A 70226-nucleotide genomic window follows, 5' to 3' on the forward strand; every position below is an offset into this window, starting at 1 on the left:
TAAAGATGGAACCTCCGCCTTTCTGTTTGAACAAATATGAGCATTTTCCAACTTCTGTGAGCACTGCTGTGATGTATCTTAAACACATGTTCTTCTAGTCGTGATCCTGATGTGACTCTTAACATTAGTAGGTCCGAGTTATCATAAAAAGCAAGAACTACGTTAATGTTGCACAAGAAAAAAAGAACAAAGTTGTCTGATTAAAAGATTGCCAGAAAACATTTTGATCTGTACGAATAGGCACTGCTTCAGTTCTTGTTTACCCATTTTAAATCAGCTTTGCTTCGGGTGCAAACACTTTGCATTATGATGGCTGGTTGATATCCACTCCTGGTGCTCGGCTTAATGCAGCGCTGCACTGTAACAACACAACCAGATTTCATCAACAAAGCAAACTCCACAGGAATGCTTTTTACCCCAGAAGATTTCAGAAGACTGTCTTGCTGTACAGATCAAATAATGTTTGTTGTCATGAAGTGATATGAAATTCACTTTGTAAATAGTTTTCACTGCTCCCAGTGTGTGTCTCCATACCAGTATTTTTATTTTATTTTAATCTATTCTGTCTTTTATTTTCTAGGTTGTTGATTTTTAATGTTACTATGCGTGTGTCAGAGAACACATTTACTGTTGCTGGAATCAAACCAGAACAATGTTTTCACCTCCTGGCCGTGTTGAATATTTTTTATTGTTATTTTCTTGCTCTGTTGCTTTTACTGTATGATTTAAGGCAATGTGCCATCTGTTTATACTTTGCACACTGAGATGTTCAGCTTCAGGATGGGATAATGTGCATTCTACAGCTGTGTTTTTTCATGTCCTGAGCTTTATGTAACCTTAAAGCTGTCCAAGGCAACACTGAAGTGTATGGCAGCGTTCTGCAGAAAGCAGAGCACGAAAGCTTAAAACGTACCTAAAATGAAACATACAGCTAACAAAACAACAGTATTTTTTTCTTAAGGCATCAGTTTGGTTTAAATTCTAGCAATGACTTACAGGTTGTTGTGCATGAGAGCACACACAGTAAACCCAATGAGTCAAAATGTTTAGATTTATTCCTCCTCTGTCTCTTTACAAATATCTCTAAAAGGCAACCATAACATGTTAAAGGCTGTTTGAGAAAACGTTTTTATAGACACATACATATAATAACAAATGTATGCTAATGTCTACCTTATTTCCAGTCATGCATTTCTGTGATAATAAAGTCTGTGCTGATGAGGCCGATTGCCCTGGTGTGGATGTGGACGCTCCTCCTGATCGTCTCGACAAACAGTCATCACTGTGGAGGACGATACCTTGATTACATTCATTCAGACTTGCCCCAACTCTCTCCTAACTTTTATCCCAAACCTAACACCACCCAGCCTTGCACAGAGACTTCTCCCTAAAATGTTTTAACTTTATGGGAACGTGCTGTTTTAACTTCCTGTTGAGTCAAGTCCTGATGTAGAGCACAGCTTTCAATCTTTAAACAATTGCATAAATAAATAGAGGGCTGCAAGGTGGATCAGTGGTTAGCAATGTTGCCTCGCAGCAAGAAGGTCGCTGGTTCATGTACCAGTGAGGATCTTTCTGCATGGAGTCTCCATGTTCAGCATGGGTTCTCCCCAGGTACTCCAGGTTCCTCCCGCAAGTCCAAAAACATGTTGAGGTTAATTGGTGATTCTAAATTTCCGTGAGTGTGCTTGGTTGTCTGTCTCTAAGTGTAGCCCTGTGATAGGCTGGCTACCTGTCCAGGTGTCCCCTGCCTTCACCCTGAGTCAGCTGGGATAGACTCCAGCCCCCCTAGTGAGAATTAGGCGATGTGCAGATAATGGATAAATACATAGATATTGTTGCATAAATCTTGTATTAGCAATGCAACAGGACAGATACTGTGATAAACAGTGTTTTAAACCAACATTGCAGAACTTTTGTCTCCCCCTTCTGGCTGCAAAGGTAACAACAGAAACACTGTCTATGCACCCTCACTGTAAAAACTGTCACCCTTCCTCTGAATGGTGCTTCCTTGGTTTTCCCACCATTCTTCTAGTGGTTGCAGTGGTTCTTCAGCTGTGGCAAATCAATCATTGCTGGTCGATTATAAATTCACCACCATCAGTGCACCAGCAGATACCAGATATCTGGTATACGGAAAAATGCACAAAGGCTTACCTGAAACTGATGCACTTAATCATTAAACTCATTTGGAAAAGGCTTGAATCTAACAGACGTTCATTTGTATGGAAACCCTGCGTTCCAGCTCTAATGATTAGTTTCAATCACAGTAATGAGTCTAAAGTGGAAAACTTTTAAAAACTTTAAATCATGCCTTTTATTTCTCTTTCCTCTCAGGACAGCACTTCTGATGCTGCTAATACTTCCAGTCTAACTCTTTTCTACAGATAGATCTTAAAATTAATGTAGAATTTTGTTCTTATAGTCTCCCTCTATCAACAATGTGTCGACTATTGATGTATTTAATCATGCACAGTATGTTCAGACACCAGAAGTCTGTTTTAAAGTCCAGAAAGTGGAAAGTTTCCCTATGCTTACATAAATAATGTGAAGACTTGAGGCGTGCTTTGCACACATGATGAGAAGCGACTTTTAGTGATGCAGGACACATCTAGTGTCCAGTCAACACATATTGAAAGGAAAAATAGAGTATTTGCATATTCATAGACCCTAGACTTTACCAGTGACTGAGGAGGTGTAGACATCATTAAAGGATTTCTAACCAGGCAGTTGAACGTTTTATTAGACACAAATTATTATTCAAAGAGTGTAAGAATAGTTTTCTTCAAACAGGGATGGAGGGGATCTTTACAATCTAAATTGCAGTTTAAAAATACAAGAAAATACAAAACCAAACCCAAGCATTGAGACGGATTACGTAACCTGAATGATGACCTGAATCGTAACTCCACTGTGACATCAGGGCGAAAAAAGTGTTCCAAAAGTGTGAAATTAAGAATCGACCACCTTCTTCTGCCACTGTGCTGGGTCCAAGACGCAAAAACCTACTGTTAGAAAAAAATCATAAAGAAGAAGGAACTTGGATAAAAGCGGTTCTGACCATTTAAAGCATATATTTTTATTTTTTATTTAAAAATTTAAGAATCAAAAATCAGCGCCCTCTTGGGCCAGGTCCACTTCGAAGGATTCCACTTGGGATGTGCCTCTCGTGTGTGAGTCTCATTCTTTGGCAAGGTGAATGCTAAAGCCGCCGCAACATTTCCCGGCGCTCGTGAGGAACGGACGCACAATGACGCCCAGCACGATGCTCCACAGGCCCTGCAGCCAGCGAGTCCCAATATGAACGCAGTGGATACAGGGGCCGACCATCCTGTCAAAGAAAGACACACAAATTAAGAAGAAGATCAAGTAAGAAAGTCTTTTATAGGAATGAACCACTGGTTTTGAGACACCTGCAGTTCCTGTTCAATTTCTATTATTAAGTTATTATTAATAGTTGAATCAAACATGACACTTATTTTCCAAAAACACTCAAGCAAGATTTGGCGTCTACATCGATTGCAGGGATTATTGCGTCACCACAGATCTTCAAAGTTCCTCCCTCACATGGCTCTCCTTCCAAAACACCTAAATTCCCAAAGTGCAGCAGGACACAGCCTTTCATTAGACCCCCCTCTACCCTTCAAACTTGACCAAAAGCTTTTAGTTTAATGGGAAGATCTCTCTCCAGGGCCATAAAAAGACATCGTCAGTTGGGTGACGCATCCACAGTGTTGCAGAGAATATTCCAGCTTGGTTATTGCTCTGAGGCTCGTTTCATCTCCCGGGGGTTCAGGGGCCTCTTCAGCCTCCAGGGGAATCAGAACCAATGTTCATCTTTATGGCTCCATGTATAGTCGCAGCCACAAGAGTGCAATGAAAGGAGACTTAATGTTTCCTGTGGTGCTCACAACGGTGAAAAGCATCTGAAGCAAAGTGATCTCAGACTTTGAAAACTGTTGACAGTGTTTTGTGTCTTGTTCAGGGACACGGACAAGTTTGTTGTTTGGGTTGGACGTGAATGAAATAAAAATGATCCATGTGGTTGGACACTCATCGAGGTATGTACGAAGAAAACAAATGATTTCCTCAGTGTGTAAAGCAAAGCAGGCAAATCTGAACCTACCAGATGTGGAAGCAGCTGAGGATGGCAAAGATGAGCCCAGAGATAACCGACGTGGGAATGGCCAGAAGTACCGTGACTATCCTGTAAATCCAAATCCTGGACACCTCAAACAGGGCGTTGCTCCAGATCCAGACTCTGTCCCCGCTGCGCACCGACACTGGCTCGGCTATCACATCCTCAAACGTCACCTGGAGACACAAAGAAGAAAGTGATATCGATATTACCAAGGTATGTGTTCCTGGTGGGCTCCTGTTTACTTTGGACAAATGAATTGTTTCCACTGGAGGGCAGTGCAATCAGCCAAGCAGCCTCTTGGTTCTGCATGTCAATGACTTGGAGATTTTTTTTCTTATCAGCTAATACACAGCAAGATAAAGTCGCAAATGGCTCATAAAGCGAACTGTAATAGAGCTTCTGCAATACCTTGAGACAGTCATTGATGCCTCGGGGGTCTCTGGCGTTAATCAGAGGCTTGGTGTCACTGATTTCCACCAGTGTAGACGTATGAATGTTTTCCTCCTCTTCCAGAGCTGGAGGGGCCCTCCACAGCGTCTGAGGTTCCTCCTCATTTTCAAATTCTTCAGGGTCACTGGAGTCCTCCAAGTCAATCTCCACTTCCTCTGAATCTTCCCCTTTCATCATGGTGTCCGCTCAATCATGCGTAGAAAACACAATCCAGAAAGAGCAAAGTGGATGATTCGCTCACGGCTCAGAGCGAGGCCACCGCCTGGACGCCCCCCCCTTCACAGCTGACCGTGTAGTGAGGTTATATTGGGAACGTTACAGTGCCCTGGATGGTATTTGCAGATGGTCTTTCAAGTGAAGATCATTTTCCTGTGCCTGTGTGGTGGGAGGATAGGACGGATAGGGAGGATATAAATACTGTGAGCATGGAGACGGCTCTGTGTACACTGATACACACCAGTGGAAATGGAATCACGCAGACGCACTGTGGACTATCATTAGTAGTGTGTAGTACAAGAGAGCGAGCAGAGATACGAAATCAAACCAAAACATTTAGGGATTGTGTTATTCTTGCCTTGCTGATTCTAAGAATTCATTCTCCTGCAGTGAAGCAAAGTGTACTCGAAAAGGGCTTGAGCTGCAGGACAACACTGCCCCTCTCTGGCCTCTTTTGGAAATCCATCCATCCATTATCTCTGAATCCTCACTAGGGTCGCGGGGGGCTGGAGCCTATCCCAGCCGACTTAGGGTGAAAGCAGGGGACACCCTGGACAGGTCACCAGTCTATCACAGGGCTACACTTAGAGACAGACAGCCAAGCACAATTAACCTCAACATGTTTCTGGACTGTGGGAGGAAGCCGGAGAATCCGGAGAGAACCCACGCTGCACGGGGAGAACATGCAAACTCCACACAGAGAGATCCCGGGTGTCCTCACCGGGATGCAAACCAGCGACGTGAACTGGTGACCTTCTAGCTGTGCAACCAACTGTACCACCTTGCAGCTCTTTTGGAAATCAAGTACTTCTTTTCACTTGCAATGTGCAGATGCTTTATTCTTGTCCTAAACACTGACCTATTGCACAAGAAGGATTTGAACAATATAAGTAGAATTAGCAGTTTTAATTAAAGAAAAACATGGAAAACTTATAAACAATAACTGTTAGAAAGAGTCAATAATTTGGAACCAAGAGTTGTCTCTTTCTTTTCAAAAACACAACATCTGTGCAGCTTTTCATCTCACGTCTTATTGTCTTTTAACAGAAAAATAAGCCCCTGGGTCTTTCGTCAAAACATCCCTTTACAGCCTATAGACTATAGCACCACAACATCCTCCTCTGGACGCAGATAGTGAGCATCCTCAGCTCTTCTCACTCTCTAGTGTAAAGCACATTTTACAGCAAAAACCCTTTCACCTCTGCCAACCTTTGTACCCAGTGAGGAGTCACTGCTATTATTAGATCAACTACAAATCCACCGAGTTAGACCAAATCAGACTTTTATCATGAGGCCAATCCCACACGTTCTCTTTGCCAAATAATGACCCGGCACAGCAGCTGGCAACGTGATGCTCTGATAAATCAAATCTAATCAAATTTATTTATATAGCGCGTTGAAAAACAACCTGAGTTGACCAAAGTGCTGCTGTATATGTTATCAGGTAGGCAGCAAACAAAAAAAGAAAGAGAAGTGCAAACATCAAGACAATATAAACCTTGTAACATTAATTAATTAAACAAAATAAAATTGTAGGAAATGTTAGTACAGGCAAAAGAGGAAGGCAACTTGTAAGATCAGTTTTGTAAAAATAAAGATAAGATAATGCCACATCATTTTTTTTAGAGATTAATACACATCTGTCACTGCTTTTACATTAAAAGGTCAATCAGAAGGGGAAAGTTCATCTCCAGAAACTTAACTCCAAGAGGGGGAAGTGATTTCTCCTTCATGCCACACATTCAGTAGTTTGGATTTATGCACTGCAGGGAAAGTGCTGGGATGAGCAAACAGGACTGAAGTGTTTTCTACACAAATACTGCATATAGCGTGCAGCAACCTGCTACCAGGCGCGCACCAAACCTGTGCATCTGCTCAGAGTCGAGGATAAGTGCTTGGCCGGTCTCCATGGCAACGGTCATTTCTGAGAACATGGTGTATTCATGACAAAGAATTTCCTGTGTCGGGCGGCAGGAGACGATGGCATGCTAATGGACCGCACACCTCACCAGATGGGCTTTATTTGTTTCCGGCGGCACAGGTGAGGTCAGCAGACAGTGAGTGTTTGTGTGAATAACAGAGAGAGAGAGAGACGGAAGCAGGAGGGAGAAGAAAAAGTAAAACACATGTCCTGGTTTAGAGAACAGGACGACTCTGAGTCACAAACTTCAGAGGATTGGAAGATAGAAGATGTAAGAAGTTGGAGGGAAGTGAAAATAACAAACAAGTACAGTCGTCCTCAAATGCCCACTGCTCATCAGCAAAGTGCTCTAGTTTGTCCGGGACTATTTTGTTTTTTTAAATTATTCTTTTCAACCTCAATTCAAAGGCAACATCTTATTTCACCAAATTATAATTTAGCAAATTTTTATTTATTATTACTTTTTTCCATTTCTAATTATTTGAGTGACTTTTGTGATTTTTGCGTTTTCTTTAATGGAAGGGTCTGAATACATTTGAAGATTTGATCACATTTATTGCAATATGTGTTTTAAAAACTTGAAAATAATGTATTCATGCTTTGATGTATTCTCCATTCAAAGATTCAGGCTCTTTATATAACAGCTTTAATGTGTATTTTAAATTCTGTAAGTCACAAATGTTTCTCACAGCCACCCTTTGATGGGCAACAATCACATCCTGGGGGTAAAAAAATATATATCATTTATGAAGAGTTTGACTAATCTGTTTCACTTGGACTGTGTGGTTTGATCAGATTTGTTTGATTCAGGCGGAGCAATTTAAGCAAACAGCAGGGCAACAATATTCTGATTCAAATATCGCTAAATCCGAGTTGGTGGATTGGAATTATGTGAAATCCTCTTTTTCTATCTCACATCCGCCCACTTCAGACGAGCATGAAAAGCACAGACAAAGCGTTTTGCTGTGACACAAATCTGTGTTCAAGTAGGACGCAATCGGAGGGAGCTGTTTGAGAAAATAGGTTTTCAGGGCCTTCAGCGCACTCGAACTTCTCAAATTCCTCGTGTCCCCGCATGACCTCACAACGGGGAAAATAATCCTGCATAAAAATCTGTATGGTGTTTAGTTCAGAGAACACACACATGCAGTGATGATGTGCAGAGGTGTCTGAATGCTTTGTTTGACATAAGTGTTGCATTGTTTTAGAAATGATTCAACTCCAGCTGAAGCGCAGACTCTCTGTCACCAGCAGCAGCTGCTTATGTGGGGCATGAGGGATGTCAGACAGTGTTCCTGCTCGGCACCTGCCAGTCCAGCTGTTTGCGGTACAATAGGTCAGACTGGCTATTTATTACGTCCAGTTGACGGTGCAGTAACCGCTGTCGGTGCTTCCTGCAGCATGAATCAGCTTAAGTGAGATATACTTACAAACAGCTCAGATGAAATGTGAAATCCTGGGACCATCCAATACAGTTTTAATCTCACATAGAAAAGAAAAAAACTGACCATTGCAAGACTTTAACAGCTAAATGGTCGACACTGAATTCACTGTGATTATTTGTGACAGTATTTGCTCCGTGAGTAATAAGCATGTGGCTGCTAATCCTCCACCTCGGGCCAGACTGAGGACTTCCTGTCAATGAAGCAATGTTGCTGTAGTTGCTGGACTTTCTACAGAGGTGTGGTGGAGAGCGTTCTGACATCCTGCATCTCAGCATGGTGCTCCAGCTCCAGTCTGTCAGACAGAAAAGCCCTGCAGAGGATAGTCAGAGGAGCTGAGAGGGGCATCGGAGTTTCCCTCACCTCTGTCCAAGAACTTCTCCAGAGCTGCTGCAGGAGCAGGACTCTGAACATTGTCTGGGACTCCTCACACCCTCTCCATGAACTGTTGGAACTGCTGCCATCAGGGAAACGTTTCCGGAGCATTAAAGGAAGAACCTCCAGAAGGATCAGCAGCTTCATGCCACAAGCTGTCAGAATGCTGAACTGCTGATCCAGACATGCAAACACTTCTTTATTTAAATTGCTTTAGGATATTGGATCCCGAAGAAACGCTCTCTCATCTTGTTTGTACTACGACTGCAGTAAAATGAAAATAAACTTGATTTGATTTTGATTTGATTTGATCCCTAAGTAGGATTATCTAAATAAATGATAAGAATTTATAGAATTTGTTGGCATGTGCCACTTTGCAAGACTTTTTCCTTTTTTACTAAGATGTTGTCGCTTCAAATCCATAAAACCAAAACTATTACGAAATAAACTTACAGCTAAAAATTCACTTATACATACAATGTGACTGAAAATATCATCTGAACATTTTTTATTGGCGTTGAATATGTTGGGTTGGATATTTCTCAGTCATTTTCTCGTCCTCACAGTGCATATGACATACACACAGGTGACAAATTAAAGGGAAGACCTACACTCTTGACCCTGCTGTGAGGGCATCTGGTGGCTGTGTTGTGCATTTTGCTGTTGAACCTGCATCCATTTGTCCACTTAAAGACGAGAATCGCTGCAAATCAATAAAAGGTTGCTCTGAGTGAAAGTCACCTTTATCCTCTGATGAAGCATTTCTATGCAAGATGACAATGCCGTTATCCACAGGGCACGAGGGTTCACTTAATGGTTTAATAAAAATGAATCTATGCAGGCGGTGGGAGCGCAAATAGAGCATTTAATACCATTAATTGGGCACCACAGTTAGGAAAGACAGTCTGCTTTCTCAGTCAAAGCTGTGGGGAAGTGGAAGAGATTCAGGAAGTGTTTAAAACCAGCCTCAAGGTTTGGCTGAAGTTCGCACAAAATTGTCACCACCAGTGTCTGCCTTTTATTTATTGTATTTACTAATCCTGTTTGTTGACTCACACTGATTGACTTTTACATATTGTGCTGATTTATTTGTGCGCTTTTTGTTCTGCGGTTGCTGTTTGTGCTCAGGAGCAACAGATGCAGATTAGCTGCTCGCTAACTCTGGGGCCATTACTTTTAACTGTGCCCTGTCATTTAGAAATAAAATAAAATATTCTTTGCAGTCACCAGATGTCAACTCAAATGAACAGCTGCGAGAAATTTATTGATCTATGAGTTTGCCATTGCCGTCCTCAAAACACCAAATGAGGAAACATCTGTTGGATCTGTCCTTCCTGCAGAGTTGCACAAACTTGGAGAATTAATGCCAAGGAGCACTGAAGCTGTTACAGAAGACACTTTAAGCTGTTTTTTTTCCCATTTAGACACTATATATAGCCTGTAAAACCACATTTTTACATTTTTGCACTTTGAGCTTTGCATAACAAACCATCATCATGCACAACGAAGGTGCTAACAGGCAGACCTTCAGACAGAGCCAAGCTATCTGTTTCTCCTTTTCCAGGCTTTAGAATGACCTCAGCTAATCAACTGATTGTAGCCGCGTATTTACAACACAGACACGAGAGTCTGCAACTGCAAGAATGAGAATAATCTTGCACACTTGTCTCTCGTCCCGGCCCATAATTAGTTTGGAACCTGAGTGCTCTGGACACGAGGTTACGCTGCTTGAGCTCGGTGAACAATGGCCGAACGGCTGTCGTGTTCAATGTGTACATCCTCGAGCTGTTACCGTTTGAGCAGAAGGTCTGAGGAAATATCACTCCTTCAGACAGCGCCATCAATCATACCTTCTCCCTTTGATTCTTCAGGAGTGGCTGTCTCATTATTACGTCCCTGCATCATTCATCAGTCAGTGCAGAGCAGGCCATCGGGTTTAAAGCAAACCGACAGCACGCGGTCCAGCAGCCAGAAGAGCATTAGGCCTTTTTAGCAGATTTACCAACAACTAAATAACAAACCGCACTCAAATGAGTCATGAATTCTCATTTTCCATAGAGAGCGAGCTCGTGTTTGATCTACAGTGAACGTGCTTTGCGAAGGAGGCGGACAGTCGATGCGATTGTCTTGATTTCATAAAAGATGTCACTGAAGTAGGAGGTCCTTCACCTTAATTAGCAACTTATAAAGACCCCTGTTGCTCAATTATTCATTAAAGCGAGTCACGCGTTCTGGAAGCGGGGTGATGAAACAGCCAGTCAGATCTTTGAACTTTGTTTTTTATCGACTGAACCCCCTCCTTTTAATGTTATCTTTTACGTAAAGTGTATGTTAGTGAAAAAACACACACAGTAAGTTGATGAATTAAATGAGTATCGTTTCAGAACACAAAAAAATTCCTGTATTTTCATTACAGGGTCCTAATAACCTTCCTTCAAGAGTGGAAAAAATCGCCTTATTTCATGCTAGCTGATGGTCTGATGTATTTTTTAACCACCCGTTGAAGCAGTTTGAGTGACACATTTAAGCTGAACGCCATGTTTGTATCTCTCCAATGCATCAAGGTCTTGTGCATCTCAACATCTGAAACATCAGACCAGACACATTCACATTTATTGAAGGGTGAAGGAAACATGACCTCTATGATCCTTTTTTTTAAAAAGTGTATGTCTTGATTGAATGATGACATGCAGAACTCTTGATAAGATCTTCGCTTGATTAGATGTTTATCCGTCAAGCATCAGGAAGGCATCAGTTTAAACTCTGCAGCGTGTCAGTGATCCCCATCACGAAGACCTGTCTCCAGAGAGAAGAAGGATTCCTGCAGCAGATGGTTTCATTAGAGTGGTTTCTGTTGACACAACTTTGCGATTAACTTAGTTTGAGGAATACAGAATATTCATGGCAATATTTTTTTTTGAAGCATCCTCAACCTATTCATCCATCATCAATACACCACTTAATCCTCACGAGGGTCGCGGGTTAGCACACTCACATTCACACCTACGGACAATTTAGAATCACCAATTAACTTCAACATGTTTCTGGACTGTGTGACGAAGCTGAAGAACCCGGAGAGAACCCATGCTGCACGAGGAGAACATGGAGACCCCACGCATAAAGATCCCAGGTGTCCTCACTGGGATGTGAACCGGTGACCTTCTAGCTGCGAGGCAACAGTGCTAGCCACCCATCCTCAACCTACTTTAAACCTAATTTGATAATAATCTACTCTAATACCAGTACTTTACATGTGTTTGTGTAGGAGAGATAAACTTCTCTGCTCTGTGTAGTTGTACAGCGTCTCTCTCAGCAAACCTCTATTCAAGTATCATGTCATATTTGCTCACCGTTAATGTGCGTTCCTGCTTGTTCTTTTATCACGGCGGCTCTGCTGACAATACTTGGCTGTTATCAGAGTTGCGCTGATCCTCCGCAGCACTTTCGGGAATGTGTTTACAGCCAGAGACCATAAAGTGGCACGGTGTTATCTTGCTTTTAACATATCCAGATGTCTATAAATTGGATTTCACTTACTGTGTGTGTATATATGTGTGTGTGTGTATTGGACGTCTTCCTTCTTGTCTGTCAGCTGTCATTCTTCATTCTGCGATTTCCATCTTCACAAGTGTCAAGGAGCATCAGTGCCATCAGACTATAACGCAGAGGTTGTTTCTATGCTGCTCTCTATCTAATCAATTTTTTATTTTAACTGATTTATGTTTGTATCTCTGGATAGTGTACAAATTTAGCTTTTCATTCGTCACTTGCATGTCTGTCCAATGTCATCCCTTAAGTCTGATCAGTGTGGGAGAGCTGCACAGTCCCATAAAATATCACCACAGAAACATGAGCAATATATCATCTCCATTAATTTAATCCGTGCAGAACATAAATCATTAACCCAGATTACAAAGAACAAACTGTATTTATGTCTGCATGTATTTGGTTAGTCAGTCGTATTCATCGGTAAATGTATGGAAATATATATTCTTTGCTGCTAATCTGTCTGTGTCCACATATTACCAAGGTATTAGAAACAACCCCGCAGCTGTTATGAAATGGCATTTTCTCCTTATATAATCATGTGTTAACTGGGCTCAGTCTTAGTCACAGGCTTTTCATAAGTGGACACATGGAGGACATGGAGGTCAGGACCCACAGAGTCAAAGCTCGTCTGCACAACTGAGAACACACACATGCAGGAACGTTATCACTGCCGAGCGTCAGTTTGGTTTTTACAGAGAGACGGGAATTAAATTTTTTGTTGTTGTTTTTTTTCTTTTTTTTTCATGTTAGCTGGCACGGTCATCCAAGGCAACGTACAGTGACAGAGCTCAAGGATACTTTGACACGTGACGGAGCTTTAATGGCGCGGCTGGCTGTAGATCTGGTGGCTACGGGACAGCCGAGCAGCCTGCTGCCTCTTTCAGAGGCTGTCCCTTCAAATTAGTGATTATAGCTAAGCTGAGAGCAGCAACAGAACATTTTCTGCTTGCAGAATACAGAAAATGACTGAAGAAGCCTCATTTCTATGACTGTCTGGCCATTCATGTAGCTCTTGAACTTTCTTGCCCAGACAAATCTGTCTCATAGACCAGTGAACTAAGAAAATGTGCAGTGTGAACCTTGTACATTGCTTGCTGGTGACATACAATAGAAATAAATACGTACCTACAATGATTCATGTTTATTTTCACGTTAACATTAATAAGAAATAACAAATGTTGAACAAAAAGTCATGTGACTCCTCATTGTTTACAATAAATAACGAATTCCTGCAACATAACACAACATGACGACATCTGATTGTGTGATACAAAGAGTATTGCTGCTATATTCTCGCTTTATATAAAAACAAGTAGCATTCAGAATTGTGGAATATTGTCAAACTGAATGACTGCTCACTCTTATTATCAGCGGATCTTTAAATCCCTCCTTTCTCAGATATCAGTGGATCTGCTGACTGATTATGCTACCGTTACTTTTCAAGTACAAATGTGATATTTGTGTTCATGACTTATAATAGACCTACTGATTTCAGTAACATTACCTAATAGGTAGTAAAACAGTGTTCCTCATTAGCTGCACCACTGCTAGCTTTAACAAATACAGTAACAACCATTTAAAGAAACTAAGTCTGTTAGCTTTCTGCTTCAGTATTTTTCTGACTCTTTAGCTAAAACTAAAAATATATCAAGTTTCAAAGACGATTAGAGTGTTTACTGTATGCAGATATGGTTTCTGACATATTGCCGACAGTCTTTAAGTAATGTTATGCCCTACTCAGCCACGTATTTCATCCAGCAGGTTACTAATACTGTGGCACTACAGTGAGGTATATCTAAGTGAACTCTTCTGGGATCTGTCCCGGTATCCTGAAACCAGGCTGCCCACTTTGATCCAAAGTGCTTCTCGGACTGGATGCAGCAAAGCTTGCACGTGTCTCTAAAGTGCAGCTGGTCCTGTGGAGAAACTGCATGAAGTTCTCGTGGCCTGAGCCCTCGTGGCTGGAGACGGCCAGCTCCATCGGTCGAGCTGAGTAGCAGCGTCTCAGCTTACACAGCTCCTCCCTGATCTGCCGGTTCAGAAGCCCATAGAAAAATGGGTTCATAGCGAAGGAGGAGTATGCCAGCCAGGTGACCGCCTCCCCCAGGTCATCAGGGATCTGGCCTGTTACATCTACTGTCAAATGGAGGTGGAAGGCAAAGTAAGGCAGCCAGCAGACGAGAAACTGGCCAACGATAACCACCAGAGTGAGAGCAGCTTTACCACCTCCAAAAGGCCGGTCACGCACAATCCTGCGAGGTGCGTTACGAGTTGTGATGATGGTAGTCTGGCTGTTTATGGAGTCGGACCGATGTTTCAGCTGACTGTTGGTCCAGGACGGCAGAGGTCCGTGCTGCCGGGCAGCCACGCGGGCCACCTTGTACACATTGCAGTAGACGGCAAAAATCACCACAGCAGGCAGACAGAAGCAGGTGACGCTGAAGAGCACCGAGAAGATACGCCTGTGGTCACTGTGGCTCCAGTGCAGCGAGCAGTGTGCGGCACTGATGGAGCTCAGGCTGCCATAAGACGGCCATCCGAACACAGTGGACAACCCCAGCACGGCAGACGCCACCCACACCATCACCATCACCGCTGCAGTCAGCTTCAGAGTCATCTTGACCTCATAGCGCATGGGGTGAACAATGTAGTAATACCGCTCCACGCTGATGGCTGTGATGGTGAAGATAGAGGCAGCGATGAGGATTACGTTGAGGAAGATGTAGACCTGGCACTCCAGCACAGTGAACACGACTCCGGCGAAGTACGGAGAGCTGGACACGATGCCCAGAGGCATGAGCAGGATGGCACACAGCAGGTCCACTGCGCAAAGGTGGCAAACAAAGGCGAATTTCCTGAGATGAGGGGCTTTTATAACAACCACCAGAACAGCAGTGTTGGCCAGAAGTGCCAGAACATTCAGGGTCACCATGAAAAATATCCCTGTCAGGTCCTTGAAGCGAGTCTGTGGGTTAGGGAGCGTGCCCAGCTGTCTGCTGGGAGCAGAGGGCATCGGTGCCCAAACAGTGGTGCTGTCATTGTACTCAGCAGTCAGAAATGTACTGTTTTCCTCCATGATTCATAATAAAGGTTTCAAAGTACAAATCGGTATTCCAGCCTCCCCCATTATTCAGTGCTGAGGCCGACTGATTCTTCAGACAAAGTCTTCACTCCTGTAAAGAGAAAATGAAGCCAATTACAAAAGATATTAATGGCACATTATATTCAATTTAAACTTAATTACATCTGTAAACTTGCATTAACTGATTGTTTTAAGTGATCCACTATGATACCAGATAGTTTCTGTCTGACATTCAGGATGGATAAAGAGCTGCTAGAAACAACAAATCACATCGATGAGGGTGAACCGTAATAGAAAAGTTGCTGCAAAACAGTGAGCTGAAAATCAGCATAAAGCTCTGGAGAGTTGAAATGCTTCTCTGCAGGTTCTTCAATAAGAAGTGACCTGTTGTTAATATGAATATATTGATCGTAGCAGCTTTTAAGACACTGTAGAAGAGAATACAGAGCGTGCATTATGCTTTTATATTATGGATTATACGACCGATGCTCAAAGTTACCCTTGTCAGTGCTTAAGGAGCTGCTTTTTACACGTCCCTACCTGCTAAACCCCCAGTTTGTAACACAGGGATTCTGTTATAAATGTGTGGTCTGTGAGATTTATTTATGTAGCACATTCAACAACAACCTGAGTCAACCAAAGTGCTGTACATGCTATCAGATAGGCAGCAAAAAATCATGTGCAAATGTCAAGAGATATACTATCAGTCAGTGAAACAAAATAAAACTTTACTAAACACTAAAACAGGCAAATAAGAATCACAACGAGTAAGATCAGTTTCTAAAATAGAGATAAATATGAAAGCTCATGTGTCATGTCGTGAGGATTGTCAAAGGTCATCCAGAGCAACAGAACGGTCATTGATGTATTCATATGAGTTTAAACTGAATAAGTCTTAATTGTCTGTGACATTATTCATCCTATCAACAGCCACTGATATAAATGCAAACACCCAGGGATACCCGCTGCACTGTCGTAACCTTCAAGACAACACACACAAGCAGATCAATAACTGTTCACAATATTTGTGTGAATATTTAAGAAGGGACTCTCTCTCTCCCTCTCTCCCTCTCTCTCTCTCTTTCTCTCTTTGGTGAGGGAGGAACATGATCAATAGGAATAATTCATGGAGGACACCCTGTGTCTCCTCCATCCATCTCCATCCTTTAGAAATGAAAGATAATGAGTGTGCTTGTTTTAGCCCAGCTGCAGGGAACTGGCTGCATTGATTAGTATGTGTTCAGTGTCACCCTTCACCGTTCCATCAAAGAGAAAACCTCTAAGCAGAGCAGGTCAGACCCCACATGGCCGGATCATTTAGATGTACATTATAGGAAAACAGAATTTTAACATAAATGCTTTCACTCTTGTTTATCACATCTGTATTGTCATAAATGTGTCTCCTTCTACACATCTATCCATCCTGTGCTGTCGATCATAATCAGGTTTCAAATATGTGACTGTGGAGGATGCCGTGTCCTAAATACATGAGCCTGCTCTCTGCCAGTGATCCACTGATGCTCTGCGCTGCTGTAATCTTCTCTGGTGGACAGCTATTGGCATGTCACATTTGTGCTGAGGTTTATCCCGAGGAAGGACTGCTGCATGTACATTCTCATACATATTACGTAAGGGTGTCCTCGTTTTCATCATCTTGCATGTGCTGCTTCCTTCAAGTTCGCTTCAGAGCCGGTTGATCATTTTATTTAGTTCTTTAAAACCTTCTTTAAAACATGCATTGGATTTTGCCTCGTTCATCTGTGGGTACTTCCTTTAAACAGAAAGCAATCATTCCTAACAGGCTGGGGGGCTTTCTCTACCTTCTTATGGGGATCAGGGAATTACACAGGCCTCATAATCCCAACTAAACACTTGACATTGAATATCAGCAGGGAACAACAGGGAAGCTCCTTAATGCCACCCTTTGTGTCCTAATCGAGTTAATAAGCAATTATCCTCTATTATATGAGAAGTATCGAGCATTAAAGAGCTAAAAAAAAAAAAAAACATCAAAAAAAAAAAAAATTAAAAGATCAAAATAAAAACAAAAAATGAAAATGAACATCAACAACAAATACGAATGACACTAACTCCAGGTCCCAGCCAGAACAACAAAAAAACAAGATGCAAAAACAAAAACATCCATCAAAGTCTGATCGGGGCTAAAATGCTTAAAACAAGCTCAAATGTAAAACATCATCAACTCTTGAAATTTCAGCAGCTTGTAGGTTTACCAGGACTTTATTTATAGGTGATGAAGTTTATGAAATGACTCCTGTTTGTCACAAACAAATGGACAGTCTGTTGTAGCCGTCTCACCACATGAAGGTCACTATAATATGCTTACATTATATTTTTAAAGGAATAATTCTGCACTGCTCGACTACATGCTGTGGCATCATCTGGTCCTGTCTTCACTGGTTGCATAAATGTTAGCATCATATGTAACACTGAGCAGAAATTTTGAAACAATCCATCTTTTGACAAAACCTTTAGACAAATGTACCTCAGCATGGTGGTGAAACCATTTAGTCATTTTTCAGGCCCCTTTGCTTCTTTTGATGTCAACATCAGACAGATATGACAGAGAAATTATAGGAAAATAAATAGAAATTCTGCAGGAAACTGATGTGATTACATTAAAAACACTTCAGGATATGTTGTGTTTTTAACAAATTCACCAATTTTTTTAAATGCCCTAAAATCAACTTCATAGTTACCAAAGTTAGGTTGTATAATTATACTCACGCAAAAACTTATCAAGGAACTCTTACATTATGAAAACTGTCTGCAGGTCCTTCAAAGAGTTCTTGTGAAGTTGAATTCTCCCGAAGCATGGCGACGACTTGTCTCTGAAACCTTGAAAACCATCACTGCTGAGGTGTTCGCTTCCAGGTGAAAGAAAGTGTTGGTCCACTTTTCAGAGTTCTATCAGAAACTATCCTGCTGCGTTGCAACTTTTGATTAAAGCAGCAGATTTCTCCCCAAAAGAAAGAATCTTTAGAGCCTTGAAGAGGACCCCAGGGAGGGCTGGTAGCACCAGAGAGAGAGGTGATGTGCTGCAAATCCACTGACAGCACAGCTCGCTTCAGGGAAAGGAGGGGGAGGAGCCGGCCGGCCGGCACTAGCTGCTTGTTCAAATCACATCTTTCAAGGGAAGATGACTGCATCAAACCACCACCCACTGACATTAAGCATGTCCCACACACACACACTCTTTCATCAGTCAGTATGTGGCGGTGACTGTCACACACTGTCCATGTGCTTGGTGTCACACATGCTCCTCTGTTCTCTGGCTGCCGAGGGAATGAAGACAGTGAGATGTCGGTTGGATTTGTTCAGTTCATTCACACAGTGTTTTCTCATTTAAACTGAGTTTTCTGTTTTGTTTTTTTCTATTCAAACACTTGTGGTTGTGGATCAATGTTGCATGAAATGAGGCTCAGCACTGACATCTGTTGGCTGTTGGGAAAATAAAATGTTGTTCCATGCTGTGCTATGCTGTGTTCATGTAAGAAAAAGTCCAAATGAAGACAAACAGAAGAGTATCAGCTCCAAATGTTTATTGGCCCTTACATGGTGAAGCACAACAAAGACAAGATAAACGGATGTCGTGGAGGAAGGAAGAGTTACAGCATGTTTTAAAACGGCAAATCTAGAAACACAGTCTGGTGGAAAGCACAGTTTGTCAGTAACAGCAGAGTACAAACCTATGATACCATCACGTTTTCAAATGTCCTACGTACACATACAAAGGTCAGCTGACTGAAAGTAGAAATGCTGGACATTTTCACACACCTGTCAAGATACAACCACAGATTGTCTCAAACACGATAACGAAACTTAAATAATAAACACTTTTTTTTTGTTTTTAACCACTGAAAAGTACATTTTATAGAGCTACTGAACCAGGTTACACGTTTCCAACCTACGACAGACAACAGTGAAAGTAAAAAAAATAGAATTCTAAAATAGTGTTAAACACTTAGAGCACTAGATTTCAATGGTGAATAAACTAGATGTGGGTTTTTAAAAAGGCAACTCGTCACACATTTCTATCAGACGTGAAGTACCGGTGGCCGACAGATGAAGGCAGACTGTGAAGGCTATAACTGGGAGTCATTCGTCAGGACTCCGTTTTCAGGCAGGTCGTTTGTCATCGCTCCGTTTTCGGGCAGAAGCGAAGCATCTTGGCAAAAGCCCTGGTCGATAATCGCTTTGTTTTCGGTTTTAACCAACCCCAGTCTCTTCTTCAATAATTTGTCCTCGTTATTTAACTTTGTGCGGATTGCGGTTTTAATCTGGCTGCAGTCGACACCGAACTTGACTGCGACGTGATCTGGAGGAAGAAAAACAACATCATGAAATCTCATAAAAAAGATTAGGAGATATAAATTAGGTCTGTGTGCCTCAATCTTCTATATCTTACCAATTATACTTTTCAAAATCTCAGGAGGGAGCTGAGGCTTGTGGCTGTCCTCTCCTGTGAAGGTGTTCCTCCGGCCCTGCAGGGAGTGCGTGGCCAGAGTTTCTCTGTCAAACAGCATCATCAGCAGTGCTGAAGTGTACTTTTTGTAGTCTGCGATTTCGGCAATGCGCTCATAAAGACTTTTTGGCACTCGAAGATTCTCAGAGATATAAAGGAAGCTGTGATCATCCTGAGAGCAAAGAGAGAAAAGTGTTAGTTCCAAAACCGTTTGAATAAAGTTGTCTACGACTGGTGAAAACCATGACAATCTAACAGCAGGACTGACATACAACGAGTTCTCCTACGTTAACAAACTGCAAATGAGCTGAGCAACCTGCCCACAGCTGTACGGTTATGAGCAGACGTGGAGTAACGCAGCACACGGGAGCGCTGACCTCTGGTATGTTGTGAACCGCTCTCATCTCGGCCTCAGGCTCGGTCAGGAAGGAGATGGTTTCATCAGAGTTTTCTGGCGCGACTGCTGCCTCGCCTCCTTGGAGGACGTGATCCAGAGTGACTCGGAGTTCATGGGCGGTGTGCCTCATCTGCATCATGAGGGTGTTCATCTCTGCAAAAAGTGTCAGATCACTGAAGCTGAATAGAGACAGAGCACGTGTATTCAGAAAGTGACTTTGATGGCATGTGTACAGTTTATGTTCAGGGACACAATGAATCCAAACTTCCCCTCATAAAGCCTCATACGCTCCAAAAATGTTTGGCTAGACAGTAACCAATTTCACATTTTATCAATCTCATTTCATAATGGATTAAATGGTATATCCTTCTCTACCTTGCTTTACAAGTATCCAAGTTTTGTGGCAGCTATGACATCCCGTGTGTTTAAACTAGTATTGTTAATTGAATTTGTATTTAAAACTTTTATTGTGTGATTTAATTTGGTAATAATTAGAATGAAAATGGCAAACATCCTCGGGGGGAAAAACATATTTTAAGCCCAGACAAATGTTAATTAGTTACCAGAGACTTGATTATTCAGGTGTAATAAACTGAATGCGCCGCTAGACACATGACACATTTTTTCAGTTTAAGCTGACCTGCTATACACAGACTGCATGCAGTAGCCATGTAACTATTAAACTGGAATTTGAACGAACAAATAAACAAACTCTACTTCCTAAATATTATCAAATACAGACATTTTTCTTGGAACTATTTTTTATTCACAAATTATTCAGATGCTATGAAATGAAATGAAATGAAATGAAAAATACTTTATTTATCCCAGAAGGGAAATTCAATCTATGGCCTCGTAAAGCATTAATTTTAATGTATTAATTGTTGTGTGAGTCAGATGTTAAGCTTGTCCATGTCTACTGTGCACATAATCATAGAATGTAAAATCCTCTTTGCACATTAAACCCAGCAGGTTTGTGAAAATACGACAGAGGTCATGACCTAAATTGCAGACAGGGTCTGTGGTCCAGACAGGCACTTTTTAAGGATATGAGTGAATGAATGAGACATCCTTCCACCTACCTTTGAGTTCCCTCAGCTCTCTCTCTGCCAAAATTCTACACCTGCGCTCATACTTCAGTTGTGCCTGCAGTTGCTCTATCTTCATGAGGAGGCTGATGGTGTCTGTCCTGATGCCTGGACTGGCAATGTTTTCCTCATCAAAGTCGATGGTCTCGGGCTGCCAAACGAGAAGAGACCCCATGAACCGACCAGCACACATGGCATGCTTTGGTGCACAGCTGGAAGAGTTGAGCTTCTCACCTCGTTGTTGGGGAAAGGTGAGTATCCGCTCTCGTCGGCCAGCCTGTACTTCTCCTCCATTGGATCGCAGCCAAAATCCGGCGCATCTGCAACGTTGCCGATCTTCACCATCTTCACTGGGGGTTGTGCTGAAGTTGCTCCTGCGTCTCTCTTGGGTGGCATAGCGAGCAGGGTGGGGGAGGAAATCTGGGAAGAGTAGAAGATTGACCCGTTGACACGTCAAGCATTGCTTTTCTGCACAGGATGGAGTCAAACTGGGAGCCAAACTTTTTTTTTCTCCCCTTCAGTCTCTCAGCGACGATTGTCTGCTCGTTTTTAAACTCATTCATGCAGCAGGAAATTACATGGTTGTTTAGTTTCCAATGCAGCCTCTTCCCCCTCCCCCTGCCTCCCCAACCCCTCCTACTAGCCTCCAGCTGGAGCCACTCAGTGCCACTATGGCTATACATGATCAAATACAGGTGATATCTCGCATTAGACGTATAGAGGAGCCTCACCTGGCCGCTCAGGCTGACTCCAACGATAAAGTGTAAACACAGCCACTGAGGACAAAGACAGCGCAGTACATGGAAATACTGCGTAGTAGAGGAAGCAGTAGTACTACTGCAGTAGTACAGTACATAGATCCTGATATGATTACGGCTATATTTCAACAGCCGCGTAGCAGGTCACCGACTAAATACGTGTGAAATACTGCCACTATATTTGTCTTTCACTGTGTGTGTCTCTCATGTAAATACGAGTATTGAGCTGTGAAATGCATATTTTTGCAGTTATGTGCGGAACAAAGCTGCGAAAACTTATTCCCCGAGGGAAGTATTTCTTCCCAGTACAGCTTCCTGTTCATCTGAGGTGTCGATTCAGCCAATGAGAATCCAGCGTTGTGGGAGAAGGCGGGACATTCTGAAGAGAACGTGGAAGCAGCCAATCAGCGAGCGCTCAGCCTCCTACTTGAACTTCCTAGTTTGGTTGCAGTCCACCCATGTGGGTTCAATGTTGACTCGAGAAAGTTGGAGAGTTAACGCGACTTGTAGTTGTTGTCTGCGTTGAAACGCTGCTTGTCACGTTTCGCCATGTCTTCGTCATTTTTCATGAAGGGGAAAGAAAACCCCAAGTTAGCGAAAAAGGGGAAAAACGTAGCGGCGACGAAACGTAAGGTAAGCGAATAGAAGTGTTAGCATGTAGCATTAGCTAACCGGCAGGTTGGGCTCATGCTGCTCACCTGAACTGACCTGCTGCTGCTTTAGACACTAATTAAAGCTTCTGGAAGACATTGTTTATTTTATTGGACTTGTAAGACCCACTGCCTTAAAGTATGTCCTGCTTCTGTAAATGCGCACCTCGCCAGTATTTACTGTTTTGCACCAAAAGTGGAGCTGAAAACCTTCTTGGCAGCACTGACTCTAACGTGTCGTCTCCTCTTTCCGCTGTTGCAGGTTGATGGAGATTCAGCAGGAAAGAGTAAAGTACGAGCGAAGAAAGCCAGCAAATACAACGAAGAGATTTCCAGCGAGTCTGAGACAGAGAGGTGCGCTTTTAATGTGATCATTCGAGGTTGTGCATTGGTAAGATGCTGCCTTACAATGAAGGCAGAGATCTGACATTTCTGGATTTGCTGTGTTTCCTTTCTCAGTCCTGCCTTGACCAAGAAAAAGCAGTCCAATGAGAGCCATGAATATGATGAAACGCCACAGGAGAAGAAACTTAGATTAGCCAAGCTTTACCTTGAACAGCTCAAGGATGAAGGTAAACATGTGTTAACTACAAAACATGCAGGTCTAACATTGCGGTCGGTGCTTTCTGGTATTAACTGTGGACCTTTTCTCATCAGAGGAACAGAAAGCAGAAGAAGACTCCTTTGAGACAGATCTGATTGCGGGAAGACTTCAAGAAGAAGTGGTAAGCAGTGTCACCGCTGAGGATTTAGGACCTAATACGTCTTCCTCCCTTTGTGTTGCTTCGTACTGATCTACCTTCATGCACAGTGTAGTTCAGCCCCACTGTAGGTTCACACCGTCCTCTACGGATTATTGAACCTCTGACTCGGTGAAAAATGTTGATATGCTCATTGGGTTGCAGTGACACATTAGCCACATGTTATATAAACAGCAGCTAGAACTTTGTGCATGTTTTTTTTTTTTTTTTCTGGCAAAAAGAAAAACCCTTTAATTCAATTTACAATCAACACTAAACTTGCACAAGAACTGCTGATACACGCACTGTTTACATTCTCACAGTATCCCGCATTTTTGCGGTGTTTGCCTGCTAGTATCCCCCAATCAGACATTATGTTTTATATTGTGGATTTATTAGAGGAGCTAATTTACTGTACTTTCTGTAATTTTTTAATTTTTAATTTTTTTCTCCCCCTCAGCTTGAACAGAAAGGAAAGCTCCAGCGACTTATTGCCAAAGATGTGAGTATGAGAACTTTTCCCCTTCAGTTCTGCTGCCTGTTTACTTTTGGAAAAAGCTGCTGATTTACTTTTATTTAATTTTGTCGCTGTCATTCAGCTCATACCACCGGATGCTTCAGAGATCAGGGTGTTAAGAGGACACAAACTTCCCATTACCTGTCTGGTCATCACACCTGATGACAAGTGCATCTTCTCTGCTGCCAAAGACTGCTCCATCATTAAATGTTAGTATGAATGAAATCCTCTGAAGCCATCGTTTCAATTGTTTTCAGAAAACCCTGTATCTCATTTGTATTTATTTTAAATCTTCAGGGGATGTTGGGAGTGGTAAGAAACTGCACACAATACCCGGTGGAAGGAAAGGTACAGAGGAACGCCATGTAGGACACACAGCACACATCCTGTGTATGGCCATATCCTCAGATGGAAAATACTTGGTAAGTCCCCCCAGAAATTACTGCTTTTGCTAGTTTTGGGTAACCTGCTTGTTATGTGAGTGTGACATTAAAGCATAACAGGAGAGTCTTTATATCTTTTCAGGCCACCGGAGACATGAACAAACTGATCATGATCTGGGAGGCGGACACGTGTAAACATCTGTATAAATTCACGGGACACAAAGGCCCTGTGTCGGTATGGTCTCATTCTGTTTCTCATAGTTGGATACAGCTTGTGCTGTTTAATATCTGTGCAGAGTTTAGTCTTGTGAGTAATATAAGATTCTCTTTCCTTCTAAGGGTCTTTCATTCAGGAAGGGAACTCATGATCTGTACAGCGCCTCACATGACCGCTCCGTCAAGGTGTGGAATGTGGATGAGAACGCATACGTGGAAACTCTGTGAGTAACAAATCATCTCTCGCTAACCAAACATTTTCATTTGTTTTTTAATTTTTGGATTTAACCGTGCTTTTGAACCTGTCTAGCTTTGGCCACCAGGACGCTATCACAGGACTGGACTGCCTGAGCCGTGAGCGCTGTGTGACCGCGGGGGGACGAGATCGCACCGTGAGAGTGTGGAAGATCGCCGAGGAGTCTCAGCTGGTGTTTCACGGCCACGAGTGAGTGTCCTTGTACGCCTGTGGCCTGGGCTTCTGTGTCCAGCCTGTTCGCCCCGGTGGGGGTTCAGATGTTTTAATGTCGAGTGTCGGATTCATGTGACAACACTGTGGCACACACTCATTCATCAGTCAGTTTTATTGCTCAGGAGGTTTTAAACATACGAGGAATTTGATGTGTTTTGGTGCAAAACGGTAAGACGCTGACAAGTACAACATTTTTAAAGAAGGATTAAATAATAGTAATACAGTTATTTTGTATGGCGCTTTTCAAGATACTCAAAGTCGCTAAACAGGGTATAAGATTAAAACAGGAACAAAACAAGTTGGGAAAAAAAAGCATGGTATAGAAGGCAAGCACAAAAAAGTAAAACAGTTAAACATTAGAAATGATCTTGAATGTGTGGAGGTCAGAGCAGTGTCAAAAGGGAGAAGGAAAGGAGCTCCAGAGGGTGGGAGCAGCAGCAGAAAAGGCTCTGTCCCCCCAGGTTCGGTGCTTGGTCCTTGGTGGTGGGGCGAGGAGGTGAGCAGAGGAGGAACGAAGGCTGTGGGGCAGGTCTGCGAGGTAGGAGGGGGCCTGATGATAGAGGGCTTTGTGGGTGAGGAGGAGGATCTTGAACGTGATGTTTGACAGAGAGCCAGTGGAGATGTTGGAGGATGGGGGTGATGTGATCATGTGAACAGATGTAGGTGAGGAGACGGGCGGCAGAGTTTTGAATAAGCTGAAGTGTTTTTTAGGAGTCTGGAGGGTAAACCATAGAGGAGGCGATTGCAGTCGTCCAGTCTGGAGGTGATGAAGACGTGGATGAGAGTTTCAGCTGCAGAGAGGGAGGTGGTTGGAGACGAGTGATATGTTTCAGATGGAAAAAGGCTGTTTTTGTGACTTGTTTTGTTAAAAGCAAGTGTTGCTAGTCGTTAGAGTGTAAGTGTTGAAAACAAATAAGCAACAGGAACAATTTGTATGATAAACTTTTTTTTTTTTTTTTTGACAGCAGTAACGCGTATGAAAATTAAGTCTTAACATATTTTCTCTCCTCCTCAGTGTCATGTGTTGATCTGCATGTTTGAACATGTTCCATAGTATATTGATTTTTACATATAGAGACTGATTAATTGACAACACTAATTAGTCTTACAAACTAACTACTTAATCCACAAGAGCAAATTGTCCAAAATCTTTACATTTCTGAGGTATGTTTAATCCTTAGATTAAAAAAAAAACAACCCACTGCCAATGTTGATGCACAGTTATGCAGCAATGTAAACACAGTTTTCTATTTGTTCTTTTTCTTGGAGCAAAGCTGTGTAAGTGAAACTGTGGAAATGATATTGAGCAAGAAAGTAAGGATGATTATCACAAACACAAGCAGAGTCAGACCAAAGCATCACCAGGGTTAGAATAACTGGTCTGCACAGGAAAACCAAAACAGCACTGTATAAGTCCACAAGAGTAACGGCAAAATGACTATTCAATTCAATTCAGTTTTATTTGTATAGCGCATATTTACAACACGTCATCTCATAGCGCTTAACAAAGGCAGAGACAGAAACACCCAACAATCCAAAACATTTGGATTCCCTATAAAAGCTTCAGCAGTCCGAAAGCAGTCTGCAACAGTGGGAAGGAACCGAAAACCCCCGCAGGGGAAAAAAAAACCTCTGACATAACCAGACTAACATGTATAACATCAATAAATGGCTCAAAAGTAATCAACTGTTAGTTTTTTGTAAATGTGATGTTGACAACGATTAGACTCTGACAGCTTGTACAGTGGCTGGTAGCTGTAGAAAATAAAAATAAATAAAAATGATTGCAATAAAACAAGTCAAAAGGCACAGACTGCTAACATTTGAAGAGTGTTTTGAGATAAATGTTCTATCCTCAATGACTTGGAGCGGTAAAGAGTGAGCAGGGGAGTGGTTTTTTTTTTGACATAGCTGATGTTGGTTAAGCAGCAGCTACAGAGCAGTGACTGCAGGTCACTAGCAGCAAAATGTTAAACTGAAACCAAGTGCCTGTGATAGAATATAGAGGATTAATTACACAATACAACTAAAGATAGTAGTGTATGTTTCATGTGCATTAATTCAACAAGCTTAGAATGCCGTGACTGAGGAAGGGTTGGATCTTAAACGCACTCATAATAGATTTAGTGAGCTATCTAAAATATGGCAGAAGGAAACCCTCATTTTAATTTTTTTCTTTTTTTTAAGGCATAACTAACTTCTCTTCACTTTATTTTTTTGTGGTAGCCGAGGACTTATAAAGAATTATTAAATGTTGAGAAATCGAAATGCTTTATTCAGTTTGGGGGTGAAAAAAAATCAAGGCAGACTTGAATTTTTAATGTATTTTTTGACAATAATAGCTTCTGTCTCTGATCCCCATCTATATGCCCTGTAGTTCCAGTTAACATACAGAAAGACTTGCATCATCTCCAACTTTCTCATTCGTTTGTCCTTCAGGGGTTCGATTGACTGCATCCAGCTCATAAACGAGGAGCACATGATAACCGGAGCCGACGACGGGTGAGACATCAGTTGCCATTTTCACATCCATGTTGTGTCACTTACAGTCTTTTTTTTTTCTTCCCCCCCCTTCATTGCGCCGACATATTCATTCATGTGTCTCCTTTTTTGCCCTTTCTTCAATTTCCTCGACGACCTCAGCTCCGTGTCTCTTTGGAGCGTCAACAAGAAGAAGCCTCTCAGCACGGTGAAGCAGGCTCACGGTTGCCATGGCGACGCCGGGCTGGAGCAGCCTCACTGGGTCGCTTCGGTGGCGGCGCTTCAGAACTCGGATACCGTCGCCTCAGGTGCCTCTGGCTGTGAGAGTCCTCTTGACGAGCTTTTTTTTAATCACACACGCTAAGGATGCATTAATTAAACCTTTACAGTTGGTTTGTATGCATTTATTCATTGTAAGGAATAACAGCTGAGGCTTATTCGTTAAATTGTATTTGAGATGTTTTGCAGTTTGTGGTGATATTCAGTAGCGATGGTTCTTCTGTGCAGGTTCCCACAACTCACAGGTGAACGTGTGGAAGTGTGGCCAGAGTTATCGTGGGCTGGAGCCTCTGTTCAGCGTACCGGTGGTGAGCTCCCCATCTGTTCCTCTCTTCTGAAAAAGAAGTTATTTATACACTTTGTTAAGAGCAGTGTACTCCTGGTGGCTGCCGCAGTTGTTCTGTATGTATTTAGCTTTCCTCTGCTCTCCCTTCCAGTCCGGTTTTGTCAACAGTCTCAAGTTTTCGAGCTCCGGGCAGTTCTTGGTGGCAGGAGTCGGACAGGAGCACAGGTAACTGACCGACGTTTCCATAGAAACTGCCCGCAGGCTTCCTGAAAACTTATCGGTGCAGTTTCAGTAAATGAGAAAAGTCACTAGGTGGCGGTGTTGGTCCGTCTCTCAGCCGCAGGTGGAAGAACGTTCAACTTGATTTCTCGTTTCTTTAAACAAGTGATGTCTTAAAATGAGACAGATCAAGAAGAATACATTAAGTCGCTGAAGGAGAGAATGCTACTTGTCAGATCTTCCCCCATTTAGCTTAATTCAAGATAAAAGACACGCAAAGGTGGACTCCATTTTTTTTCTTTTTTCATTGCTGCATAAAGCGGATAATTAAAAAACCCGCCACATACGTGAACATTACTTCAATCTTCTGTGATTGATGTTGCCTTTGACTCTTAGAGGACTTGAGATCCAGATGCTGCAGATTTGAAACGGTTGTGTAATTTTGTTTTTTATCGAGAAGTACAAACATTTTTGGCAGCTTTTGAAGTTATAGATTTGTGCTCACAGAAATGAGAATAATTCATTTTTTATTGTTTTCCCATCTTGAGAGAAAAGATGTTCTCTTGCCGCAGTAGTATGAAGTTGTGCAGAACTCACTTCTCATAAGACATTTAAATGTACTACATGTAACCGTATTACATGAAATGCTTCCTGATTTAGTTTAAGGACAGTTATAAGAGTTAAGGATTAAATTGGGACTTATTTGTTTGAATCTGACCTTAACTGGTTTCAAACAACTCATGAACATCCTAACCTGATTTGTAGATCTCCACTACGACGGTCTAAAGTTAATAAAGGTGCTTTGATTCTGAACCGGAGCCGACTCTCTGAACAGAACCTCAAGGCTTCAGCGCATCCAAATTTGACAGTTTAATAAAATTTCAGTTATTAGCTCGCAGCGAAACACAATATAGTAAATATTAGAGTTTGCTCTGATAACGGCGTTTGATTGGCGTCGAGTCGTTTTGTTCACACGACTGGAGAAGTTTGGAGGCGCTGTAGGAGGAGGTCAAGGTTGTTTAGATCTGGACGTCTCGGAGCCGTTGTTTGCTGTCAGATGAGTTTGAAATGTGATTTTCAGCCTGAAAAAGAGTGGATCACGAAACGAGCATTCATCCCGTGATGATGATGATGTGATTCTGTTTCCAGGTTGGGCCGATGGTGGAGACTAAAGGAAGCCAAGAACGGGATCTACGTTATTCCTCTTAAAAGGAAACCAGAGGAAGCCAAAGTGGCAGAATAGTGAATTGTTACGTGTCTTTTGTTTTGTAAATTAAAGGTTTAATAAAACGCCTTGGTCTCTTTCTTTCTTTTCATATCCACCTCACGTTTAAAAACCCTGAGTGTATTTGCTCATGCAGGCGTCGGCTGTGTGTTTCCCCTGGGCTTATTGTTTTTATAGAAGCCGGCGCTTTAACAGCTTCCGCTTGAGTGAAGGAATTAGAGCATTGTGGGTAAGGTGGGCTGCGCCTGCACGGACCCAAAGTGTGAAGATGCTGCTTTTGTAGGAGTTGGATCGTGATGTGCTCTTTCTATTTTGTGATTTTTAGATTATTTTTGTAAGCGCTGCTGTCTGTCTGCTGGGGACACGTTTGGGCTTCGCTCATCATGGTACCTGCTTCTGTGTTGGAGCCAAAACCTCTAGATTTAAACCTTGAATCTAAAATTTGATTAACAAAGATGGATTTACACACACAAGACGATGCACAAGAACTCATTTGACATCCTACATGACATTTACAGTAGCAAAAGTGAATGGATTTAGCAGAGTGATTTATCATCGTGGGAAACACGAGCTGTTAGCTGGTGATGCCAGTATGTCAGAGGCAGCTATTACTGCGTGATAGTGACACATTAATAAGCCTGATTAGTATTTGCACTTCTTCAGTTGTCCTGCAGGTGTCCTGTCAGGCCTCAGCAGATGAGTTGTCTTACCAGCCCTGTGTTTTATTACTCATGCCCGTCTTCGTTATGTAATAGTATGTACGTTACATAAATATTGGAAGGGAATACCCACATGTTTTACTTTTAAAGTTGAAAAAATGGACAAAGATTAAATTTTATAATTAACTCAGAAGAGCAGACAAGTTAAAATGAAAGCAACCTGCAGTCAGTATAAAACAGGAAAAAGTGTGACTTTGTATATTGCACATGTATATTTGCGCATACCCAAATAGTCACAGCTACGGGAGGAAAATCTGCACCAAATTTTAACAAGAGTTTAATTTAAGCCTACAATAGTTTGGTCATTCAGGTAAAATAAGTCTCTGTATTTGGGCTGCTCGTCATCTTGAGAGTGAAGAATCGCAAGTGTGGACCCAAACACAGCGCAATTTAATCTTTTAATATTAAAAAAAACATTTTATTTACATAAATTACAAGAAAGCACACACTGTTGTACCAGTCTACAGTAACACACGTCCTGTATATTGTCTAGTTGCCTAGTTTTCACCACGGTCACTATGGTTAGTCACACATTTTGTTTAACAGAAGGACTAAATTTATGTCAAAGCATTTTTTTTTTCTTTTTTTTTTTTCTTTTTGTCAATGTCTAAAACATTTGGATATATTCACAGCACTGTAAGGACAAGATAAGAACAGCCTTTTGTTTTTTGTTTTTTTTTGTATAACACTATTGCTTCACAACCACCCATTTGACAACAAGACTCTTTAGGACAAGGCACGGTGCATTAAATCACATCTATCTGTAAACCGAGGAGATCACAGCATATTAAATCTATACAAAAAGGCTTTACAGTTGATACATACTGCTCGCTGTGGGAACATCATTTAGCTTTCACAGTTAGAGTTACCCTCGCCACTGACAGTCAGTCTACCCTGACAGAGTTATCTCTCTGCAACACGTTAGATGGCATGAAGGGGGCTCCGTCCTACACAGCCCTGTTTGATGGAAGCGTGACTGATGACGGGACGGCCTCTTGAGCTTACAGAGGAACCTTTTTCTCACAAAGACGACGTCGTGGAGTCCACCACCTCGCGGCCGTTGCAAACCGCCGGCACGTAGTTGGAGGCTGATCCTGAGGGAATAAAAAGCAGTGATGTTGGACAGGCGAGAGTTTTCCCCTGATAGGAAATGAAACCAGAGATAAAGGAAGGAACCGTGGAAGCAGAAAGCATGAAGCACCGAGTCTCAAAGTGGAATCTGGAGATACTTCCATGATGTTATGTTAATCTGTGGCAGCTATTTGGTGATCAAGGTTTTATACACAGAACACAGAGTCGTAAATTCACTGTCTGCAGAAACCTAATAATGAAAAATGTATGGCTTTGAGAGGGTTTTTTTCATGGTTGTATTACAGCCTTCACTCAAGCAAAAAACTCTGAATGTGTCTCTGTCCTTACATCAAATATTCCTTTTCAGAAAGCAGAAATCAGCCCCATGCCGGGGGGAGAGATAACAGGTAAATAAGCTAATGCAGCAGCTATAGGCAGGGCTGAAAGCTGCTTTCCAAGGAAACTCTAAACGTAATGTGCCTCGTATATTTAGGAATATAGTCCGTTTATTAATTAGCTTCAGATAAGACTCTTATCCAGCACGGAAATAAACAGAATGGCTGGATGTTAATTGCTCAGTCATGCTGATGTAAAACCACAGAAACAAGCAGAGAGAAACTTTTCATATTGTTGAATTTTAATTATCAAGTTTCTGTACTTGAATAAGTATAGAAACAGAAAAACTGAAATAAATGCAAGACATGGCAGAACTTTAGTCTGTCATTCTGATTGTGTTTTACAGGAAAGCTTTTGAAGTGTGTGAGTGTGTGTGAACTTAAACACCACCTTCTAGATCCAGTTTAGTGGATGTACCTTTTGAGTAGCTGGAGCTGGGAGCGGACGCAGACGTAGACACCGTGGCACTGAAGCGGTTGGCCGTGACTCTGAGCGTGGTCACATTTTTCTGGGGCTGAAACAGGATGATGTGGATCTTGGGGGCGAAGAGGCAGCCGAGAACCACCGAACCGCTCAGACTGACGGAGATGCACATGGTGGTGGTCTGCACCTGCGAACGCAGACAGTGTGTGATGATGAATACATCAGTCCTGCACTTGGATTTTTTTTTTTTGCCTTTTGTCTTCAAAAGGACTAATGAAGTTTGTTCAAAGGCCACCTGGCCCCAGCGCGCCTCACATGCACACACACTCAACCGCCTTTGATCAGATCAGCTCACTCACCTTCTTTTTTTTATTTTTTTATTTTAATTTCCTGCTCAGGTTTCTTTCCAAACCTTTAATCCAATCAGCGGTTTTCCCACTCGACCCTTCTGTGGTTATCCTCAAATCATTTAACCAATCTGTCACTTTCCCTCTTTTCCAAGAGTCACTCAGCAATAAACCGCCGTGTCAAATACTGCTTATAGATGGATTAATCAGTGAGCTGATTACCAGAGGGTTAATCTGGAGCAGTTTTGATGATCACTAAAGTGTAAAGAAAACAGCAACCTGTAATCAAAACACTGACGTTATGGAGTTAACAAACAATAGCTTATTTAACCGTGTTTCCATAATGCCAAGTTTCAAATAAATATTGCTGCAGTCTTATCAAAAACAGTCTTATGCCCTTTCATGTGCCATATAGTTATTATTCTTGCATTATTAGCCACATTTCCATTTTCAATTATGGATATGAGTGTGAGTTTTTCAGTCTTAGCAATTCTAATTGTGCATTTGTATGTGCATGAATATGAGGACAAGAAGAAGAATATGGGAAAAGCACAGCTGGCTGTCCTGGAAAGTCAGGCCCTTGTTAGTCATATTTCAGCTGCTAATGTGAGCTGACTGCTGGGGTCATCTTCCTGAGCTCCATCTCTTCCCACCCCACTGGTTACCCCTGCAGTCCAGGAACTTCTATTTGCAGAACCACAGCATGAAGTGAAATCCCTCCCAAACATACCACGCAACAACAGCTCGCACTTTACCTTCAAAAAAGAGCTGAAACAAATGAAGCCGGACCGCTGGTGGTGTCGCTCTGTCCGAGCCATAAAGATGTCTTTCTATGTCCTTTTAGCAGTTCACACAAATAATTAGAAAGCGCAGATCGTAGACGCGGCGGTGTCTTGTGAACCCTACTGTGTGTCTTCTTTTAAACTGGCATCAAAGAGAATGAGGTTACACTTTATACTCGATTCAATACGGAGTTACTTTTTGAATGTTTTCCCGTATCAGTATGATGCATTTTATTATTAAATCTTTGTAGCCTCTTTTTAAAATAGACATTTGCATTAGAGTTGGATTTAACTGCATTTTATTTTAAGTCTGTATTTTCCTTTCACTGCAATTTATAATTGAAAAACCTATTCAACAATAAAGATATTCATATTTTATTATCCAATGTAAAGAACACATCCTACAGGAACTGACTACGTCCATACTATTAACGTCGAATCAAGAATAGAAGGAAGATGTGATGCAAATCCTTTATAATTCACAGCTTCCGAACATAACAGAATATTGGTATTTATCTGTGAAAGCCTTCAGTTCATCATGATTCACTGGGCATCAAGGCTACTCTCTCATTAGAATATCTTTGTGCTATCCGGCCCTAATTTGAAATGTGGCTACTGAACCCACAGCCATTATTATTGTTGTCACACAGAACCAAAGCATCAAGGTCTCGGCTGCAGTGCCAAACTTCTCATTCTTACAGTTACCCCGTGCGCCGCCTCGCCACTGTGAAACCTTATTTTCTACAACCTTCAGCTGGTCTTTTAAATTCTACCGAGGATCGGGCGAGGAGGTGTTCGGTTCATGATTTGGGTGCCAGGGAAGCTGATCACTACAGACATGAAAAGCCTGAGGTGCCTCGTGATGATACAGAGCCTGTGTGATCCCAGACCTCCCCCCATCTGTTTGCACAACAAAGACTGTGCTGCACACACCTTGACCAAAATGCTGTGGCAGTAGCCTTGGGTCCGCCTAAGGCACCGGCACTCATAACTTACATGCTCTGTCAGTTGTGTGCTTTGTCTTACTTGTCTTGCTTCACACTGTGCAGAGAAATAGATTAATTTGTACTCGCAGCTATAAATAAAATTGCATATTCTCATCCGTGGCCCGCTGTAGCATCACAGCGCTAACGAGTTCAGGATGCATATGCAGCTCATTTATTCCTTGTCATTTGTGTGACGCAAGCTAAATTTAGCTTTTAGCGATTTGTGTAAAACCTAAAGGCTGCAAATCTTTATCTCCACGTGACGACTCTGCGGCAGATACATGAGCACTATGGAGGCAGTGCCACAAAATGACCAAACACTCAGCATCCCTGCTCACATTTAGCACACAGCGAGTTCACTACACTGGGCCAGATGTGATGTATTTAAAAACAGAAAGTGTTATAAATCTCCAAACTTCCCCTCCTCGCACCTGAAGTGTCATTAAGCATTTAGCAACGCCGTGATTCAATGAATCGGTTTGACTGTCATTAATTATTTCTATCAGTATATTCAGGCCTGATCTGTCTCCAGAGTCTTTGTTCTCGTCTTGAAAGATCCTTCAGCCCACATTAAAAGAAAGCTTGCTCTTTCATGAGTCTGGGTGATGGTGATCAAATGGAATGTGAAAGTGACACCTTCTTCTTCAGGAATGGTAAACACACAAGGGGCAGTCATTTATAGACTTTATTTACATTATTCCACGTCAGTGGGTCTGAGAAGGTTTTAGAACTATAAGTCAGAAAGACTCAATTTGCTTAAGAAAAAAGAAACTCATGGGTAGTTACCCTGTAGTCGCTGGCAGTGACGTAGAAGATAGGCTGGAAGGCGAGCCAGATGATGCAGGTGGTGTACATGGTGAACCCAATGAACTTGGCCTCATTGAAGTTTTCGGGGCACTTTCTTGTCTTGAAAGCGTAGACGGTGCAGAGGATGATGAGGATGCAGTTGTAGGTGAGCGACATGAGCATGCTGGAGTCCTTGCTGTTGCACTTGAGGGTCACCACGTCTCTCCTCTCTGGGCCCACCTCCTTCCGAACCCCCGGCACCTCCACCAGCAGCCAGATAACAGCCACCAGTAGCTGGCAGGAGATGAGAGCGCCGCAGATCGCTACTTGGGAGGCCGGACTGATGAAGCGCGGCCGCTGAGCTCCGTCCTTCACCCCGCTGAAGATACGAGCGATGCGGTTGGTCTTGGTGAGCAGGGCAGAGTAGCACACCGCAAACGAGGTGCCCAGGCCGAGTCTGCGCAGGGTGCAGACAGCAGTGGACGGTTTGGCGATGTAGATGAAGGTCATGCTGTAGCACATGAGCACGCCCAGCAAGAGGATGTAGGAGAGCTCGCGGCCACTTGCTTTGACCACAGGCGTCTCATTGTTCTTGAGGAACAGGCCCACCACTGACAGGGTGCACAGTATGCCGAGGCAGGAGATGGTGACCGGCCCGATAGCCCAGGCGTCTTCCCACCGTATGTACTCTTCAGGCAGATCATAGCAGCCAGTCAAGTTAGCCAGAGGCCACTGACCGAAGCTGCAGTCGGCACAGGTGAACTCATCCTGCAGGTACTGGTAGGGCTGACAGGGGATACAGATCCAGCAGCACACGTCTCCAGGCTGCATGCTCTTCACCTCGTTCTTCTTGCAGGGGTCGCTGCACTGGGAGGTCGGCGGCATGAGGCCACGCCAGGGCACCATGGTGGTGTTCAGGGTCAGGTTTTGGTCCCAGTAACCCACCTTCCTGTAGATGAACTTCCCGTCTTCCTTGTGATAATGAAAGATGTTGTAGCGGCTGATGCCGTCGCCGACGGAGTCAAAGCGCACCATGTTCTCCGTGTCGGCGGGTTTGAATGGAGCTGGTAGGAAGCAAAAATACAGCAGTGTTGATTTAACGGTGCTATTAAGGATTTGCAAAATATAATTCAGAAATATACATTGACAAGGATAATAGAATAATCATAAAAAAAACCTTAATTGTACTATTATTTAGTAGTAATTTCTGTAACAAATTTGTTATGTGGAATAAGGAAATCTAGAAAACTAGAAAGTATAACACAGTGCAAGTAATGGTACTGTGTTGTCTTCAGTGTTTTTATTAATACATAAAAAAATCAACATGCTGTCACATAAAACATGCTGGTGTCCTACCAATTCAGTCGATCTGAATGTGAGCGTTATTCATCCAGCCTTTATCTGGTACTCTCAGAATAGTATGTTCTAGATAGGTTCCCCTCCCACTGATTCCCCCCATATTAATTCATGGATTATTTTTGCTAATTGAATAATTACAAAGTCTTTTTTGGCTCTACAGAGGAAACCATTTGAAGTCTAAATCCTGTGTCATGCTTATTTGCAACCCCCATTTGCTTTATATTAAAGCATTCACAGTGAAGTGAATCCTATTTCCAGCTATTTAAAACCTCACAGCACAGGCACTTCCTTCTATCTTGTTGAAACATTTGATGCCATGTGTTTACTTTTATTACTGCACTCACCTTCAAACTTGGTCTTCAGGATGAACTCCTTGTAGAACCGTTTGCCGTTACCTGGTTTCATGGCGTCGCAGACCTTGGATGTGTTGGAGCACACTGCTTGCCTCATGTTGTGCAGAGCGTAGGCCATGGCGTAGACCGCGTTCACCACAAACATGATCTTGGACTCCTGCTCGAAAGTTCCATCTCTCAAGCTGTGCTCGCTGCAGCCGTGCTCCTGGAGGCTGCAGTCGAACCGGTGCTCCCAGAACTCCTTGAACCACGGGTTCCTTGTGTTGGTGTACGGGTTCAGTTTGGTGAAGTAGTCTTCAAACTCTCTGACCGGGTAGGAGGCCAGTTCGATGGTGAAAGCTCCGTCTGCTGCGGCCTCGCTGCCCCGCACCACGCTCTCCTGCGCTCCCCATCCGTCACTTGCCACCCAGGTGAGGGAGACGTTCATCCGAGCGGCAGCCACCAGCAGCTCGCGGGCGTCCTCGCTGCGGGTGAACAGGATCACCACCTTGGCGTTGGACTTCTGCTGCAGGGAGCGGATCACGTTCTCGTAGCCCTGGCGGTTCATGGAGCGGCTCACTTTGGCTGAAGTGGCGATGCAGATTTGGCGAGTCCGGGCCTCCTGCTGGAAGGCGTCGATGCCGGTCTCGCCATAGTCCCCCTCTGACGCCACCGTCGACACGTAGGTCCAGTTAAAGTAACGCAGGATCTCAGCCATGGCCTTGGCTTGATAGAAGTCAGGGGGCACGGTGCGGGCGAAGTAGTCGTAACGGGTCTTATCGCTGAGCTTTGCACTAGTGGAGGCATAGCTGATCTGAGGGATCTGGAACAATCGCAGAAGGTTGGCCACCTGGAGAAAGAGATATACCATAGGTTAATTTAGGAATCCATCCATCCATTATCTATACACCGATTAATCCTCACTGGGGTCATGGGGGGCTGGAGTCTATCCCAGCTGACTGAGGGTGAAGGCAGGTTCACCTGGACAGGTCACCAGTCTGTCACAGGGCTACACTTAGAGACAGACAACCAAGCACCCTCACATTCACACCTATGGACAATTTAGAATCACCAATTAACCTCAACATGTTTCTGGACTGTGGGAGGAAGCCGGAGAACCTGGAGGGAACCCACGCTGCACGGGGAGAACATGGATCCCGGGTGTCCTCACCGGGACGCAAACCTTCTCGCTGCGAGGCAACAGTGCTCACCACTGAGCCACCTTGCAGCCCTAATTTAGGAATGTCAGTCATAATAGTTGGTCAGTTGTTGTCAGTGATGATGTGAAAATTCCTGCGAGTGGATTTCTCCTAAGTTGGATAAAGTTTGCACACTGCCGTGCTGCCTAAACTAGTTGGTTTAACTAACAGTCTTAGAATAGCGATCACACTGGTGCCTTTGCTGTGCCTAATGGGTGGTTCATCACTTTGAGCAAATCTACACATCCATTTTATCCATTTTTAATTATGAAAATATTAATTACTGCTGATTTAACAGCGCCAGAATAACAGATTCTTTTCCATGGCATTGCTGTTCTTGTGTTTCTAATAGCCCCATTGATGCCAATCCAATTTGAGTGCAGTAAGGCCATTTTGCTTTTGTGATGCTCTAAATTTTGCCCTTTCATCAAAACACTTCTTTTGAAGTCTTTTTACTTTTTAATTTGAGGATATCCATCTGTTAGGTGAAGTGGAGGCATTCAAGTGTAGACCCGCTGCCTGATTGTCTTTTTCAGCTCTACAGCAGAGACTGGCAGCGGAAACAGCGACAATTCGATGCTTCTCTATCTCAAACTGTTTACTCTGTCAGGGATCCACATCACCAGCAGCGAGTGCCACAAATCCCTTCACTGATAGCGCCCGATAACGACGGCAACAATGGCACCGAGATAAGAATTTTAGCAGCGTGTTTTGCTGTTTTCTCCAGCTAAAGCCGTTCTGTCAACTCATTTAAGACTCATGAAAAATTGTTGCCAGAAGTTACGACGCCCGCCCATCCCGCACAAATATATTGATTTCCACACAGAGATGATTGCCGGTGGTGCTGGGTTCACCAGGGGCGGACGATAATCTTTGACTGAAAACTCAGCGTGGCATCTGTGTTGAACGCAGGCCCGCTGAAATGATTGTGTTGTAGTCACAACACAAAAAAATCATGGCAGTTATTTCCCCACACAGCATTATGGAGCTGTGACAGAGAGGCAGCGAAAACTTGTCATTTTTTGCAGGATTCCTCATGAGGCACAGCGGTGATTAGCGAATACCCATGGGCTTCAAAATGACTGCCTCCTCCCTCGGGCATCATTGTATGCCTGGAGGCTTTCCAAACAATGGCATCTCCATGGATGTAATTGGAACCTTCTACACTCACACTAAGTCCCATTAAAAGCACAATCCTCTCCTCCAGCGTACCCATTACAGCCCACGAGTACTAAAACTGAGATTTCAATTTGATATACTAAACTTCAGTCCCAATATTCTGCATATGATCTGTTTACTGAATATTTTACTCAGCAGCCATGATGGTGGCTGGTTGGGCTGTAGGTCGGTCACTTAAGTCAAAAACCACTGGATGCACTGACATGAAATTTAATGCCCCCATTTAGTGCCACCATCGGGCCAAATATTTGGCTCAGTATTACTTCATCACCAAACTAATGGCAGTCAAAACATGAATACTGCATGCAGACATCAATAAATCAACAAAAAAACAAACATGTTGGTTAAACATTCACAAAAAAATGAGAATTATTATAGTAATTGTTATTATTGTTGTTGTTATTATAAAAACACAAACCAGAATCTAGAAAAAAAATGGTTCAGACAATTTAATATGAAAATGAGAAATCAAGCATTTAGTCCACGAACACATTAAACTAAGATAGTTAACAAATACACGTGAATAACATCAGCATGGTAATAGTGTCATTAGCATTTCAGTAAGCCACCAGTACTGTAGACTTGTTTACTTTTTTTTCCTCCTTTCCGGAGTTTTCGTGGCTAATTGCACAACTCGCTCCTCCAGACACGCTCACCTTTGCATTGTTCCGCCTTCAGACACAAAGTGGAGCATTTTAATATACATTACTGGACTGAAGCAGGGGAGTCTACTTGACTTTGTAAATGCGATGCAAACACATTCTGTTTTGCCTCAGAAATCACTGACATTAACCCTGATCTGCGAACGGCCCTGCGCTTAAACTGCTTTAGCGAAAAACACCCCAAAGACAAGAAGCAGCAGAAAAGACGGGCACACCACGAGCTCTTGAGGGGATGAATGGAGTAAATATGATGTATTTAGACAAGCGGGCTGCACTCGGCGGTCGCCCTCCACGCTGTTTCCAGTAGAATATATAGGGCAGAGGTCTCATGAAATTACCTACAGAGAGATGTGACGTCTGTTGTTAATGCGTGGGGGAAGCCTGATTAGATCCACTGATTGAATTTCTATTGCCTGGCACAGTATTTACTTCTTTTATTTCATATTTATTTATTATTGATGCAGCAGTGTAACGTGCCAGCAGCCACTCTGAGTCAGTCAGTCAGTCACTTGCATGGTAATAAGGTACTTTCCACTTGCAGGCTTTTCAGCCAGACAGTTGGCCTTCATCGATAGATTCCTGAAGAAGCTTGACAGCGCAGCTCTCAGGACGGCACTGGAGTATGTGACAGTAACCGTCTGCTCGTCCTCATGCCGTGTTTCCCTCTCAGTCAGATAAGAACACCCACAGTACTGGCTCAGGAGCATCTACTGTAAATTTACTCTCAGTGCACGACGATCCAAACATTCTACACTCGCTTTCAATTTCCCAACCAGCCCACTGCTTTGGAGGACAGCACAGTCTGCAGGCAGTTCTGTCCACATGTTTACTGGCTCTAATTCATTCGAGATTCATACGAACTCTATCCACAACCTGTAACTCTAGACTTTAACTTCAGCCCTAGTGATGACCCAAACTGCTTTAACTTGTTTGGTTTACAAGTGCAGTTATTAAAAAAAATTAGATAAATAAAAAAAGAGGCTCCAATTAGATGCTCTTCACGGTCCACTGGTTTAAAACCCAAAAGTAGTCCCCAAATGAGACATAGCTCTGACCGCAGAAACTCAAAAATAATGCATGATGGAGGCGTCTTCACACGCTGCCTCCTCGTATGAGGTGATGTGATCAGATTTTAAGGCAACCTCTTGCATGCATTTTAATATTAACTACACAAAGCAATCTTCTTTGAATTAACACTCGGTAAAGATGTAGAAATGAACAGTGTCCATTTGTCATATAAGTACAATGGCATTAAAGAATTGGAATATTTGCAAATTGCTGCATAATGAGATTAATAACCTCATTAGAATTTATCTTTAATATATCGTCGTGATTATGGGAGGAAGTTATGCAGCTTCGGTCTTGTTCTGACGATATTATTTAGGAGGTTCATTAGTTGAGCAGAGACTGTTTTTTTTGCAAAGTTTCCTCATAAAGTAGAAGTTCTGAGTGCTCAGTTAAACACAAACTGTCCAGTCAGACTCTTTGCAGAACTGCAGGCGATAATAAAGCACATGCTTCGTCATATTCACTGACTAACATTTTACACACAGACTAACGTTACTGTAAAAACACTGTATGCCTTTGTATGTTTTTAAAAATACGTTTTGGTGATTGTTGTTTATTTCAGTGGCTTGTTTGCTTTCATTGATGAATGAATTATACAAGAATTGTTTTTATTAGGAATCTAATCTGGTATCTTTTGCGCTTAATTCGGAAGGTTTTTAAGCAACTTAACTCATATTGTGTCACTACATTTCAGGAAAATGAAATCACACATGTCTGTTTTCCTTAAAGTCTAGTTTAAAAAATAATTATCCTATATCTTTGGCCAAGAAAAAAAAAAAACATACATAAGGATCCCTTTATGGGTTCCTTGATCATTCTCTCTCCTTTGGTTTTACTCCTCCCTGTGCTTTCCAGCAGATGTATGTAACAACATATAATGTAATATTTACAGTCAGCAGTGCGTTGTGATTCTATACCATGTTATATAAGTATATAATAAAACATAGATGAACAACAAAGTGGGAAAACGGCAGCAAGCGCTAACATTTTAAGGAGAGGTCAACGTGTAGCTGCACTTGCGTTAATATCTGTTCAGTCAATATCACAGTAACATGATCGATAGAACAAAACAGACTGTATACAGATCAAATTTAAAGCTCCTTGCATCGTATTTTTTGGACTTAAATATACAATAAATATGAAAACTCTCCTGCAGCTGGCTTTACAGTTAATAAGCTGGATGTGCTGCGTATGAGATTCACTATGAGGAGAAGCATTATGGGGATTCCAGCCTGGCGTTCCTGAAGAGGCAGTAAAGAAAGACAAGAGGCATCTGAAACAGAGGCAGCGTCTTACTCATGTGTCTGTCATGATGTTGTTCAACATGGAAAGTCCATCTGTGTGTCCCCGAGGTCCCTGTCAAGCCGAGCCCCGGAGTGGATACAGTGGATGACATGCAGAGTGAACTCCGGATGTACAGTGCACCGAGAATCCACAAACACATCATGCATCTGAACTGTATTAGTATAATGTGACCGTTACGACTGATTTCAGAACCTTTAATACAAAATAAATAGTGTTAATTCATTATATTAATTATCTCGTTTCTGCAGAAAAATGAATTCAAATACACAATAGTTAAATTCATAGAGTTAAATGAGTGTATTTGTTCTGCAGCTTTCAAAATACCAAAAGCAAAAAGGGGAAATCATACATCCCCAGTTCAGAGAAACAACTCTAGTTCTATACGAAGCTGCATCAGTTCGTATGCAGATTAGAATCAGTCAGGATGTTCTGATAGCATTTTTAATTCCAGTCATTCGAATTTAATTAATGGCCTGCGTGTCACAACATCGGTGAAAAAGGCAGCGAACGGTTTGCACAGCTTTAATGTATGCAGCAGCCTAAACTTTGATCCAAGCTGAGAGGAAGCAGCGTCGAGGCTAAACGCTGCTGCTCTGCTGGGGAGATGTGATTTAATTGATTGTGCGGCATCAAACACATACGTCTTAAACTAAAGATGCATTTCCTGCACTTGGATCTCTGCTGTTCTCCGTCTGAGGCAAACCCAAGGCTCCAGTATGAACTTGGTATTCCTGACGACGGCTGCCGTGTCTCTCTCCTTCCAAGACTTATTCCTCCAATTTGGAAATTGGAACGAACTTCGCGGCGCTGAACACCTCTGACGCACTTGCTCGTTTGCATTTGTTTCTGCCGACTGATTTTTCAGCTCCAAGTTCATCTCAACACTTTTTTTTTTTTTTTTGTATTTACACTCGCTGCCATGGAAGAAAGCTCCCAGCGGTACCACATCTACAGCAGCAATGCAATCTAATACAACAGCTGTGCCATACGTTTAACTCACTCCACTTATATATGTAACCAAATATCAGAATCACTTTTAAAAGTCCATTTCACCACCACCTCCCACTACAGCCGTCACCTTTTGGACAATGTGAACAAAAGCAGTTTTCATAAAAGGAGAATTCACGGCAGAGCTTGAATTGCATTCGATTTTATAGGCGTATCTTATAAAACAGCTGGCAAATACAGCTTGAAAGCCTGTCCTAGAGTCTCCAACTCCTTTTCTACTTTTCAAATTAAGCCTCAAACTTTTCCCTCTTGATAAAGCTCACAGCCGACTGAGGTGACCCTGAACCATCCTTTAGTTATGCAGCTATAGAGCAAACCGCCTGATGACCTCCCACGATGCTCCGAGCACCTCTCCTCCGCTCGCCTCTCTTTCACTTTCCAAACATTTATATGCCACCGCTGCATGTCATTAACTTTGTGTCTTCTCTCTCCTGTAGTTTGTGTTTTGTCCTCTCTGCAGGTATCTGTGGCTCTGGAGCTACAGTTTCTGATCTGACCTCCCCGCAGCTTATTGTCCTCTTATGCGTTGTTTGTCGGTTTCTGCCGAAGCTTTCTTCCCGTTGAAAGAAAGTAATTTCTTTCTCAAAGAGCTCGCTCAAAGTGAATCATCCAGATCCGATGGGTTCATCTGTGTAAAATTATAATGTGAGGTCTTCCCTTTATTATGTGACTTGTGCTGTGAATCTGTGCTGTACAGATAAAATTGAACTAAATTGTAGATCTGCTGTCCTGCAGATGATTTCTTTCTGATTAGTTTTCTTATTTGCTTCCTCCCAACGGCTCGTTTTATGGGAAGACTGGGAGACTGGAATATAAAGGATTTGCCCACACATAAGCATAGGACTTATCACAAATGAACATTTCCACATATATGTTGGGGAAATGCTTTTTGCTTTCTTTGTCAGAGCGACATGAGAAGATCGATGATGCTGCTTCGCTTGTGCATTAAGTCCAGACGTAGGAGGCCATTAGCCAAGCGGGGCATAAACACTGCAAACATGTGTAAACAGCAAGCGGAAACCTGTTGTTAAAGGTAATTAACTGCTGAGATTTATTAGATATAACTCGATATTGAACAAGCACAGCAGCTTGTATTGTTACACAACCTAATATTATTACATTGCAGTCCTGTAGAAGCCATCAATAAGATTTTAAGCAAACTATTTGCTGCCAGGTAGCGTGAATATTCTTTGAAGAGATGCAGCTCCTGTTAGTGCCTTTCTATTTTGCTTTGCTTGGTTTATTGATTAAGACAGCTGGAATCTCCACTAATGAGTGAGACGCAGTAGCTCAAAAAGACTGGCAGCTGCCATCTTGAGATGTCCGACCGCTCACGAGTGATGAACATGAGAACCGTTCCCATCATTACCTTCCCTCCTACTTGATAGGAAGATGGCACAGAGAGCCAGTGCAACTTCTAAAGATGACCATGTTGCACAAACATCGCAACACAAATGCATTAAAGTTCTGCAGATGTACGTATATATATAAATGTGTTCATGTCTGTGTCACTGATGTCTGTGATCTAAATCTGATATCAGTGCTTGTGTAGCTGGGAACGCACGGGCAGAAAGGAATGTGTCTTGATTTGCTTGCATGCGCTATTTCAGGAACAGACAATTCTTCACATTAAACTTACATCTACAGTATTATTTCCTCCCACCAGCAAAACAATACTCACCACAAGCGCAACCTTTCGAGCTGCTCTTGAATCCAGGGATACATCTGCTCTTTATCGCCTTCTTAGCGCTAAGCTTTGAGATATCACTTCTCGCCTCCAGCACTTATGAAATAAAGTTGATAAGTCTGGTAATTTTTTTTTTTTTTACTGTTATTGAGATTGAAATGCGGTGCTGCTGTCACATACTCCTCAACTTTTAAATAACAGCCACAGGTTCTGCATGAAGACTGAATATTTATACCTGTGATACCATATGGGGGGAAAAAAAAACAAGCATCAGCTCTGAGACAGACAAGATGAAGAGAAGAGCATCTAGAAACCGATAGCAGTTATTATTAACCGTGCGGGTCCTGACTGTAACCAACCTTCCAGTCATTACAATGTTTTCTTCACTTTGAATGACATTCAGATGTGCTAATTAGAGAGCTGAGATGTGTTCTCCAAATGTGCTAAAATTTCCAGTTCATAAATAACAGGTTCAGGGAGAGGAGAGGCGGCGGCGGCAGCGGGTGGAGAAGTTGGAGGGGGATTCGACTATATAATATCACATGATAAACAAGACCCTTTTGAAGTTAACACCAAAGCAGGTTTTTTTTCTCACCAGACTGTGCAGACGGGAACACAATAAAGACAGAGCCCTCTCCGCTACCTCCACAGCAACACAGTTAATAAAGCACAGCAAACCGAAAAATATTAAACATCAATATACGGCAGGAGAGATTTTATAACCTCAAATTATTGAGGGTCGTCCCTGCAGCTTCGGCGGTGGTACAACAGTTTGTCTAATGGTCTTAAAGGATTTAGGAGATGTTTTTGGAGGATAAGATATTAAATTTTTAGGATTCTGACTGTCAGGAGAGGGAATTGTGGGCATTGCAATATTACATGTTTTATTTAAAGGAGGCTGCTGATTATTGCTGCGTCTTTGTGTGCATGTGTTCTTAAATCATTTAAGGTTTCATGCAACGGTCCCTGTGTGGATTTGCGCCTAAAGATATTTGCATAAAGTTCATGTTGTGACTTTATGCCTCTGAGCAAATCTCTGTTTTTTATTTGTGCGGCTACTAAAGCAGAACGCCTCGCCGATTTGAACAGACGCATCTCCTCTTAGTGTTATTTGTCCAGGAAATGAGTGGGAATAGTTCAAAAAGCTTTCATTGTTCTTTTTTTTTTTTTTTTTTTTTAATTATTTCCTTATAATGCTAGGTTCAATTCATAGCTGTAAACTGTGTAGGCTGTTTGGACTGAGTCATCACTCATGGTTGATTCTATACAGCCAACATCCCAGATGGCAATAAAAGCTTTTTTTTTCTGGGAACTTAAATAGTGAGGAGACGCTACAAGGGCAGCAAAATACACCAAGATGAGTAAGACGATGATGAAAGCCTCCCAAATATTGCTGGGCTAATTATGAACGGCTCGTTTGAGGCTGGAGAGAAGCTGGCTCATCTCCCACCGTCTTCACCACATCTCGTCCTTGACCCCGTCCCGGGCAGCACCAGCCGCTTCCCCACATGCAGGTGGACGCATCCCCGCCAGCCGGCCAGCCAATGGAGATGCACCCCATGGATGGGAAAAGCAGCTCCTCTCAAAGTTCCCCAGGACAGTCCCTGGCACTCGTCCTCCTCAGTTTTGTAACGTCCTTCATCTCAACAAAAGGTGCTCCTCTGGGATAAATAGCGACTGTGTTAACCAGTAACCTCTCAAAAACATCCCACCGTGGGCTCCGAGACACTCTCACGGCTCGATTCATTATGCCGCCCAGGAAGTGAGGGCACCGACAAAAGAGGCTGTTGAGCACAGTGACAGTCGAGGTATGTATTCAGATTCATACAAAAACACTCCAAAGCAGAGAGTTTCCTTTAGAGGCCTTTGTGGCTGCGGCTGCTGAAGACTCATTCACAGGGAGACAAAAAAAAACACGCTGTTCTTTTGTCAAAGCGTCATCAGCATTACAGGCAAGGAAGATCCATATCATTCACTGCTTTCTAAGAGAGGAAATCCTGAGTGTAATGGAGGCTTTAGACGATTAGAACACGGTGGTGGAAATCCTCAGTCCGGTCCAGTCTGACTCCTCTTTCATCTTTAACATGCTGAGATGAATCGCATTCATCTCTGCAGAGCAAGAACGTATCTGAGGATGAATCTGGCTGCAGCACTAAACTTATTCAAGAAACAGTGTTTGCCATATTACTTACTGTGTAGGGATATGAGAAAATACAAATAAAGTACAGGTTCAGTACCTCAGATGTAAAGACTTTTATAACTCCGCAGAGAGGATTCAAAGTTATTTAAAACATTGATTTGACATTTTGGAAAATGTGCTTATTTACTGGCTTGTTTTTCTCGAGTTAGCCAAATGAAAAAGATCAATATCACACTTCTATCTGTTTGCAATGTATGAAGCTGCAGCCAGAAGCTTAATATCTGAACCAGGCTGCACATAAACTCTGCGAGACTCCGATTAAACAAATGACAGAATATGTGCTAATTAGTGAGCTTTCGAAGGGCTTGTAGGAGCAGGGTTTTTTTTTTTTCTTGTGTCCTCCTGTCTTCATTTGTTCTTAAACCAAGTTCAAGGTTTCTTTGCTGTAGATTTATAGGAAAACATGATACAATTCGATATAAACTGTGAATGAAAGACGGGCAGGTGAAGCAAATGTGTGGCAGAAAAACAACCGATTGTCAAGTGTGAACTGTCTCATTAGTATTTCAGCGCTATTGTGTGACTTTTATTGTCTGAGTAGTTTTGTTTTATGGCTGCAGCCTATAATAGTTGTTTCAAGATGCTGTTTTTATATCGTTTTATTAAGATAAAAAGCTGTTGTTTTGTATTTTCAGCAGGATATATCCACCAGCCAACACTCCATCCTTAGGGGGTGTATTTTCCCATTAAGCAGAACTGGTAATCCTCGCTGTTTCACCAACGTGTTAAAGTCATTAAATTGCACCACTTGAACAAACCAATCTCAGGTACCCCACAGTTCCACGTCTCAACCGGAGAAAATATGTGAAGGGGCAGGGCCACCAGTGGTATTTCTGGTCAACCACGATAGTGATTTTATTACAAGCGGATGTGGAGCACAGGAAACTAAATGCATTGTGTGAAGCTGAAAAACTTCCGGTGGCAAAAATATCACTATTGTTCTTCTGAGGCCGATTCGTACTCAGACATACCTGGGTGGCACAGAAAAGAGAAGACACCCAAATACCAACGCTGTCGTCATTTATGAGCTCAGATGAATAATATGTGTTGTGGATAATAAATGTCCATTAGCTCGAATAATTAAGTACTAAACAGGTAACAGGTGCAAGTATGACAAACACGTTGGGTCAGACAGTACGTGAGGCCAAATGAGGTCTCTGTGATTAAACTATGCATTAGGCGTAGCCGCAGCGCTAATGCTAATGAAAGTGATCTTTACATGTGTATAATTTATCCAAGGCTTTGCCACAAAGAGGAACAGACCTTAATCTCTGTGTGTACGTGTGCGTGTGTTTGCATATGGTGGATGTGTTGTTATCTGGAGCTAATGGAAAGTGTAACCATATTATTCCTACACACTTTGTCTCGCTAACACCCGGTGCATCGTTGTAATTATGGCGTGTGAGAGCAATCAGAATTAATTAATTATGCTCAGATGCATTGCCTCTGGCAACCTTTCATACGCATGTGAAAGGTCAATTTTCTTTGCAAGGCGGAAATGAAGTCGCTGACAAAGTGATGGATGTTTCTCTGAATGTTGATGCTTCAAACAGAACCATCCCTGGTGGATTCTCACCTCAGCCAAAGCAGAATCTACTGATGGCTCAGTCCTCCCGCTCAGAAAACAGAGAAAGGGCAGACGCAAGAAATTTCTAGTAATTATCTGAATTTGTGGAATGGAGTGAGCGAGTCTGTATGCAGATGTGAGTTTATCCAGCCAGCTATCCCGTTTATGAGAGCATAAATGAATAACTGGAGTGATTTAATGAGTAAAGTCTGGGTTCTCTGAGAGGAATGAAAGTGTTCGGTGGCAAAACATTTGCAGAAATGTCTAAATTACAGAAACTGCAAAAAGACAATTTACTGAAGGGACTACATATATAGTTACACACTTATAGAAACAATACGACTTTGTTTGAAGTACGTGAGATTTGGATTATCTTTATTGTTAGTTTTCGCTGCACATTACAACAATCTTACAGTCCGGGGAAGGAAGCGGTCGTGTTCATGGCAAGTAAAACATGACCAAGCAAGGTTAGCTTTGATTCGGTTTGCACAACTAAAACACATGGCAAGAGTTAGAAAATGTGAAAAACAGGGAATAAATAGGTAAAATTTTAATTGCAGGTCATCAACAAAACCCCCCCATCTCCCACCATGACCTCAACATCCCAGTTTTTTTCAAAGATCTTAGCACCATATGCGTGAATGTTGGACTGCTTGTCAGTATTTCAGTGCTGCAGCTCTATAAACGTGAGGTAAACGGACTGGTACACTCACCTGAATAGACACATCGCTGTAGGATCCTCCAATGACTCCAGAGATGGCCAGCGGAACCTCATTCTGGATGGGTCTGGAGCCGTCGGGGCAGATGAAACCCGGATCTTGCACCTTGGTGAGAGAGGCCCTGACAAAGTCCAGGGACTGCTCCAGAGCGTAGGTGTCCTTCGAGCAGGTGTCCAGGATGTGGGCCCCCAGCTGGAGCCCGGGAAGGATGCGATCGCTGGAGTTAATCTCATCAAGCGCCAGCAGCATGGCTTCCAGTCTCTGGATGCCCCTCTCCTCGTTGATCTTCCCACAGTCCTCCATCCCGTCACCTTTTTCGTGCACCGGGAACAGGCCCCCAATCACCAAGTCCCCGTCCATGATGATCTCGCGTTTGGCTGCGGGCGGTAATCTGGAGATGCTGGGCAGGACTCCCGGTATCAGCAGCTCCAGCAGGAACATGTGAAGAGGCCAATAATGGGCAGAATTGGCCTGCGACTTGGGGCAGAGCACCGCACTCAGCATGGCAGGATCAGGTAGCAGGGTTTAGCTGGTTGAAGTAGAGAGGAGCAGAGGTTCACAGAGTCTGAAGGCAGATTGCTTTCAGGTCTTCTCTGAGCGAGTACAGCATGTTTGATATTTCCTGAGTGAATGAAAGAAAAAAAGTAATTTAAGCAGCTGAGAGAGAATTGTGAAGCTAAACTGAGGATCTATCCACAGGGAGAAAATACGATTTAACAAAAGAGGAGAAGAGGCAGAGCTGAGTAACAACATGTTCGTATGTCTGTGCATCACTTGTGCCTCGTAGTCGGTATATTTGCACATTTGTAACTGATTTTCATTATCCTTGTTTAGGTTTTCGCCCACAGCTTTATTCACAGATATGAAACAGCCATATACCCAGGCACATAATTCTATAAAGGTCAAGAGTTTATATATAAACTTTCTCTCGCAAGTGGTTCTTATCTTTTTTTTATCGATTCGTACCAGAACCACATTGCTTTTTCTCACCTCATTGCAATCTATAGAAATGCTACGGACAAGTAATGGTTTTATTGGACAGTCTAAACCCCGAGACGGTTTTGTAAAGAGGCTGAAATTGAGCCGTGAACCTTCGGAGTCACTTTGTGAAGTGAAACAGATGTAAGCATTATCTCAGTCGGGCTCTCGGCGTGAAAGACAAACTCGGAGTTACCACCTCCGAGTGACCGCATCAAACATTTACAGATATTTAAGGCACCTCTCGAGCAAAGCATAATTTCCCAGCTTACAACTGAGATATCACATAGACGGAGGTACTCCTCAATGGCTGGGGTTGCCATGGAAACATGGTGGGTAAAAAAAAAAAAAAAACGAGGGTTGGACTGCAGGGAAGTGGGCAGTGAGACATGTATGCTAATATAGATTCCTATCATGTTGAGGTTACAGGTGCGGACCTCACCGGGAGTTTTACGGTGTCGGATTAGGGAGGTTCAGTCACAGAGCTGGTGAGGAGGAGGAGGAGGAAGAGGAAACAACCCTGTGCTTTGGGTTTTTTTTTTAATTGCAGTTCATTCATGACATGCATCAAACAACTTCAGCACAAACACAAGTCCATCTACGTCGTGACTGTACACTTCTCAGGATTACTATCTTTATCACAGCGTATGTCAGTCCCGTGATTTGAAAGTCACGGCGATGCAACCACGCCACAGAACGTCAACACGCGCCGTCTGTGAGTCTGTTTTGCATTTTTTTTAATCCAAGGTGAGATTTTACAGGAGTCACGCTGGCAAACACAGAGCCTGGCTGTAGTTTGGACTATTTGATGTGCTGCCGCTTTCCTCTCCTCTAAGAAGCCACGGGAAGCTTATTACTGACTTCTCCCCTTCTGTCGCACAGTGACATTACAACAATACGCAAAAAAAAAACGCGTCACTTGCACAACCACAAATGCGTTATTAGTTCTTTATTAGCAGATCTGTCAACAGTCATTTCGTTCAGTCTTTCCTGTGCTCACAGAGGCAGAAAACCATCACAGTGGGGTATGCAGGGGTTGGTTACAAAAGCTTCTGCAGCTTCAAACAGATAAGTTCATGTGGTGTATGTGCATGCTTTTGCAGGGACACTGAAGAATACCCCGTGACATCCTAAGAGCAGTGCACGCAGCCAACAACAGAGGAAACGAGGAAGAAAACGTGTAATGAATGCTGAACTTGTCCCCAGATAAATATTACATCAGGTTGTGGGTGGGAAACCTTATGGTGCACTGATGGATCAACTAGCCTCCATCCATCACAGGGGATTACGTGCGGTAATGTATGGAAGTCGTAATGTAAAATCCGTCTCAGATCTGGTGTGTGTGTCCTGGAACAGTAGGTGCAGGTGTTTGGTATTGCTGCCCTATTATTAGAAGCAAGGTGAGGAAAAAAAAAAAAAAAAACCTGAAGAGTTCAGCATTAAGAGTCTAATTGCTCTTCGATGCTGTCTGTTGGAGCAGATGGGAGCTTTCTGGTTGCAAAGACCAGGTCACAGTGTGAATTAATGGTGCAATAAGGAACAGCCAATTAGGCAGACCCTATGCAGACCAAGCCAAAGTGAGGTTGGAGGTCCAGCAGAGCCGCTTAAACCTCCAAGAACTGCACATAAATGCTTCAGAGGCGGAAGTGGACATGACTCACATCCATCAAAACCCTATTCCTTTCCAATCATTTGAAACACTTAATAAACGGGAGCGGCGTTATCAGCTCGCACGAGCATTAAATCTCAGTTTCTGCTTAGTATTAAAGTAGCTTTTATCAGGCCTCGATCACATCATTAAAACTATCTTGAAACGGCTGTCACACTCACACTCAGCAGCCAAGAGAGTCACTCGCTCCCCAGCTGTCTGCGCACAATATTCCCTCTGAAAGGCAAGTTCAAAAAGAAAAGGCAGTGTGCTTTACTCAGCTTTGAACCATCAGCTAATGCATTACTGCTCCTGCCCGGCACAGAGAGGATTTCTCCAACATTAGCATAAAGATGTTTTGAGAACGCCATTCCTTATTGTCCTTATTCCTTCTCCAGATATAGCTAGTGTGCGATATATGACTCACTGCAGAGTGGCTTTCAGCGATGATGGTGATTGGCGTGTATAATCATATTATGTACATGTGTCTACGGAGAAATACAATGGTTTTTATGTCTAGGAAACGAGCTGAAGAAATGAGTCTGCGTGAGATAAAAACATCTATCATGATGGGGTGTTACACAAAATAATCAGATCATCATTTTAATAATTACTGTATTATCACTGCATCAACTCAAATTTTCAAACTGGACAGAGTCTGCGCGCACTTTTATCGAATACTTTAGAGGACATGACATGACATTTAATTTAATCCACTGCACATGAATCATTAAGCCTGTTGAGTAATGGCAGACTAAATACGGCTCTTGTCCTATGACATTTAAAATATTGCTTCCCAATGTTTGTGACCAAAACTGATAGGATAATAATATACGACAAAAATCAGGATAATGATGCATGGGGACAAAAACAAAAACATGGATTTAAGGACAAAGTGCCATCGTTTTCTGCCAAACAATGTAAATCTAACATTTCATCTTTTCTGTTTTACGTGACACCAGATTCTCACATTCTGCTGCGAACCTGCACTATTTAGTCCAAGACAAATCTCCCAATTCAAAGAAAACCCCCTTTTACATGACTAATGAAACACAAAAAGAATGGGGAGAAAAACTGCAGACTCCCTAACTCATCCAACGAGTCCCATCATTATATAATCTCCAGTGGGGACACAGTTTATCCCCCCACCTGGACTTGTCAGCTGAAGGAATTAGGATGCCTCTGTGGTGGCCGGCAGCCAGCCGATTGTGAGTTTGAACACAGATCAAATGCATCATTTTTATCAAAATAGCGCAGGGGAATCTGGCTGTCAGGCTGTTAAGCTCTCAGAAACTAGGATGATTTGCATGTGCTAATATCCCACCTGGATGTTTATCCAGAGATAATTAGATCACATACTGAAACCGAAAGAGGGTGAAAACAGAGGATATAGGAGCGAAGCTGCAGACAACAGGTTGTTTTAGTCTGTTGACTGCAGGATTCATCTCATAATATGATAATAGCATATGTCTAAAATAACTAACCTGCTTCTTACAGGGAAACATCACACCTTGGCTGACCCTCTGGTGAGATGAACTGCATTGAATAAATACTTCAGATCAGCCAAGTTTCCCAGCAGGAGTCAGTTAAAAACAAAAGCTCTGATTGGTCTGAGGAGAACCTGTGAATTATGTAATTCTTTATTTATGACAGAACACAACTCCCACTGATGATAAAGTCAGTCCGCCTGCTGTCAGTGTGCTTCCAGGTGACTTCTCACGTGTGGAATAAGAGAAAACGTCCCGCCAATAAGTGATCAGAAAATCGGATGCAGTAAGTTTGAGGATAGCCTCGAACCGTCAAAAACGCAAAAGGCGCGTCAGCTGCGCAAAGTAAAAAAAAACCTCCTCACGTTTAACACACACACAGATCAAAGTTAAGAAAAAGCCGGGCCGAGTCTCACCTGGTCTGCAGCACTTAGAGCCGAACCCTCCCCTGGTTCTCCTTCCCACAGCCGAGCTTCATGTGACGAGCCGCGTCCAGATGTTGCTCACTTTGGGCATGTTTGCCAGGCAGCGGTTTGGATCTGTCCTTGGTTCTGAAGTGTCCGCCTCACATTGGCTCACAAGTCTCGCAAACTCCTGTCGCTGCCCTCCAGCCAGGCAGCCGCCGCGAGTTCGAGCCCGCAGATCACCGCCCAAGTGTTCATGTGTCCACAGGAGGACCGAGCGGGGATTTCTCTTTGTTTGTCGCCGCGAGCCGGACCGAGAGGCAAGTGCATGCAAATTATAAAAAAAGAGCAATTAATCTCTAAAATAAAATAAATATCCGCGTTACATTTCACATGTAAGGTCGGAATCAACTTCAAAACAAGAGACCGAATCCTGCCGGAACCGTCGGACCGCGCAGCCGCTCCGTGCTCCTCCACAGCCACAATGAGCTGCTCGCCTCCAAACCTGACGAGACTTCACGCAGCGAGTGTTTGCATGGCAGCCCAGTGAGTTGCAAGCAGCAGCAGCGACTCTTGAAAAAAGAAAAGAAAAACAATATTGAATTTAATAATAAAACAACGCGTGCTGTTTAGTATGCAGGAGTAAAGGAGGAGAAAAACACCGCGTTAATCAAAAATCTAACTTCTCGCAGGTCCTGTGACTCATCCACTGCATTCCCTGTGGAGCTCAGCCTGTATGGTGTCAATCTAACTTTTAATGATAAACCCCCTCCCTAAAAAAAAACATCTTTCCAAACAGCCAACAATGATGCTACCTCTCTCTAAATTTAGAAAGATGAGAAGAAGAGAGAAATGAGCATCAACTTTCTTTTTCTTTTTTTCTTTTTTTTTTAAACCACTCTATGAAGGCTGGCCAGCTTCCTCATTCACCTCCATCTCATTAAAACTGAATCACACTCAAGTTGAGTGGCACAGCACTTCACAAACTCAAGAGGCACGATGCACAGTTTGTTTTTCACAGGAAAAAAAGGCAGCACCCCTCCTCCTCCTCCTCCAACCCAGCATTCCCACTACTCACACGCAAAACTCACAAAAATATTTCATATAATTTCATCTGCAGCTCAGTTGTACCCGTGTGCAGAATGGAGGCCCACTCGAGCAGAGAAGGTTTTGTATTGTCACTACATGTTCATTCATATACAATTGTCATGGACGTTCTGCATTGATTCAGCCTTCACTTAACATCTGTACAGCACTGGAGAGCCTCAAAGTCTCCCCGGTTACAGCTCTGCAGAGATGCAACCTCCTGCTACAAACTGCTTCTCCTCATCCAAAAACGGTGTTACATCAGCAGCATTCCTGTTGTATAATTAGTGAAGAGTGCAGAAAAAAAATAAATCTGCTACACCAGTTGGGTTTTTGTGTCCAATTTACCCTGCTGCACAGTCAAACCTGGAAACATCCACTAAAGCAACATAAAGTTCTGCAAAAAATTCTGCTTAATTGCAATTTTCTGCCACCGCCACCGTCCTCTCACCCACACGCACAAAAAGAGAAAAAAAAAAAACACATCTCGCCATTTTCAAGTGTTTCATTTCCGGATTAACTAACTACTTTGCAGTTAGGGGCTGAAGGAGGAGGAGAGGAGAAAAAAAAACTTTTTTTTACAGTTGGCAATTAAAATGACGAGCGGGTGCTGCTTGTTGCATAATTCCTTCAGCTAACACAAGGGGACCAATTTTCTCCTGAAATAGAATTGTAGTTTACATTACAATAGTTGAGGGCATGTGGGTGGAATCCAGAGTTTAGACAGGAACATGCCAATTAATGTCGAGCAAAATTACAGAGGACAGAAGCAGAGTGTTGCCAGCCAGTGGCCGGTGCACATCAGTCACACAGCTGCTGGAGGTTTTCTGATAATTCAGGGTTGGTGACCAAAACAATCAGCCCCCAAAAATCCACATTTCCCTCTGTAGAGTTTCAGCGTTTGATGATTTCTGTTTGTGGAAACGTGATCTCGTTTGTTAAAGAATCAATCAGGCGATCAGGAAGCAGAACAACCTGCTTTGATTGCGTTGAATTCACCGGCTGAGTCGAACCCACAAACAGGCTCTTACACATCTTCCAGCGGAGGAATTCAGGCGCAGTTTAAGCAGAATTAATTATTAAAGGGGTCAATTTGCTCAAACTATGAAAAGCTTGTGCATTCAGCCGTGCAGATAGTTTTAATTTAATTTGAGCTTTGAAATATACGACTGCTGTCTGACTGATAAGAGCGACTTCTGTTGACGCTCCAGTGTGACGGAGGTAAAGGGAGTTTTGGTTGAAAGTCTGTTTAACAACGGTTAGTCTGAAAATGCACCAACTTTCCTGTGAAGGCTCCTATTACCTCCTGCACTGCCTGTAGGCACCAACATCCCATCACACTCGATTTGGTTTTATGGCACTTTGCAGGTTGTTTCCTCCTGACTAGATCATTGCTTGTGTTGTACCTACTCTCAGATGTACGTCTCTTTGGATAGAAGCTGCTAAATAAACGTGTAGACTTGCAGAAATACATACAGTTTTTCTTCCATGTTGGTTTTTAGAAAGAAATATAGATGTTTAGTAATGATTTGAACAGCACAAGCCCCTTTCTACAGCATCGTTACCACACGGCCAGAGACCATCCTGTGACTGGAAGGTCAACAACGCCTCAGCTCTCTATTCCACGTTTTTTTTTTTTTTCCTTACTTGAAGTTTGCAGCAGGCAGAAATCTGTAAAACATTAGATATTGACAGAATTTTAAAAAATATATAGCTTCCTTCTGCAGCTCTTCTCTCTCCGCTCTCTGTTCTAAACCCCTCACACCAGATGAGCAGACGGATTATCGATCTAAAAGTTAGTTTGTGGGACTCAAATCCCACCGAAAACCTACAAAAAATTGCCCAAAGAGAAGCCGAGAGTGGAGATGTTTAGCTTCCTCTCAGACCACTTGGATTACAATATGCTGAACAAAGCCATGAAAAACCCTGCCTACCCCAGCTTTAAAGGATATTTCACTTCATTTTCATATGTTTTGTCACTGAAAGCATCATTTCTATCAGTCACTGCACTGACCAACACTCTGAGCTCGCGACTGTAAACACTTTAGCGCGAAGCCACTTTATCTGGAGACAAAAGAAAAGGTGAGCACACTTGAAATGACAATACCAATCACTCACTGCACACAAAAGTATGAGCAGCCACAGCGGCTCTGTAGAGAGTATCTGGAACCGTGATGGATTTGACAATCTGGATTATCATTTACAGTTTGTCTGGCTTTAGACACTGTTTAAAATCTTTATCCTCATTTCACTGCTGGCATTTTGTCCAAGTATTTTTAGAGATGTCACCATGTTCCCAAATCTCAGCAATTATGTGTGAAGTTGTTCTCACCAATCGGAGTTGTCATAAACTTTGAAAATAATAAATTGCAATAATCCAGAGTGATTTGTTAAGTTGCCATGAACATAAATCCCGTAGTCTTTACCGCCTGTTATTATTACTGCATCACATTAATGAGGGCATATTATAGTCTAGTTAAGACTACATTCCCCGTGCCCCGCCTGTGTGCACAATAAAACCGTTTGAGTTACCACCTCATGTGTATAAGCAGCAAAGAAACGAGTGCACTTACTCCTTCCAGAGAGGTTTGGTAATTATACAGAGAGAAAGCGTTTCAGCACTTACACTTAAAGCTCATCCATCTCGTTTAAGTTTATCCTCTGGGAACTTAACCCCATCTTTAGAGTAATCAGCATTTAGATTAAAAATGTAAACACACCCTATAGATCATCTCAGAACATTTGTCAGGGAAAAGCTCAGCGTTCTGCCAATTGGGTCTCTGAGGCCACTTTACACTGGAGCGGACTGATGAATGAGTGATGAGACGTGGCTGTTTTGTTTCTTCCCGTGTTTCCACGTACCTGAGAAGAAAGCGCATACAGTGCAGCAGCTTTAAAGGATGCTCGTCAACAAAAATGACTTTAATGAACAGCTAGGCGGCTCATACATTTCCACGAACGCAATATTGTTTTCCTCAGAGACGAAACTGACAGAAAACATCCAAAAATGCATTTTAGACGACAATAATTGCAGCTGACTTACTGAGAAACGAGCTGTTTATCTGGATAAAATCTACCAAAATCTAGATTTATTCCAAGTTTCAGTTGCCCAAATAACAAACCTGGCTCCCATCATGAAGGTCAGGAGATGTGGTGCATCTGAATAAATGCATATCTTTTTAATGTAGCATGCTTTATAGTGGCTGGAAAGGTGTTTAACCTACACCAGGGGTGGGCAATCCTGGTCCTCGAGGGCCACAATCCTGCATGTTCCCTCTTCCAAGACACCTGATTCACATGATCAGGATCATTATCAGGCTTCTGCAGAACTTGATGATGAGCTGATCATTTGAATCAGGTGTGTTGGAAGAGGGAAACATCTAAAACATGCAGGATTGTGGCCCTCGAGGACCAGGATTGCCCACCCCGACCTACACTGTATGAAAGTATTCCTCACCATTATTCATGCATTTACAATGGCTTCAGCTTCAACACTGTCTCTTCTGCAGATTTGGGCTTAAACTCAGTCTGATTGGTCAATAGCGTAACCTTTGCAGGATGACTTACGCTTCATCTGACGGCGTAATGCCAGGCATGCAGCTACTAATTTAGGTGTTATTTCTTTATTTTGACTACATTATTGTTGAATAAAACCAAAGACAGAGCCACGAACGTGTTCAACTAAAAACAAAACAGCTTCAGAGTGTTGTTACCTGCGATGCTTGTCCTACCTTAAAGGAGTTTCCACACATGCTGAGCCCTTGCCGGCTGCTTTTTCTTTATTCTGAGGTCCGACTAATCCCAAACAATCTCAACTGGGTGTAGGTCAGGTGACTGTGGACAGCAGGTCATCTGATGCAGCACTTCATCACTCTGCTTCTTAGTCAAACAGGCCCTACAGAGCCTGAGGGGGCGTTTGGGGTCAGAGTGTTGAAAAGCAAATGATGGCCCCGCTAAGCACAAACCAGCCTTTGAATTCCGAATAAATCTTCAACAGTGTCGGCGGGAAAGTGCCCACATACTACCATACTGTCATAACGGTGGTTAGCGCAGTGGTAGAAGCGATGAACGCTACAGTCACATGAAACAATCGAAAAAGACATTTCTCAGCTTACTCTGGACAAATCACATCTGGCTGATTACCATTCCTGGTGATGACCTAATGAAGCTGCAAAGCTGTGAACAAACTGTGGCTACTTTGGGGAATCCAAAATACAAAACACGCAAAGGGTGATCAAAAAGTTCTGGGACCGTTTGTGGAGCACAGAGCAGGTAACTTGAACTAGTAGCTGTCAGGGAGACAGGAGACCACATGACTTCAGTGCAGGATTCATGCCACACATGTGTTTGTGAACACTGGTAAGTGCGCAGTGGATCGGTGGTTAGCACCGCTGCCTCACAGATCCCCGGTTCATGTCATGGTTAGGACAGCCGGGATCTTTCTGTGTGGAGTTTGCATGTGCTTACCGTGCAGCGTGGGTTCTCTTTGGGTTCTCCAGCTTCCTCCCACAGTCCAAAAACATCCATCCATCCATCATCGATACACCGCTTAATCCTCACTAGGGTTGCAATTAACCTCAACATGTTTCTGGAGTGTGGATGGAAGCTGGAGAACCCAGAGAGAACCCACGCTGCACGGGGAGAACATGGAGACTCCACGCAGAAAGATCCCAGGTGTTCTCACCGGGAAGCTAACCACCAAACCACCTCGCAGCACAGTCCAAAAACATGCTGAGGTTAATTGGTGATTCTAAATTGTCCGTAGGTGTGAATGTGAGTGTGTTTGGTTGTCTGTCTCTAAGTGGTGTATAGATAATGGATGGATGGATGGATGGATGGATGGATGGATGGATGGATGGATGGATGGATGGTAGGTGCGTGTTTGCGATTTCTCCGCAAACTCCAAAATGCAGCAGAGAAGAAGTTTGAATTCTGTGTCAGTAAGAGAAGAGCCAACTGTTACGATCATCACTGGTGACCAAAGGTGGATACGCAGCTACCACGAAGAGAAGAACCAGTACTTGTCACAGTGGAACAATTTGCAGTTTCCATAACAGGACAAGGTGAATCAGGTCAGGAGCGCACCAGGAGCATACGTTTACAAGCTTGTGTACTGTGAATCCGTCCCCCTGGGTCAAACTGTCGATCCTGAGGCGTCTGAGGGAAAACATTTGGCTCAAATGACTCCAACCGGTGATGGTGTGATGGCGTGTGGATGCTCCAATTGTGCTATGGCCACAGCGCGCTGCTCACATACAGGGTTTCTGGCCTCTTTCCCAAAATGAAATTAAAGCTAAAGGGTCGCCGTTTTGACACAGTTTATGAGATTCGGCGCTCACGGCAGATGCTGCATGACATGTTTACATAACAGGACTTCCAGGGAGCTTTAAAAGTGTTGCAGAAGTGCTGGGAGCGCTGTATCGCACCAACAGGAGACAAGTTCAGCGGCGATGGCAGCCAAATTTAAATCAGGTATGGGCTTCAGTTTCAGTCTGTGTCTGTGCTTTTTTTAAAAGTTCTTAATTGCATGTGTTATTTGATAATTCGTGGCACAAAACTCAAACAATGCAGAGAAAAAAGGAAACTAAGTATAAACAGAAAATCCCCTGAATGACTAAGCGTTGCCAAACTTTTGACGAGTGCTGTATATTTAAGGAAAGCCTTTGTGGTTTGGTTCCATATCAGTTACTGCAGTCAAGTGAAGGGCAGACAAAAGCTTGTGTCTGCAGATACAGTATTGCTCATTTCTGTCAAACAATAATATTCTAGATAATCCCTTGAGATCAGAATACGTAAAGACGACTTGGATAATGCACCGACATACTGCCTGCACTCCACGTGGAAATGCCTCGCTATAAGGAGCTCGGTTTGATCTCTTGTTTGTTGGAAGATAAAGGATGTGGGTACCACTGGACAAGGGTCATCGGGTGGCCTTTCAGGCTGCAGCTGCCATATTTATTTTACAGGGAATGAGAGGGGAAAAAAAACAAACAGAAATTAGTCCGAGCAAACAGACAACAGACGGGAGAAACCTTGAGAAAGTAAAACAACAGAGAATGAAAAAGCCAATAACGGTTATGTGAAAATAACATGAGGACGCCAGGGGCCAGATATACAGCGACTGTGGATAAAAGTCACACAGCTTTGCTCACAGTGGATATTAACGGTCGAGCCACTTGTCTGGGCCGCACACTCATCACAATCTCATCCTCCATCTCAGAGGTGGTCAGAGGAAGTTACAGTGCATTCATTCACACCATTAACTTTGAAGTATATTCTCAATTAAAATGTGCTCATCATCAATAAGCTGCAACACACAGCCAGGTACAAAAAAACACAGCAAAAGAAATTGTTAAAAAAAACCTCTATTAATCAGTCTGTGAGGTCGAGTCCTCTCAGCGTCCATATTACAGCCCTTTGGAAACACGACATACATTTGAAATGAACTGACTTCCCTGCAGGTACAGCACTGTGCAAACGTTTTAGGCACTTTAGATGCTTCACAAAAACACATTACTCACCAGTTATACGTTAGAGTAACACAGTATGAGACCCTTTTCCAGATTTAAATTTAAAAACATACACAGTTTAACAATTACAGCAACGATTCAATAAGCAGGCTGAACCATTAACTGAGCAGAAGGAATAAATGTGAGCTTGTTGAAGACGTGAAAGTTTCAAACGGAGCCGAGTGCGCACGAAAACACTGGGCTGCACAAAACTGACAGCTGGTGCTCTAACAGAGGGCGATGCCTTTCACCAAAGGGCTGCAGAGAAGGACTGGTTTGGTTCTGGTTCTGCATTTCTACAAATGGGAGTTGGCGATTTGGTGTGAGCCAAGAAGTACAAGGAGACGCTTATCCATCACACAACACCATCGGGGAGGCATCGGATCAGTCCTGCACGCTCTGGCAGAATGACGACATCATGGATGGGCTCACATGAAGAGAAGCTGATGACAGTCCGAATCCACACATGAACTGTGGAGAGTTCTCAGAAATGATTTTCTAGTGCCTGGAAAATGTGTGCACAGAAAAAGAACTGATCTTGTTTGAAGGGCTGATTTGATTTTGGTCTTTTCTGTTTCGGTTAATTGTGAGCATCTTTACAGCATCACCTAAATCTTTTGCACAGTACTCTGGTTATTAGAAAGACTATGTTTCACTCAGAACAGCAAAAAAATACTCGTCAAACAACTGGATCATCCCCAAAACAGCGATTCAGCTAGAGAGATAAAACGTTAAAATCAGAAGATATTCAAGTAAAATGCTTTGGTGAACAAATCCTCACTTCAGTCGTCTTGTTTCATTTTGAACATGTTTCAAGAAGCTCAGGTTACTTTCAAGTGGATTGTTTTCAGTCATAAAAAAGTGATTTTAAAAAGGATGATTCAGAGAATAAAGGACGGGTCTGATGGTATAACACGTGTTTTAACAAATCAAATGAAAAGATCAAAACCCATCCTGGAAACAAGTCCCGTCTGTGTAGCTTAAGTCGGACGTTGCACATTTCTTTGTAATGTAAACCTCTTTTGTTGTTCAGTTACTAAAAAGGGAAAGAACCCGTTTACACCGGGTTACAGGAACCACAAACCGTCACAAGAGCGACGAATGTGGTTTGATCTCCAACAAACACGCCGTTCACTCAAAGTAAAAAGAGCTGGTTTAGGAATTGATTTGAGTAAACAAATATTCTCTTAAAATATTCTCTTCAACATCTTCTGTAGGAAAAATTGTGCTTCCAGGCTAAAGAAGTCTGTTGTTTCTATCTTTTCATGAGATTTGTAAACATACAGCAGCCAGTTTCTACTTCCCACCTTCCTTTATTCCCTCCTCCTCAGCTAACACCCTGAACGTTCACTCCTCTCCTCCGACCACACCCCACCACTCCTGAGCGGGCGCCTCGGGGCTCTTCTGGTCAGAGTGTCCACGAAGCTGCTCATCTCCTCCTTCCCGCCGTTCACCGGTCTGCTCGCAGTCCGGCTCTTTAAACGAGCTTCCCCTGGAGCTTCCCCCTCCGCAGCTTCGATTCCCTTTATCTTGGACGGGCACCGAGCGGACCGAGGACGCCGCCAGTGACGTCTCTCTGCTGTCTGACAGGAGAACCCCGCTCCCTGAGCTGTACTCGCTGTTCGAGTCTGCACCTAGAGCAGAGATACAACAAAGGGAGGGCAGGGACAGATGGTGAGAGGACAATATAAACAAACACCACATGAGAGAAGCGAGACTGCCCGAAAATCCAGAGCTGGAACTCCACCAGAATCTGCATGATGGCATTTCAGCTGTACTGTGATTTCGGTCCAGAAAGGCTATTATATCTTTCACACGTTTGCTGTGAATGATTTGGAAGTCATATGCAAACAGAAACAATATCAGAATATCGTTCTAGAAAAATAAAATGCTTTCTCTGTATCAGGCTTCATACAACATGACCAAATGGGTTCTTATATTGAAACATAGGCTGCAGATTAGTTTTCTTTCCAATCACGCGGTGCATCCTTGCTTTCAATATTGTTTTCACATATAAAGCTGATTTACTGTGGTATCCTCTCAAATATATAATCCAAACATCGTGCATAAGACTGCTGCAGCATCTTGCACATCCATTTCACTCTGGTGTGATTAACTCATCCTGACTGACTAACTTACATATCGTCCCTTCCTTTTTGACAGAGAATCCGTAGCACATGTTGCCTGTCACACATTTCTCTGGCTGTTAATGAACTATGAGATACCAGCTACGACACCTTGCGCTGCGACTGAAACTCAAAATAGGCACAGAAGTGTTGTTAATTAGAAACGCCGGCGAGCTAAAGGTCTTCTGCTCTTTAATTGGATGGGATCATAGAAGCAGCCCGACCACTTGACTCCTCGGTGTTTGTGAATTTGCTCCTTGCTGCTTAATAAGATCAATTTCATACCTATGTGTGCCAGTCTGTTGACCTTTTGTCTCGGCGTGGCTATGAGTGTTTCCACGCCACACTCCTCTCGAATCAATATCTGCTAACACTGAGCCGGCCTGTCATTAACAGCAGACCTGATGATGACACACACAAATGCCAAAAACTAACATTTAATAAGAAACGGAGGAGCGCGGCAGCCAGAGAGAGGCCAGCTGTCGCATTTAAGGTTACAAAGATGGCAAAAGCTTAAATCTCAGATGTAGCTGAGCTTTGTGCACCGAACACATTGACTGGCTGGTGTAAAATAAATAAATAAATAAATAAAAATAAAGGGGGAAAAAAGCATTGCAATTGCAGAGCAAAGTGTAAAGTAGGAAGACAGGAATATACATATATATGTGTGTGTGTGTATGCATATATATATATTTAAATTTGATTGCTTATTTGTTTATTGTTCACAAATAAATAAAATGAAAAAAATATATGAAAAAAAAATAAATTAAAAAGGGAAAAGAAAAAGAAAAGAAATGTTTTTTTTAATTCTTATTTTATTTATTTGTCTTTATATTTCTACTTTTGTTAGCCTTTTCTTTTATGGATTCATTTCTGATTAATATTGCTTAAATTGCCACATTATTTATTTACTATTTTATTTACTCTTCTTTTTATTTCCACTTTAATTTATTATTCTTTTATTGATTTATTTTTGTGATTTGGCACTCTCACTGCTAAATAGTGGACATCACAATCACATTGGACAAACCAGATGTTTTAGCTCGTGTGCTAATTCGCAACACAGGAAGTCCACAGGAAGCTTTTAAAATGATAAAAAATAATAAAAGCAATAGGAAAAGTAGAAAAGAGAGATAAACCCCCCCCCCCCCCCCCACAGTGTACAACAACATTAAAAAAGAGAGGCAGTTTAATAGATTAAATACACATGTAAACTACAAAACAAAGGCAGCACGGTCCAGCAATCAACCAGTTAAAGCTACCGTAAATTCTGGACTATGAGTGCACCTGAATATAAGCCGCACCCACTGACTTTAAAAAGAAAACTGGTTTTGTACATATACAGGCCGCACTTGTCTATAAGCTGCAGCTGTCCACGCTGTAACATGAGATATTTACACAGAGAGATTTCTTAAACCTTTAACTAAATACGTACCGGTAACATACACAAATACGTACATTTTTTTTTCCGAACAGCGGCTGAATTACTTCATCACACATATCCTCAGTCTCTCTTTCATTGTTGCTTGCAACGTCACTTTAGTCTTGAGGCGAATTCGTAAAAATCCAGCCGCATCATTGTTTAAGCCGCAGTGTTCAAAAAGTGTGAAAAAAATAGCGGCTTATAGTCTGGACATTACGGTATTCAAAATTTAAATTAACAATCTATTGATTAGCTGTCAATTCCTAATTAACAAGTTTAATGCATCTCAAAATTTGCTTCATGTTGCATTAAAGTAAATCCTGGCTTTACTCGAAGAAAAAAAAACAAAAACGTCATCCATACATTCAGAGGCTAAAGCAAAAACAAATACAGTGAGACTCAGTCAGTAACTCCGACAGGCTCTTAAGACACCAAAGAGCAAAGCCCATCGCTCATTAAACTTCAAAGGTAGAAAACAGCTTTACGCCACAGAGACATGTTGAATATCACACTGTGAGCTCAAGTTAAGAGGCTTCCAGCACGACCAGCAAAAGACAAAAACGGGAAATGGTTAAATTGCAGCGTTCAGCCGGTACAGAATAATAATCGCCTTAGAAAGAAGCCAGACTGATGGTTTATAAGAGGTTCTGTATGTTCAAGTATTATGGTTGAAACAAAAGCTCTTGTTGTTGTGTCACACACGTCTAAAACATGATATTAGAAAAGGTGAGACACAGAAAATTAATGCTGACAGAGAAAATGAGACTGCGTCGAGCACATGCTGGAGTTTGAACGAGGGGTGAATCATGGGAGTTTAAATTAATTGCAATGTAAGCTCCATGGCTGATTGTGTGATAAATTATTCATTCCTGACGCTGCACACAATCGACAATTTCCACAGATTTCAGTGTAAGAGAAGTGGTACAGATGAAAAGAGATGCAAGACAGCGTATCATTCAGCATAGAACGAAATCCTTTTCATCTTTATAAAAATACATCTAAAATTCATATATTAAAAAAAACAAGCAAATCTGGATTTAGCCACAAGCTTTAGGTGATTAATTTAAACCCACCTCATATGCATGTGATTGATGAAGGGAGGAGAGAAATTAAATAAAACATTAAAATTATGCATAATGACATCTGAACGGTTTGGTTTGCAGGTTGAGGCCCTGAGGCGAGTCGCAAAACTGAGTCAGTCAGTGGGCAAGAAAAACCCCTTTTAAACAGGAAGACACACATTAGGAGTGATGTCTTCATTTCTAAGGTAGGATTTCATTGGTGAGGTTTAGTGGTAACTTCAGGCATTAGTCCACATCCACATTACAGCTGATCTATTATTAGGTTGAGACAGGCGAGTGTGAGTGAGTTAAATGTGTTTAAACTCACTGGACAGAAGGATAATTATTGTAATCAGGCCTGAAACCCACACACAGGAGCAGGACACATGAAAGTGTCACAATCAGAGCTGCAGACTTGAGACATGTCAGAACGACTTGATGTGCAAAAACATTCAGCTGATGACGTGAAATGAACCGAAACTGACAATCTAATCACCAGTTTTGAGTTCACAGCAGTTATAAACGTTGAGCTCCGAAATGTGGTCGGATGACTATTAAAGCTTCATTTATTCTCCTGCTTTAAAGGTTGTAAAAGGTACTTATCCATCATCAGTTATAGCCTCTCTTTAAAGCAACCACACTCTGTTGGCATATAACAGTAATTCAGCGAGGTTTGTGCAATTAAGTGTCACTAATCCAGAGGTGCTAGTTAGTTAAACCAATTATTAGTATAGTCACGACTCAATAATCTGACCCTTAACAATCCTAAACCTGCTATCTGACAGGTTTTTAGGAAAAACAGAACCCTTTAAAAACAGCCTTAACATAGCGACAGCCTTGGATTCTGACTCCAACATGACATTTTATGTCACCAATCAGGATAACGGCGTATTATCTGACTGAACAATCCCACAGATTGGCTACGTTCACACTGCAGGACTTAATGCTACATTCGGATGTTTTTGTGTAATCGTTTTTTTTTTTTTGCAAGTTCGTTCACATTTCCAGTTAAATGCGACTTGTATGTGATGCTGCTACCTGTAAATAGTCTTTATGCACCTTAGTTTCTGTCTCTTTTTTATTCCCTTGTATCTATTTATATTATTGCTTCATTTTTTGTTTGTCTGTTTTTATACATTTAAAAAAAAAAAAAAATAGTTTTATTATTATGTATATGGGAATGTGCAAACGAGACAATTTCATTCATCCAGTGCTAAACTGCTGTTTTCATGCTGTGCATATGACAATAAATGTCTATCTATCTATCTATCTATCTATCTATCTATCTGTCTATCTGTCTATCTGTCTATCTGTCTGTCTATCTGTCTGTCTATCTGTCTATCTGTCTATCTATCTATTTATCTATCTATCTATCTGTCTATCTGTCTGTCTATCTATCTATCTGTCTATCTATCTATCTATCCATCTATCCATCTATCTATCTATCCATCCATCCATCCATCCATCCATCCATCCATCCATCCGCTGTGTGAACTTCATACGACCCAAAAGTGTCCCGCATGCGCAGAAGAGGACACGACGACGTCACACACAGTGAGCGTGCTCAGTGTTTACGGAAGTAAACATGGATGGTAACGGTGGAGCGTATCTGCCACTCCCCCACCACCACCACCGATGGTGGAAACAGAAGTGTGACCGCTAACTAAACTAGCATCAGCAGCCAAGTACTGACTGTGTGTTCGGCCACTTCCACCCCGTCAGAGCGCTGCCCCGGGGTAGAAGTGTCCCCCGACCGCGCCGAATATTCTGATATTCATCATTAATTGGGCCTGAATATCCAAATAGCAGAAAGTGCTATTGGGACCAGCCCTACTAGTTATTATAACAACTATGAACGATAATTAACAACAAATGAGCCTTCAAGCATCAAGCCCTCCTTGTATCTCAACCTCTTGACAATCCGTCAGCCTTGCTATCCGACATTAAAGAAGGTTTTACATTCAGTAATACGACTGTATTTCATAAACAGTCGATGCCGACCAACTGTTGTGTCTAAGATGCGGCACAGAACCCTGCCAGTTGCTGGAGCTGCAGGAGGAAAGAGGAAAAGATGTCATCTCGTGAAAACCAGCGTAGTTTGGCAGCATTTTCATCTAGAAAATGAAAACATGGCTGTACGTAGGCCGTGCCAGAACAAACTGGCATATAACCGCTCGACCGGAGCAAGGCGTAACCGCGTACAGCACAGGCGTGTGGGCGGTAAACTGCAGAGAAAGAAGGCTGCTGGTGTTCACATGTTAGCCACACTCAGCACACCAATATGGCCTGATGTACCTGTGACAGTGTGATCCCACTCAGTCTGAATGCAGCTCATAATGGCAATTATATGCTTTCACTGGGAAATTAGTCGCTAGGAACATGCCTAAATTTAACTTGGCAGACAATGGGAGTCGTTGGTCTGTGATCACTGTGTTTTAACACGTTTACTCTGAACCTATGTGTCAAAACAGGGAAGTCACACAATATGACAAACACGCTAACCAGTCGAGGCAGCAGTCGACTAGCAACTCCTGCAAGATGTTTTACTCAATGGAGTCTGGTGGCTTTAAGGAGAGCAGAGAGTCAGATTCCTTGTCAGACAGGGCTGTGGAAATAGTAGTTGAATATTCTAGAGCACACTCCTAAGATGGGCCTTTTATTTAGGTGGGTAATTATGTTTTGCTGCTGCCCTGTCTACAGCAGTTCATATTTTAGTTAGTGTGATGGCCACACAGAAGGTTGAAGGATCCACACACTGACAAACACCATCACCACATGTTCAGTCACTTTGAGTTACAGTCACTTACACTACACACACATACACATTATAAAGTGGTTTGTGAACACTGACAACACTGTTTTCTAGATAGAGGGCACACATTAGGGTTAGGGTTTCTTCGTATTAGTTTTAGTTGTTGCCTATATAATTAATTTGGTCTGATCAGCCAGTACATGTGTTGGCCCAGTGTCTCAGTGTGGCAGCTCCATTAGTTGTCCAGTTTTGTTAGTTTTCAGTAGAGTTATACTTTGTTGATCTCTTTTAAAGGGCCCTACAACTCTGATTTCAGTACTTTCAGTTGTTTTTTTGGGAAAAATGTATTTCTTGTTGGAGAAAACAAATGTGTCTTTTGTGAACTATAAACCTGTGTTTCTGTGCTTTGACTGCTTGGTCCACGACAGTAAATGGTAAATGGGCTTCACTTATGTGGTGCTTTTCGGCCGTGGCTCAGGTGGTAGAGCGAGTCGGTCAATGATCGGAGGTTCGATTCCGCCCTGTAACCTGTGTCGTGGTCGTTGTGTCCTTGGGCAAGACACTTCACCCACCTTGCCTGGTGTGAATGCGTATTAATTTACACACCAATGGCAGCAGAGCTGTCATGAAAGCTGCTCGTCTGCCATCAGAAGCAGCTTGAGGTCTTGCCCAAGGACACTTTGGCATGTTGAGATCGAAACCTTAGCAATGAACCTGCTCTTCCACCTGAGCCACAGCTGCCCCTGGATAGTCCACATCTACTGTAGATAACACGCTGACTATAGATAAACACCTTATTCGACCCAATTTAAAAGAAAATAAACAATCCATTTAGAGATAATGCTGCACCTACAGCAGCTATGTGCATCAGCTGCCAAGCTACACTGCAGCTGGTGTGCGTCTCCACAAAAATACTCTTACACGCCGGATCTATAGGAGCCGTGGAGATAACACTTGGGGGACTGCGTGAACTGTGAGTGACTGCTAGTGTTTCCTCCTTCAAGTTTCTGATGCTGCAAGAGCCTGCTGAGAGCGAAGACGCTTTGAACGTTGTTTGCACGTTTTAAAAAGAGTCTTTTCTTCTTCTTTTCAGCACATCTAGCGAAACCATTTTCACCGCAACCCTTCACATCCATCACAGGAAACAACATAATGTAAATATGGCATATATCACGAAGCAGGTAGAAGGATGTGAGGGTGGGGGGGAGAAAGTTAAAGCATTACGTAGCCCTGTCACATCCGGTGTTGTGGTGGAGAGTTCAGCTGTAAATATCCGTGACACGACTCCCATCGGACTTGCCCTCATAGACTTCGGCTTCGAGTGGAGACGTGCTTTGATAAGACTTGAGGCTTGACTTGAAATTGCCCAGAAAGTCTTAAAAGCAGCCAACAAACTAGTTTCATGGACAAAAAGCGACTTTGTGAGCTATGTCAGAGAGTGATGGGGCGATTTGCGGCCTGCTGTCTGACAGAGTGAGGAGCCATGAGTGCAGAAGCTGGAGGTTGATCAGGTCACGGAGACGGGATCGGTGCGGGGGTGTGGAGCGTCGTGGACGGCTGAGAGGAGGGGAGGGGATCAATGGGCCA

At 42.6% G+C, this 70226-nt stretch overlaps 7 protein-coding genes across 9 annotated transcripts in view; 2 read left to right on the forward strand and 5 right to left on the reverse strand.

Annotated features, from left to right (window-relative positions):
- Positions 1 to 184, forward strand: part of oxtrb (oxytocin receptor b) — a 5650-nt gene extending 5466 nt beyond the window's left edge. The window contains 1 exon segment of the mRNA NM_001294182.1: positions 1 to 184. This exon segment is cut by the window's left edge and continues 650 nt beyond it. The gene's annotated coding sequence lies outside the window, so the exon portion shown is untranslated.
- A 2541-nt stretch (positions 185 to 2725) lies between these two features.
- Positions 2726 to 4873, reverse strand: cav4a (caveolin 4a). The gene is made up of 3 exons (XM_008285983.1): positions 4550 to 4873; positions 4127 to 4314; positions 2726 to 3331 (listed from the first exon to the last, which is right to left on the reverse strand). The coding sequence occupies exons 1-3, from the start codon at positions 4766 to 4768 to the stop codon at positions 3181 to 3183; spliced, it is 558 nt and encodes a 185-aa protein (XP_008284205.1). The 5' UTR covers positions 4769 to 4873; the 3' UTR covers positions 2726 to 3180.
- A 9016-nt stretch (positions 4874 to 13889) lies between these two features.
- LOC103360294 (probable G-protein coupled receptor) lies at positions 13890 to 15170 on the reverse strand. Its single transcript, XM_008285995.1, has one exon. The coding sequence runs from the start codon at positions 15168 to 15170 to the stop codon at positions 13890 to 13892; it is 1281 nt and encodes a 426-aa protein (XP_008284217.1).
- A 3552-nt stretch (positions 15171 to 18722) lies between these two features.
- On the reverse strand, positions 18723 to 22066 carry LOC103360304 (uncharacterized). Of its 2 annotated transcripts, XM_008286016.1 has the most exons (6): positions 21879 to 22066; positions 21382 to 21567; positions 21142 to 21298; positions 20040 to 20212; positions 19606 to 19834; positions 18723 to 19515 (listed from the first exon to the last, which is right to left on the reverse strand). In XM_008286016.1, the coding sequence occupies exons 2-6, from the start codon at positions 21541 to 21543 to the stop codon at positions 19283 to 19285; spliced, it is 954 nt and encodes a 317-aa protein (XP_008284238.1). In that variant the 5' UTR covers positions 21544 to 21567; positions 21879 to 22066; the 3' UTR covers positions 18723 to 19282. The 2 variants fall into 2 exon arrangements, with proteins under 2 accessions (XP_008284238.1, XP_008284230.1); XM_008286008.1 differs by lacking the exon at positions 21879 to 22066 and having other exon boundaries at positions 21382 to 21754.
- Positions 22067 to 22365: 299 nt separating this feature from the next.
- On the forward strand, positions 22366 to 29438 carry rrp9 (ribosomal RNA processing 9, U3 small nucleolar RNA binding protein). 2 transcript variants are annotated; one of them, XM_008286027.1, is made up of 15 exons: positions 22366 to 22538; positions 22818 to 22909; positions 23015 to 23127; positions 23213 to 23280; positions 23756 to 23797; positions 23895 to 24021; positions 24110 to 24234; positions 24338 to 24430; positions 24535 to 24635; positions 24722 to 24856; positions 27320 to 27382; positions 27524 to 27681; positions 27869 to 27948; positions 28078 to 28151; positions 29295 to 29438. In XM_008286027.1, the coding sequence occupies exons 1-15, from the start codon at positions 22455 to 22457 to the stop codon at positions 29386 to 29388; spliced, it is 1449 nt and encodes a 482-aa protein (XP_008284249.1). In that variant the 5' UTR covers positions 22366 to 22454; the 3' UTR covers positions 29389 to 29438. The 2 variants fall into 2 exon arrangements, with proteins under 2 accessions (XP_008284249.1, XP_008284257.1); XM_008286035.1 differs by having other exon boundaries at positions 27524 to 27669.
- A 1671-nt stretch (positions 29439 to 31109) lies between these two features.
- grm2b (glutamate receptor, metabotropic 2b) lies at positions 31110 to 49669 on the reverse strand. The gene is made up of 5 exons (XM_008286046.1): positions 49160 to 49669; positions 36584 to 37421; positions 34881 to 35944; positions 31974 to 32166; positions 31110 to 31183 (listed from the first exon to the last, which is right to left on the reverse strand). The coding sequence occupies exons 1-5, from the start codon at positions 49667 to 49669 to the stop codon at positions 31110 to 31112; spliced, it is 2679 nt and encodes an 892-aa protein (XP_008284268.1).
- An 11446-nt stretch (positions 49670 to 61115) lies between these two features.
- The window catches only part of LOC103360364 (testis expressed 264, ER-phagy receptor), a 42333-nt gene continuing 33222 nt past the window's right edge, over positions 61116 to 70226 (reverse strand). Inside the window, exon 4 of the mRNA XM_008286089.1 lies at positions 61116 to 62911. Coding sequence (XP_008284311.1) covers positions 62625 to 62911 — 287 coding nt within the window. The 3' untranslated portion in view covers positions 61116 to 62624. The remainder of the gene's footprint in view (positions 62912 to 70226) is intronic.

This window comes from Stegastes partitus, unplaced genomic scaffold (assembly GCF_000690725.1).
Source record: "Stegastes partitus isolate 25-593 unplaced genomic scaffold, Stegastes_partitus-1.0.2 Scaffold10, whole genome shotgun sequence".
NCBI classification, from domain to species: Eukaryota; Metazoa; Chordata; class Actinopteri; family Pomacentridae; genus Stegastes; species Stegastes partitus.

Coding starts and splice junctions, on each gene's coding strand:
- cav4a (XM_008285983.1), bottom strand. CDS start 4,768: ATGATGAAAGGGGAAGATTCAGAGGAAGTGGAGATTGACTTGGAGGAC. Junction 4,315..4,549: donor GCATCAATGACTGTCTCAAG/GTATTGCAGAAG, acceptor TTGTGTCTCCAG/GTGACGTTTGAGGATGTGAT. Junction 3,332..4,126: donor CTCAGCTGCTTCCACATCTG/GTAGGTTCAGAT, acceptor TTTCTTTGACAG/GATGGTCGGCCCCTGTATCC.
- grm2b (XM_008286046.1), bottom strand. CDS start 49,669: ATGCTGAGTGCGGTGCTCTGCCCCAAGTCGCAGGCCAATTCTGCCCAT. Junction 35,945..36,583: donor CCTGAAGACCAAGTTTGAAG/GTGAGTGCAGTA, acceptor GCTTCCTACCAG/CTCCATTCAAACCCGCCGAC. Junction 31,184..31,973: donor CAGCTCCAGCTACTCAAAAG/GTACATCCACTA, acceptor TTATTCCCTCAG/GATCAGCCTCCAACTACGTG.
- LOC103360304 (XM_008286016.1), bottom strand. CDS start 21,543: ATGCCACCCAAGAGAGACGCAGGAGCAACTTCAGCACAACCCCCAGTG. Junction 21,299..21,381: donor CACCTTTCCCCAACAACGAG/GTGAGAAGCTCA, acceptor CTCGTTTGGCAG/CCCGAGACCATCGACTTTGA. Junction 20,213..21,141: donor AGAGCTGAGGGAACTCAAAG/GTAGGTGGAAGG, acceptor CACTTTTTGCAG/AGATGAACACCCTCATGATG.
- LOC103360294 (XM_008285995.1), bottom strand. CDS start 15,170: ATGGAGGAAAACAGTACATTTCTGACTGCTGAGTACAATGACAGCACC.
- rrp9 (XM_008286027.1), top strand. CDS start 22,455: ATGTCTTCGTCATTTTTCATGAAGGGGAAAGAAAACCCCAAGTTAGCG. Junction 22,539..22,817: donor TAGCGGCGACGAAACGTAAG/GTAAGCGAATAG, acceptor CCGCTGTTGCAG/GTTGATGGAGATTCAGCAGG. Junction 28,152..29,294: donor GGAGTCGGACAGGAGCACAG/GTAACTGACCGA, acceptor TTCTGTTTCCAG/GTTGGGCCGATGGTGGAGAC.